This window comes from Chionomys nivalis, chromosome 17, assembly GCF_950005125.1.
Source record: "Chionomys nivalis chromosome 17, mChiNiv1.1, whole genome shotgun sequence".
Lineage (NCBI taxonomy): Eukaryota > Metazoa > Chordata > Mammalia > Rodentia > Cricetidae > Chionomys > Chionomys nivalis.
Genome location: NC_080102.1, coordinates 18,925,898 through 18,997,986, shown reverse-complemented (window position 1 = coordinate 18,997,986; position 72,089 = coordinate 18,925,898). Strand labels below are relative to the sequence as shown.

General features: G+C 42.3%; 1 protein-coding gene across 1 annotated transcript; it reads right to left on the bottom strand.

Annotated features, from left to right (window-relative positions):
• Positions 1-30,720: 30,720 nt before the first annotated feature.
• Positions 30,721-71,575, bottom strand: Fam91a1 (family with sequence similarity 91 member A1). Its single transcript, XM_057792063.1, has 24 exons — positions 71,173-71,575; positions 66,576-66,660; positions 64,353-64,504; positions 63,392-63,449; positions 61,864-61,931; positions 61,247-61,360; positions 60,171-60,261; positions 59,532-59,594; positions 55,998-56,104; positions 55,878-55,916; positions 55,351-55,463; positions 54,823-54,938; positions 52,750-52,862; positions 52,370-52,456; positions 50,857-50,989; positions 48,563-48,711; positions 47,248-47,382; positions 46,947-47,060; positions 42,683-42,755; positions 41,784-41,933; positions 39,337-39,441; positions 38,713-38,836; positions 36,009-36,078; positions 30,721-33,707 (listed from the first exon to the last, which is right to left on the bottom strand). Exons 1-24 carry the CDS (start codon positions 71,242-71,244, stop codon positions 33,522-33,524), a joined length of 2,517 nt encoding a protein of 838 aa, XP_057648046.1. The 5' UTR covers positions 71,245-71,575; the 3' UTR covers positions 30,721-33,521.
• Between the last annotated feature and the right edge of the window lie 514 nt (positions 71,576-72,089).

Sequence of the window (72,089 nt, the reverse complement as noted above, 5' to 3'; positions counted from 1 at the left end):
CTGTAGAGTCAGGTATCTTCAGGCTTATTAAGTCAGATGGATCAATGACATCACTAGAGACCAGGTCATACCCAATTTCTGCTGTGCCATCCTTAGTTCTGAGCAATGCCTTAGAATAATCCATCTGCCCTAACAGTCCCAAGATAACAGCAACAGGAATCCGTCTATGAAATGAAAAAGGAAGGAAGGAGGGTGTCAGCACCAAAGCAAACTCCATTTCCCTACATTCCAGCAATTAGACACTCCTCGGGAACTTGTGAAGCTGGTTTCCCTCCACCAAAGGAGCCATTCCCCTTATCACTGGCAGAAGGGACAAATGGATCTCTGCGGTACCTATTAGATACTAATGCACATGCTGGCTTCCACGGTCCCTCAGTACCACAAGTACCTGCTACACATTTCAGAGTCCATTCTGGCATCCTGGAGCATCTCAGCTCTTCTCACCCAACCCCCTACCCTAAACCTTTCCAGCTCAGGAGCCTCCTCACCCTCTGCCACCAGCTACCCATTTCTCCCTATACTCTATTTATTCAACTCTCTCTATCCCTCCCCCTCTCTCTATCCCTCCCCCCTCTCTATTCCTCCCTCCTCTCTCTCTTCCTCTCCTTCTCCCTCCCTCCCTCCTTCTCTCCCTCCCATCCTGCCCCCCCTCTGTGTGTCTGTGTCTCTGTGTGTCTCTCTCTGTGTGTATGTGTGTGCGTATATGTGTGTCCTCTCTTGGTCCTTTCTTTGTCTTCCTCTCATGCTCTTCCCCCCCTCTCACTCCCCCCCCCCCACCATGACCAAGTCCGCTTTGCTGGCAATTTTCAGCCTACTACTTTCGCTCTCTGCTCTGGACTCTTCCAGATGCCTCTGGCTGTTCTCGCCCTCATATCTACAATTAAAAAAACCTCCACTCAACCACACCTTGGAGTGGTCATTTCATTGCTTTATACATCTGGTGGCAAATTCCTCGGTTTGTGCAGAGGGAAGTGTGGAGTAAATGAGGGAAGGATGAAGAAAGAATAGAAAGAAGGAAGGAAGGAAGAGCAAGGAGAAGGGGAGAAGAAAGGGAGGAAGAAAGGAAGAAAAGAAAGTAGCCGGGTGTGGTGGTGCAAGATTTTAATCCCAGCACTTGGGAGGCAGAGGCAGGCAGATTTCTGTGAGTTTGAAGCCAGCCTGGTCTACAAAGTGAGTTCCAGGACAGCCAAAAGATGCACAGAGAAACTCTGTTTTGAAACAACAACAAAAAATACATTTAGGTAGCTCATGCCTGTAATCCCATGACTCAGGAATTAGAGTAAAGAGCATCATAAATCATGGCCAGCCTGGGCTACATAGCAAGACATATGATCAGGCTATACCAAGCCTGGTGTGAACCTAAAGAAATCAAAGTTAGCGTACATTAGAGATACCTGCACATAAACGTTTATTGTGGAACTTCTCACAATAGCCAACTTATGGAATCAGCCTGTGTGTCCACCAACAGATATACGAATAAAATAAATTTGGTTATATGCAGTAGAGTGTTATTCAGCCATGAGAATGACAGAAATCATGTCAGTTCCCATAAAGTCCATGGAACTGTAGAGTGTGTTAAACCAGGAACAGAAAGACACATATTAAACATTTCCCTCATATACAGAATCTAGACCTTAGCTCCCAAGGGGAGAACGCTTCTGTGATGGGATGGCCATTGATAAGAGACCAGAAAAGAGACTCCATCCAAGTTGCTAGCAGAAGATGCTGTAACTGATGCTATAGGATTGCAGTAATGCTGGGTCACCAAAGAGTCAAAACATTTCTCCAAATGGGTTCTTAAAGGCAATTCATTGAGGTTTTTATTTTTCCTTTTGCTCCTAATTTTAGACATGAAGTAATTATAAATTTTTTTCTTTAATACATAAAGCATCAATGTGTTTGAGATAAAGTGAGCAAGCAGTACAGTAAGTAGAGATCAGATGTGCTCATGACTCATGTTTTACTCAGCTGAGCACTGCTAATCACCATATGGTTTTGATCATAATAGTTTTAGATTGTTTTTTTTCTTAGTCATAGATGGTGTCATTTCTGCTTCTGTGGACTGATGATTATAAGCACAAAGAATGAGGAACACTCATTTTAGAACACAAGAGGGTTAATGAGGAGCATAAAAAATAAGAGTATTGGCCCTGAAAATCATCTGCATGCATCTTGTAACTCACAATTTTCTTATCAGAGTGTTTATTTTATAAATGTAACAGTCTCTAGGACTACAAGAGACTATTTAAAAAGCTAACTGCTGGACTCTGTGGTAGAGTGCTCAACATACAGAAGACCCTGGGCTCCATCCCTAGGATGGATATAAACAGACAACAGATCAACAGAGAGATAAAGTAGATGAATGGAGTTCGAGGCCAGCCTGGTCTACAAGAGCTAGTTCCAGGACAGGAACCAAAAGCTACGGAGAAACCCTGTCTCGAAGAAAAAAAAAGTAGATGAATGGATAGTAGATAGATAGATAGATAGATAGATAGATAGATAGATAGATGATAGATAGATAGATAGATGATAGATAGACAGATAGATAGGAAGTAGATAGATATATAGATAGAAGATAGATAGATAGATAGATAGATAGATAGATAGATAGATAGATAGATAGATAGATAGATGCCGCGGACTGACTCTCTTGGAGATCGAAGACCGAGGGAGAACAGGGGTGAAGGCTTAGGAGAACCCAGGATTCGGCGAATGACAGACAGACACAACTCTAATGAGATTTGAATCTGCTGCAACTTTACTAAAATTCAAGCATCACTTTTAAGAGATTACAGAAGGAAGTTGGCAGACATAAAAGTTTCCATAGAAAAATGATTACAAACAATTGATTATTCTCAGTAAGTCTTGTGGTCAGGGCCAGGTGGGCAGAGCTTTTCTTTGAAATTCATCTCACACCACTAAATCATATCTGCCCTCAAGGTAACCAAGGTAGCCCAAACACCATTCTTTAACTGTGCTTCCTCATGGCCCTCAATCATATCTGCCCTCAAGGTAACCAAGGTAACCCAAACACCATTCTTCAGGATTCCACCCCCAGGGTTTGTTCCAATATTGAATGACTGACTTCATGTTATCAAGAAGAGCCTGCCTTTCTTTCCTATCTAATATGTACCAGGGGTTTCTCATTCTGGCTAGCCTCTCCATAAATGGTAACTCATGCCATTCTATACATTTTCCTTCATAATTTACCCATATTCTACAAAATCTCCTATCATGGGCTCTTTCTGTTCTAGGGTATCTATAAATTCCCCCAGAGAGCGAGCTGGAGTTTTAATCATAACATTAATGGCCTGAATCAAGGGAGGGAACTGATGCATCAGTTCCTCCGTATTCAAGGAGCCGTTGGAAATGCTTCCTGGTTCCTTGAACAGATTAAGTTTTTGTCAAGAGAAAAATAGAACAGAAGCAGAGTCAATGCAAGAAACCATCGCCAGGAACAAAGTGAACGAGATCGTTGAGGCTGATCAGGCACCTCAACTTGAGCAGACTGCCAGGGAACGGCCGGGGGCCAAGCTCCGGGAAGCACGAGCCCCTCATTTTGAGACGGCCACCACCTGAGAGGCATTTTGTCACACAGGCGGGACAGCCGTGGATGTGGCAGATAGATAGATAGATAGATAGATAGATAGATAGATAGATAGATGATAGATAATCAACTTGGCTTTTCATCCTTTGGTCCAGCTATACTTCACAATACCATGCAGAGAATTGCAATGATTTTAAATTTCAGAAGGTAATTCTTGATCTTATATACAATTGTGAATGTGGTTTAAGTCAGAAAAGGTAAGAAAATACCACACTGGACAGAAAATGTCACTGTTAAATTTTCACTCCTCCATTTGTGTTAATAAAGAGAACCCCAAACTTTCAATAGTCTTAACCAAAAACCCACTGCACAGTTTTTAACCCCAAATACTGAAAGCCTCACCTGGGAGCCCTTGAAAAGCACCTGAGTCCTGAAAACCTAATTCAGTTCCTTTGGGGTAGAGTCTGGGGAGAATATTATCGTCTCATCCAAGGTGATTCTAGTGCACCCATCCTAATTAAGCAAACCGATCCTTTTGTTTGATAGGAGAGTTACATATTGACAAACAACATCAACAAAAATATATTTAAATCCAAGTTTATCCTGAGAGTATTTAGGAGAAAGGAACATGGGCTCAAGAGCTGAGAGCCGGAGATGCCCTTTTCTGGCTGCCAGCATTTGAACATCATCACCTCCCTGCCTTTAACACCAGTGCCAAGTTCTCTCTGGTAACACCAGAGCCCCTTTCCACCGCAGTTTGGTTCACTAGTAGACATTACCATGAGTCCTTTACCCGAAGCTTCTGATCAGGCAGCAGTCAGAAAAACAGCTTAACACTGGTAAAAGTAAATAAGCAAGGAAGAGAGGATGGAGGACGAATGGGCAGTCTTTGCCACAAGAGTAAAGACAGAAGATGAGGGACAGGATAAAGAAGGCTCAAGACACACGCAGGTGGAAAGTTCCGCTGGCCACCTTTCCCCATCAGTAACAGTTGGGACTCCGTTTCTGCAGGAATTTGGAGACTACCTGTCTCCCTACTTCCCAGCACAAACGCAGCCTCATTCAAGGCCAAGAAGCAAAGTACTCCGTCAAGTTCAGTTGATTATTTCCTTAAATAGAAAGGTTAGTTTTGTTTTTGTTATTTGTTTTGTTTTAGGCCGTCTCAAAATGTTCCTTGCTCTAGACAGACTATTGAAGATTTCACTTCAACTCATGCATGTAGGTTGATACATGACCATTCTATAAGGCTCTAGAGGTGAAGAGAACAACAGTTCTAGATTCTTAAAGTCAGGTCATAAACGTCTGGCTTCCACTGAATTGGTCAGAAGTGGCAAGAAAGAAAAAAAAAAAAAGACCTGGAAGGGCTGGTTTCATAGTTTTTGCTTTTTTCTGTAAACTAGCTGGACAGTTTCTTGAGTGCTTTGGACTGTGGGAGCCCACTTCAGTGGGTCCGTTCCACCTTAAAGATCAGAGAGTTCTGGCCTATTCTTGCTCCTTCAAGGTTATAGACGAGAAGTTTGACTTAAGGTGTGGCTACTAACAAGATATCTTGACTTACAGGGTGGTTATTTGGTGTTTGGGGTATTAAGATGGCCCACAGAGATGGATCCCATCCACCTTGACCCAAGATCAGAGAGGTCAGGATTATTCCTACTCCTTCAAGGATATGGCTGGAAGTTTGACCCAGGGGGTGGCTGCCTACAGGATGCTTGGCCTAAGGTGTAATTGCTGCATTTCCTGCCTAAACAACAGAATACTTAACTCGGGGTTGATGCTTCAGGTATTGAAGAACCCCATTGTGGCTGGACCCCGACATTGGACACATTGCTTCTCCCACACCTGTAAGCTGCCCTATAGTCATGGCAGCAGAGGTCGTGTCTGATATGGTGACAACCCCAGTGCTGTGTCTCCTCAAGATTGGTCAAGCTTGGGGCTTGGGAGAAGAGTCTGTCTGTAAAGTGCTTTCTGTGCAAACACGAGGACCTGAGTTCAGATGTTCATCACTCAAGTGTAAGCTGGGCATGGTATTGCAGGCTTGCAATCCTAGTGCTGGGAACGCGGAGACAGGAGGATCTGAGCTCCTAACCGGCTAGTCACGCCCATTAAGCGAGCTCCAGGTGCAGGGAGAGAACCCAAAAATAAGGTGGAGAGCAATAAAGAGAGACACCCAAGGTCAACTCTGGCCTGCCTACCCATGTACACACACATGCACATTAAAAAAATAATTAGGCTCAATTCAGACCAGGCCTATGGCAAGTATCTAATAATTATCACCTATGCTTGTTATTAGCCAGCTGCTTCCTGGAGAACCTTTAGAACTTATGAATTATATAACTTCATATTCTCTCATTTCTGCCTCCTCAGCACCTACTATGGTTCTGGGCTCACATCCAGTGCCATTTAACCTAGGCAATTATGCATCCATTATGTGCTGCATGCCAATGCGAGTCCTGGGACTCAGTGGTGACTCAATCCTTGATTCTTGCTGAAGACCTTAGAGTTCAGTAGAGGCTCCCTAAAGAGCAGTAGAAGGAAGGAAAAGAGAATGAATGGGTTAGGAATAGAAGGGAGGAAAGGACAGGCTTGAAGTTGGATCCTAACTGCAAAGGCTCTCACAGGCATTGTCTTAGCAAGGGTTTCTATTTCTGTGATAAAACACCATTGATGAAAATCACCTTGGGAAGGAAAAGATTTATTTCAGCTTACAAGTCTTGGATCAAACTTCTCTGAGGGAAGTCAGGGCAGGATGCAGAGGCCATGGAGGGGTGCTGCTTACCAGCTTGCTCAACCTAGCTTCCTTGGTTTGTTTTCTTATACATCCCTGGATCGCCTACCCACAATGGGTGGGCTCTTCCACATTAATCACCAATCAAGAAAATGCCCTAGACCAGGAATCCCTGCATAGGTGCTGAGAAGTCCCATCTGGATGGGTGAGTGTGTGCTATCCTGGGGCGCACTGTCCCGGTAGAGAGCACAAACGCCCCCCCCCCCCAGCTCCTGCTGCAAGGCTTTCTTTCCTACACACCCGCCCCCCACCCCCACCCCCAAGCCTGCCTTGTCTGCAAGGTCCTTTACTGTGGAACAGTTTCCTGCCCTTTCACTGAGGCTACCAACCCAGAGTAGTGAGGGCCTGACTAGAGGGCAGGCCTCAAGGTCCCCGCCAGGGAAAGCGGGCCCCCGCTGCTGGGGCTGCAGTCTCTGCTGTGATCTCCTGGACCTGCTCTGCCTGCGCCCTACTTCCCTTTGTCCCTGGCTCATTGGGGCATCCAGGAGTTCCTGTGTAGGTGCCGAGAAGTTTCATCGGGACGGGTGAGTGTGTGCTATCCTGGGGCAGACGGTCCCGGTAGAGAGCACAAACGCCCCTCCCCCAGCTCCTGCTGCAAAGCTTTCTCTCCTACACACCCGCCCCCACCCCCACCCCCAAGCCTGCCTTGTCTGCAAGGTCCTTTACTGTGGAACAGTTTCCTGCCCTTTCACTGAGGCTACCAACCCAGAGTAGTGAGGGCCTGACTAGAGGGCAGGCCTCAAGGTCCCCGCCAGGGAAAGCGGGCCCCCGCTGCTGGGGCTGCAGTCTCTGCTGTGATCTCCTGGACCTGCTCTGCCTGCGCCCTACTTCCCTTTGTCCCTGGCTCATTGGGGCATCCAGGAGTTCCTGTGTAGGTGCCGAGAAGTTTCATCGGGACGGGTGAGTGTGTGCTATCCTGGGGCGCACTGTCCCGGTAGAGAGCACAAACGCCCCCCCCCCCCAGCTCCTGCTGCAAGGCTTTCTTTCCTACACACCCGCCCCCCACCCCCACCCCCAAGCCTGCCTTGTCTGCAAGGTCCTTTACTGTGGAACAGTTTCCTGCCCTTTCACTGAGGCTACCAACCCAGAGTAGTGAGGGCCTGACTAGAGGGCAGGCCTCAAGGTCCCCGCCAGGGAAAGCGGGCCCCCGCTGCTGGGGCTGCAGTCTCTGCTGTGATCTCCTGGACCTGCTCTGCCTGCGCCCTACTTCCCTTTGTCCCTGGCTCATTGGGGCATCCAGGAGTTCCTGTGTAGGTGCCGAGAAGTTTCATCGGGACGGGTGAGTGTGTGCTATCCTGGGGCAGACGGTCCCGGTAGAGAGCACAAACGCCCCTCCCCCAGCTCCTGCTGCAAGGCTTTCTCTCCTACACACCCGCCCCCACCCCCACCCCCAAGCCTGCCTTGTCTGCAAGGTCCTTAGCTGTGGAACAGTTTCCTGCCCTTTCACTAAGGCTACCAGCCCAGACCAGTGAGTGCCTGACTAGAGGGCAGGCCTCAAGGTCCCCGCCAGGGAAAGCGGGCCCCTGCTGCTGGGGCTGCAGTCTCTGCTGTGATCTCCTGGACCTGCTCTGCCTGCGCCCTACTTCCCTTAGTCCCTGGCTCATTGGGGCATCCAGGAGTTCCTGTGTAGGTGCCAGAAGTTTCATCGGGACGGGTGAGTGTGTACTATCCTGGGGCGGACGGTCCCGGTAGAGAGCACAAACGCCCCTACACTAAGGATACCCAACCAGAGCAGTGAGTGCCTGCCTAGCGGGCAGGCCTCAGCAACCCCCGAAAGGGAGCGCAGGCACCTCCAGCTTGTACTGCAGTGTCGCCTGTGTTCTACTTGACCCCGCCCGACCCCTTGCATTCGGCCTTCTTTACGCGGGTCATTGGAATACCACGCATCCATGTTTTGGTGTTGAGGAGTTCACCTGGAAGGGAACGGTTCCTGCCCCTACACTGAGGAGATACACCTAGAGAGTTAGTCACAGCAAAGACTGGTCCAAGACATCAGGCCTCTCCTGGCTCCATTTGAAGGAAAAGATGGGCAGGCGCCAATGCAAGAATTCCCCCAACAACTTGAAAGGCAACGTGACATCACCAGGATCCAGGAATCCCGAAATGAGAAGTGTACACCCTAATCCAGAAGAATTAGAAGAATTCGACTCAAAAGTGAATTTTATGAAAATAATAGAGGACCTTAAACAGGAGGTGAAAAACTGCCACAACCAATTAGAGATTACAAACAAAAAGGTAGAGGAAATGAATAAATCTCTCAAAGATACCCAAGAAAACCAAGAGAAACAAGAAAAAGTAATCAAACAGGTAAGGGAAACGGTTCAAGACTTGAAGAATGAAGTGGAAGTAATAAAGAAAACACAAACCGAGGGAAGGATGGAGATGGAAAATTTGAATAAACGAACAGGAACTACAGAGACAAGTACCACCAACAGATTACAAGAGATAGAAGAAAGAATCTCAGACACTGAAGATACCATAGAGAAAATAAACACTCTCATCAAAGAAAACAGCATAACCAACAAATTCTCATCACAAAACATTCAGGAAATCTGGGACACAATAAAAAGACCAAACCTAAGAATAATAGGGATAGAAGAAGGAGAAGATCTACAGCTCAATGGTCCAGAAAATATATTTAATAAAATTATAGAAGAAAACTTTCCCAACCTTAAGAAAGATATTCCTTTGAAGGTCCAAGAAGCATACAGAACACCAAATCGACTGGATCAAAAAAAAACATCTCCTCGTCATATAATAATCAAAACACAAAACATACAGAATAAAGAAAGAATATTAAGAGCTGCAAAGGAAAAAGGTCAAGTTACCTATAAAGGTAAACCTATCAGACTTACACCTGATTTCTCTATGGAAACCATGAAAGCCAGAAGGTCCTGGATAGATATACTGCAGAAACTACGAGACCATGGATGCAAGCCCAGACTTCTATACCCAGCCAAGCTTTCGTTCACTATAAATGGAGAAAACAAAATTTTCCAGGATAAAAACAAATTTAAACAATACGTAGCCACAAATCCAGCCCTTCAGAAAGTAATTGAAGGAAAATCACAAACCAAGGAGTCCAACAATGCCCACAATAACTCAGACATCTAATGACCCTTCACCAGCACAACTTGAAGAAGGGAAACACACAAACTCTACTACCAAAGGAAAGAAGGAAAGAAAGGAAAAATGACTGGAGTTAACAACCACTGGTCATTAATATCACTTAATATCAATGGACTCAACTCACCTATAAAGAGGCACAGGCTAAGAGATTGGATACGAAAACAGGATCCAACATTCTGCTGCTTACAAGAAACACACCTCAACCACAAAGACAGACATCTACTCAGAGTAAAGGGCTGGGAAAAGGTTTATCAAGCAAACGGACCTAAGAAACAAGCAGGTGTGGCCATACTAATTTCTAAGAAAGTTGACTTCAAACTAAAATCAATCAAAAGAGATGGAGATGGACATTTTTTACTCATAACAGGAACAATTCACCAGGATGAAGTCTCAATCCTGAATATCTATGCCCCTAATATAAAAGCACCCACTTATGTAAAAGAAACGTTACTAAAACTCAAGGCAGTCATCAAACCACACACACTAATAGTAGGAGATTTCAACACTCCTCTCTCACCAATGGACAGGTCAATCAGACAGAAACCTAACAGAGAAATAAGAGGATTAAGGGAGGTAATGAATCAAATGGACTTAACAGACATCTATAGAACATTCCACTCAAATAAGAAAGAATATACCTTCTTCTCTGCAGCTCATGGAACCTTCTCGAAAATAGACCACATACTCGGTAACAAAGCAAACTTACACAGTTACAAAAAAATATCGGTAACCACCTGTGTCTTATCAGATCACCATGGATTAAAGTTAGAATTCAACAACAATGCTATCCCCAGAAAGCCTATGAACTCATGGAAATTGGACAGTCAACTACTGAACCACACCTGGATCAAGGAAGAAATAAAGAAAGAAATTAAAGTCTTTCTTGAATTCAATGAAAACGAAGACTCATCATACTCAAACCTATGGGACACTATGAAAGCAGTGCTAAGAGGAAAGTTCATAGCATTAAGTGCCCACATAAAGAAAACGGAGAAAGCACACATTGGAGACCTAATAGCCCACCTTAAAGCTTTAGAAAGAAAAGAAGCAGACTCACCTAGGAGAAGTAGAAGACTGGAAATAATCAAATTGAGGGCTGAAATCAACAAAATAGAAACACAGAAAACAATCCAAAGAATCAATGAAACAAAAAGCTGGTTCTTGGAGAAAATCAATAAGATTGATAAACCCCTATCCAAACTAATCAAACGGCGGAGAGAGAATACGCAAATTAACAAAATCAGAAACGAAAAGGGAGACATAACCACAGACACAGACGAAATTCAGAGAATCATTAGATCTTACTACAAAAACCTGTATGCCACAAAATTGGAAAATGTAAAAGAAATGGACACTTTTTTAGATAAGTACCATATACCAAAGTTAAACCAGGACCAGGTGAACAATCTAAATAGACCCGTTAGTCGCGAAGAATTAGAAGTTGTTATAAAAAACCTTCCCACCAAAAAAAGCCCAGGTCCAGACGGCTTTAATGCAGAATTCTACCAGAACTTCCAAGAAGACCTAATACCTATACTCCTTAATGTATTTCACAATATTGAAACAGAGAAGTCATTGCCAAATTCCTTTTATGAAGCTGAAGTTACTCTGATACCAAAACCACACAAAGACACAACCAAGAAAGAGAACTACAGGCCAATCTCACTCATGAACATCGACGCAAAAATACTCAATAAAATACTGGCAAACCGAATCCAAGAACACATTAGAAAAATTATCCATTATGATCAAGTAGGCTTCATCCCAGAGATGCAGGGCTGGTTCAACATACGAAAATCTATCAATGTAATCCATCATATAAATAATCTGAAAGAAAAAAACCATATGATCATTTCATTAGATGCGGAAAAAGCATTTGACAAAATTCAACATCCCTTTATGATAAAGGTCTTAGAGAGATTAGGAATACAAGGGTCGTTCCTAAATATAATAAAAGCTATTTATAGCAAGCCGTCAGCTAACATCAAATTAAATGGAGAGAAACTCAAAGCTATTCCACTAAAATCAGGAACACGACAAGGTTGTCCACTCTCTCCATACCTCTTTAATATAGTGCTTGAAATTCTAGCAATAGCAATAAGACAACATAAGGGGATCAAAGGGATTCAAATCGGAAAGGAAGAAGTTAAACTTTCATTATTTGCAGACGATATGATAGTGTACATAAGCGACCCCAAAAACTCCAGCAAAGAACTCCTTCAGCTGATAAACACCTTTAGTAGCGTTGCAGGATACAAGATCAATTCCAAAAAATCAGTTGCCCTCCTATACACAAAGGATAAGGAAGCAGAGATGGAAATCAGAGAAGCATCACCCTTCACGATAGCCACAAATAGCATAAAATATCTTGGGGTAACCCTAACCAAGGAAGTAAAGGATCTATTTGACAAGAACTTTAAGTCAATGAAGAAAGAAATTGAGGAGGATACCAGAAAATGGAAGGATCTCCCTTGCTCTTGGATAGGGAGGATCAACATAGTAAAAATGGCAATTCTACCAAGGGCAATTTATAGATTCAATGCAATCCCCATTAAAATCCCATCAAAATTCTTCACAGATCTTGAGAGGACAATAATCAACTTTATATGGAGAAACAAAAAACCCAGGATAGCCAAAACAATCTTATATAATAAAGGATCGTCTGGAGGCATTACCATCCCTGACCTCAAACTCTATTACAGAGCCTCAGTATTGAAAACAGCTTGGTATTGGCATAAAAACAGAGAAGTCGATCAATGGAACCGAGTAGAAGACCCTGATTTTAACCCACAAACTTATGAACACCTAATTTTTGATAAAGGAGCTAAAAGTATTCAATGGAAAAAAGAGAGCATCTTCAACAAATGGTGCTGGCAGAACTGGTTGTCAACGTGTAGAAGAATGAAAATAGATCCATATCTATCACCATGCACAAAACTCAAGTCCAAATGGATTAAAGACCTCAATATTAGTCTGAACACACTGAACCTGATAGAAGAAAAAGTTGGAAGTACTCTACAACATATGGGTACAGGAGATCACTTCCTACGTTTATCCCCAGCAGCACAGACATTAAGGGCAACATTGAATAAATGGGACCTCCTGAAACTGAGTAGCTTCTGTAAAGCAAAGGACACTGTCACTAAGACAAAAAGGCAACCCACTGACTGGGAGAAGATCTTCACCAACCCTGCAACAGACAAAGGTCTGATCACCAAAATATATAAAGAACTCAAGAAACTAAACTTTAAAATGCTAATGAACCCAATAAAAAAATGGGGCACTGATCTGAACAGAGAATTCTCAACAGAAGAAATTCAAATGGCCAAAAGACACCTAAGGTCATGCTCAACCTCCTTAGCGATAAGGGAAATGCAAATTAAAACAACTTTGAGATACCATCTTACACCTGTCAGAATGGCTAAAATCAAAAACACCAATGATAGCCTTTGCTGGAGAGGTTGTGGAGAAAGAGGCACACTCATTCATTGCTGGTGGGAATGCAAACTTGTGCAACCACTTTGGAAATCAGTGTGGCGATTTCTCAGGAAATTTGGGATCAACCTACCCCAAGATCCAGTAATACCACTATTGGGAATATACCCAAGAGATGCCACATCAAATGACAAAAGTATCTGTTCAACTATGTTCATAGCAGCATTGTTTGTAATAGCCAAAACCTGGAAACAACCTAGATGCCCTTCAATGGAGGAATGGATGAAGAAAGTGTGGAATATATACATATTAGAGTACTACTCAGCAGTAAAAAACAATGACTTCTCGAATTTTGCGTGCAAATGGATGGAAATAGAAAACACTATCCTGAGTGAGGTATCCCAGACCCAAAAAGAGGAACATGGGATGTACTCACTCATAATCGGTTTCTAGCCATAAGTAAAAGACATTAAGCATATAATGTGTGATCCTATAGAAGTTAAATAAGAAAGTGAACCCAAAGAAAATCATATAGTCATCCGCATGGAGAGGGGGAAGTAGACAAGATTGCAGGGCAAAAACTGGGAACTTGCGGGTGAGGTGGCATGGGGCAAAGGGGAAATGGGATGAGAAATATGAGAAGGGGAGGATGGGAGGAGCTCGGGGGATTGGGATGGTTGGGATATAGGAAGGATGGATACGGGAGCAGCGAAGTATATATCCTATCTAAGGGAGCCATCTTAGGGTTGGCAAGAGACTTGACTCTAGAGGGGTTCGCAGGTGTCCAGGAATATGTCCCCAGCTGGTACCTTGGGCAACTAAGGAGAGGGAACCTGAAATGACCCTATCCTATACTGATGAATATCTTGCATATCACCTTAGAACCTTCATCTGGCGATGGATCAAGGTAGAGACAGAGTCTCAATTTGGAGCAACGGTCTGAGCTCTTAAGGTCCAAATGAGGAGCAGAAGGAGGGAGAACAAGAGCAAAAAATCAGGACCACGAGGGATGCACCCACCCACTGTGACAGTGGAACTGATTTATTAGGAGCCCACCAAGGCCAGCTGGTCTGGGACTGAATAAGCATGGGTTGATTCCGGACTCTCTGAGCATGGCGGTCAACGAAGACTGATGAGAAGCCAAGGACAATGGCACTAGGTTTCAATCCTAATACATGAACTGGCTTTGTGGGAGCTTAGCCTGTTTAGAAGCTCACCTTCCTGGACGTAGATAGAAGACCTTCGTCTTCCCGCAGGGCAGAGAATTTGGACTGCTCTTCAGTATCGAGAGGGAGGGGGAATGGTGTGGGGGGAGGAGAAGAGGAGTGGGGATAGGGGGAGGGGAGTGGGGGGAGGGGGCAATATTTGGGAGGAGGGGAGGGAAATTGGAAACGGGGAGCAGGTGGAAATTTTAATTAAAAAAGAATAAAAAATAAAAAAAAAAAAAAAAAAAAAAAAAAAAAGAAAATGCCCTAAAGAGCTGGAGAGATGGCTCACTGGTTAAGTGCACTGGCTACTCTTCCAGAGGTCCTGAGTTCAATTCCCAGCAACCACATGGTGGCTCACAACCATCTCTAGTGGGTTCTGATGCCCTCTTCTGGCATAAAGTTGTCTATGCAGATAGAGCACTTATACACATAAAATAGATAAATCTTTTAAAAGTGAAAAGAGAAAATACTCTACTCAGAGATTCTGACAACACATAGAACACCTGCACAGGTTCAAACCAGACAAAATCCCAGCATGGAGAAGAGGAAGTTAACAAAAAGTCCCACCCCTAACCAAGAAGATATTTGCAATTGATACCTGCTAGGAAAGGGAGAATCGGTTTTCTCCAATAGAGTGTCACTAGGTACCTCAGTCATTCTTTAGACTAGGCCCAATGCCCAGGAGTAGTTAATTGGTCACCACAAAACACACTTCGTGTTTTTTCTGTGCTTTTTGTTTTTGTTTGGGTTTTTGTTGTTGATCTTATCGTTGTTGCTTGGTTCTTTGTTTTGTTTTATCTTATTGGATTCCTGTTTGTTTGCTCAATTTTTGGATTTTTGCTGTTGTTATTGAGAGACTGAGATAGAAAGAGAGGGAGAGATAGAGAATATGAATTTGGGTAGGTAAGGAAGTGGGATGAGTTAATCTGGGAGGAGTTGGGGAGGGGAAAGAGTATGATCAAAATATACTGTATGGAAAAATTTCATAAAAGAGAATTTTTTAAAAAGAAAATTTAATTAACCTTCATCAGGCGATGAAAGGAGACAGAGACAGAGTCTTGAAGCACCAGACTACAACCCCAAGGTCCAAACCAGGAGCAGAAGGAGAGAGAGCACGAGCAAGGAACTCAGGGCCATGAGGGGTGCACCCACATACTGAGACAATGGGGATGTTCTTTCGGGAACTCACCAAGGCCAGCTGGACTGGGTCTGAAAAAGCATGGGATAATACCGGACTCACTGAACATAGCGGACAATGAGGACTGGTGAGAAGTCAAGAACAATGGCACTGGGTTTCGATCCTACTGCACGTACTGGCTTTGTGGGAGCCTAGGCTGTTTGGATGTTCACCTTAATAGACCTGGAAGGAGGTGGGAGGTCCTTGGACTCCCCACAGGGCAGGGAACCCTGACTGCTCTTAGGGCTGATGAGAGAGGGGGAGTTGATTGGGGGACGGGGAGGGAAATGGGAGGCGGTGGCGAGGAAGAGACAGAAATCTTTAAGAAAGAAAGAAAGAAAGAAAGAAAGAAAGAAAGAAAGAAAGAAAGAAAAGAAAATCCCCACAAACTCCAATCCTATAGGAGCATCTTCTCAATTAAGATTCGTTCTTCCAACTGGAAAAAAAAAAAAAACCTAGATGCCTGTCAAGGAATGAATGGATAAAGAAAATGTGATATAATTATACAATGGGATATTTCTCAGTCTCTCTAGGAAGGGCAGATAGAATACATAGCTATGGAGGTAGGAGGTAGGAGGGTTCTATAGGGAATGGGAGAGAAGAGGGGGGTCTAGGGAGGAGACATGGGGAGGGATAGCTAAAACTAAGGGCCATTTGAGAGGTCATATGGAAACACTTCTCCCTGGGAGCTCAGATGGTATCTGCTGAACCAAAAGTACCTGCATGAAGATTGGGCACAAACGGCCAGCACCTTGCAGCACATCTTAGCCAAATATTGGTGTATTAATCTAAGAACATGGCTACAGCCCTCTGACGTCATCAAAATGAGGCCAAAGTCAGGAGAATATAGATATACAAGAGAAAAAAGAAAAAAAAAGATCTACAACTCAGTAAGCGTGACAGAAAGTAGTTTGTATAATAGGATAGGCTAACTATTGTGACAATCTCAAACCTAGGGTCATGGTCAAAGCCTAAGGCAAGAATGCCCTGTGGTTTTCAGTGATACAGGTACTCCATCTGTCTCCCCGGTCCCTTACATCTCACAGCGTCTGCCAGATCTGGTTGGTAGCCGGGAAAGGGAAAAGAACATGGAGAAGGCTTTCCTGCCCTTAGCTTTCTTAGCTAGAGCCAAACACCTTTCCTACCCATGATTCGTAGCAACAGGACCACAACCAGATGCAAAAGGGATGGAAAACGAGTTTATCAATTGTGTTGAAACAGTGGGTTTCGGAAGCATTTAATGAGCTCCTGCCAGAGAGGGTTTGAACTGTTTTTAGTGTGGCCAAAATAAAATGAACTCATGGGCCTGTGCAAAAAGGAAGTAAAGGCGCCGTGTGTAGGAATAGCCCTGGGTGTCCTAGAACATGTCTGTGAGAAAAGTCCTAGTGAGTGGGCCTCGTTCATTCTCCAGAACCTCTCTGGGCACCTACTTCATGCTGTACTATCTCTGTGGAGACAACCCTAAAGCTACAACTCGGGAGAAGCGCATGCACACAGGTGGAACCCATTGTAACTGGTTCCTGTGTGGACACAGATCATTTCGGTCACGGGGCAGAGCTGTCTGGCTCAGCTGGGTAACTGAGAAAGGCATGTGAACACTCATCCGCCTGGCCCCGCCCACAGAGCTCTTACCTGGCTTGTTTACGGTGGGCATGGCAAGGTTGCGCAACGCCGAGCTGGGACGATACCATTTCCTAAGAATATAGGAACGCGGATGGAGTCCAGGTTCTCCCGGGGTGGCTGAGTCTGCAGTGTGTAAACACTGGAGTGGTTGGAGGCCAGGTTTTCCACATTCCAGACTGGAAAAGCCAAAGAACCAAGTGTGAGAAGGCTTAAGTGTAAAGCAGCCTTGCTAAAAGTGGGCTGGAGACTCCCAGTGTTCATTGTTCTGCCTCTGAAGCTAATCCAACCTCTTCCTTGAGCTCCATTAACACTGTAGGACCCCTTATAGCCAATGACTCCCTTCAAAGGGCCTTAATGTATGTATTGGTTACTTTACATGGTTCTGCGGTAAAATAACAAAAGCAACTTCAAGAAGGAACAGTCTCGTTTTGGCTCACAGACTTATGGTACAATCCATCATGATAGGGAAGTCGGGGGGCAGAGGCTCCAGACAACAGAAAACAGAGGGATGAATGTGGAACTCCGCTGGCCATTTCCTTTTCATTCTGTCTGGGACCCCAGCCCATGAGATGGTACCACCCATGCCAGAATGGGTGTGGCTAACTCAACTAACCTAATCCAGAAACTCCACAGACACTCCCAAAGGTTCATTTCCGTGGTGATTCTCAGGTTGACAATAGGATTAACCTTCACAGTTTAGGTGTTTCTCTTGCCTCTAAGCAATCAGGAATCCTGATAATCATGGATGTTATCAACCAACATCTTTCCCAGGCAGGGTGGAAGGGTCAGCAGGAGATGGAAGTCGGTTACAGGTCACATGAGCCTGAAGCATGTGGCTATAAGAAAAGAGGTAGGCGATGTGCCTTTAAGAGGGAAGGAAACCAGAGATACACAGAGGCAGTATCTGAAAAGCAAACACACAATTTTGTGTATTCAGGGAACATTTGTAGGGGACCCACAGGACTACCTAGAGTGTGGGTCTAGGGAATGGAGCTAAGCATTGTGTGATGATTTCCCTCTTATATTTTATAGTCTTCTGGTTTTCTTCATGCCAAGCATGTGCATTACTTTGAGGGGTATGGAGGGCAGAAGATCATACCAGCAGACAGAGCGGCATAAAGAATAGAATCCAGTCCGGGCAGTGGAGGCAGAGGCAAGTGTGTCTCTGTGAGTTCAAGGCCACCCTGGTCTACAGAACAAGTTCTAGGACAGGTTCCAAACTGCACAGACAAACCCTGTCTCCAAACAACAACAACAACAACAACAAGAAAAACACAAACAAACAAAGGAGTCCAGTTCATTAAGACTCCGGTAGATTTGAGCAAGTGGGAGCCACTTTTGTAGTCAGGAGACCCCAACACATCCTCTGTAAACCCTACATTACCAGGGGCATCTAGCCCAGAATATGACCACAGCTCCTCACTTCTCCACCTACCCTCATGAGCAGTTTAGAAAGCAACCATTCCCCCTAAAAGCTGCAGGCTACATTTGCTATGAATTTTGCTTCAAGGCTCAAAGTCAAGTTCTAGGGATAGAGAAGAGTTGTGCAGACACCAGACAGACCGCCCTTGATCAATAACACACAGCGGGGGAGGCAGGACTTTCTGAGAGCAGGAAAATGGGGCAGGAAAGAGAACAGACCATAGACTGTGGCTGGATGTTTGTGCAGAAGCAGAAGTAGAGACAGCAAGGACTGAAGGAAATCTGCTCAGGAGCAAGCGTGTGTTTAATGGAGACCTGCCAGGTCGGACTTGAGCTAAGTGAGCGCTCACCAAGCTCTGCTGGGTTTTCTGAGCTTTGAGACCTACGGCTGGAGTTAGGGAGCAAACGAATACAGAGAGGCTGCCACCCACTGGAGGCCTAGTTGTCCCTGTCCCTTTCCTGTCATTGTTAGCCCGACCCACTGGAAAACAATGTCTGCTACTCTAGATTGATTGGCAACCTCGTTGGTTGGCTCATTGGAGCCTGAGGTGGTTAATTCTAGCTAGAAAATGGCTGTAATTTTAGGTTCAGAGAACTCTCATTTACATATCTAAAAATGAAGTCTCTTTTTTTTTCTTGTTTTCTTTCTAAGCTTCATTTATATAAGGAAGCAACTGTCGGGGGGTTACATTATCAAGCAGACAAACTGCTGTTTACTAATAAAAACCTGCAAGACGTTGGGCAGGACAGTTTCCAAGGTGACTGCATGCATTCAGTCGCCGTGAGAACTAAGGATGGAGACGTTTTTAATGGCACCACAGGGCGAGCCTCCTTTGGCTGGGACCTCAGAGCACCCAGATTTTATGTATTGTTCTCCTCGCTGGAAGGCTCTGCACACCCCGCTGATTAATGGTTTCTGCAAAGCTTTTGTCAAAGGGGGAAAACTGCAGGCTTTGCAGGATTGCTGTACAGGTCTACAGGCCACAACTCAGCCGGACTCAGAGGCCCTCTAGAGCCTGCTGCCAACAACAGAAACATGACTTCATTAGCACACGCGGGCTCCGGGTTCTGGCTTCAGCGGGTTTCTCTTGGCAGCTTTATGCTTCTGTGTCTATCAAGTTATCCGCAATTACTTTCACAATCCCAAAAGATATTTGGGGCTGTTTTCTACGTGCTCACTTTGCTTAACTAGGAGGGGATGTGGGCTGTTAAAACCTGCAGCCCTTTCCCATGATTAGAGGTTGAGGCAGAAGCCTCCAAAGCTAATACTCCCCGCATTTGGGAATGAGAAACAGAACTCTCCTAAAAAGAAAAGGGTCTGTTTTTCTAATGCCATGGTTTTGCATTTCCTCTCATAGTAACAAACCCCAGGGATTATCTGCAAAGTGGTCCATTTCAAATTTTCTGGGTTGTTTCTTTGCTTTTAATGGTAAAACCTGAGAGTATTAGTTTCCTGTTTCATTGTTGCCGTTTTGCCCTCAGTTCAAGGGTACAGACCATAGCGGCAGGGAAGCCACGGCAATGGGAACTCGAAGAGAAGCTGCTAGCACGGCATCCACCACAGCCAGGAAACAGAGAGACAAACGCTGATGCTCGCCTCACTCTCTCGTGTTTATGCAATCCAGGATGCCGGCCATGAAATGGTGCCACCCACAGTTTGGTTGGGTCCACTCACCTCAACGAACCCTATCAAGAAAACCCCCCACAGGCTCCTTTCCTAAGTAACTGTGGGTCCCCTCAGGTTGATGATCGGCGTAAACCTTCACACTGAGCAGTTCACAATGCTCTATGCCCGAGCAATGTTGACTCCCAGCAAAGCAGATGTTCATTGGGTGAGCAGGACAGGCCCTCACGCCTGCAGCGAAGAAGGCGCCAGAAATGGCCCCTTAATGGAACTCTATTCCGGCAGCAAACAAAATCTACTCAAAGGCGGTAGCAAGGTTTAAAGTCAATTTTGATCCTATTCACAAGAGCCAAAGGCTAGAACAACCAACAGATGATGTATGAAACGAATGAGACATATGCATGTATAACAAAGTTCGCTGATACTGCATCACACTGACGTCATGGCTGAGCCTAGAAACAGTAAAAGTGAAAGAAGCCAACCACAGACATAGAGTCACAGACTGTATGACTCCATTTCTTTGAAATGCCCAGGATAGATGAATCTACTGAGAAAGGGAGAGGAAGGGGGGGGGGGGGGGGAGAGGAGAGCAGATTCATTGTGGCAAGGGAAAGAAGGGAGGAAGAGGGTTGTGGAACCTCCTTTGGGACTGAGGGAAATATTTTAGAACTAGAGAGACAGAGACAGTACTTGCACAACCTTGTGAATGTCCTCAAGGCCCCTGAAAAGGATATGTTTATGTTGATAAAAGCAGGTTCATTTTATCTTGTATTTAACAAAATATGAATTACATACAGCTATCCTGACATGAAAAAGCAACAGGCAAGATGTTCCTTGTCGATTTGTTTTTGTTTTTTATTCTTGTTTTGTTTTGTTTTTTTTTTTTTTTTTTTTTTTTGTCTTTTTCTGAAAGAAAGAGCTGTATGGCAAAGCACCCAGTAAAAGAAAGTCCCTTCGTTAGCATCTGACTTAGAGGCTACATACCCAGGTCCTTTGTATTTTCCCAAGATGCAGAAATATGTATTAAAGGGGGCTGGAGAGATGGCTCAGTGGTTAAGAGCATTGCCCGCTCTTCCAAAGGTCCTGAGTTCAATTCCTGGCAACCACATGGTGGCTCACAACCATCTGTAATGAGGTCTTCTGCCCTCTTCTGGCCTGCAGACATACAGACAGAATATTGTATACATAATAAATAATAATAAATAAATTTTAAAAAAAAGAAAAAAGAAATATGTATTAAAGATGTCTATCGACTGAATTGTGTAACAGAGCTCTTGCAGACCTAGATAATCAGGGTTAGACTGAAGTGATGAGGTTGTATCCTTATAGGGCTGGTATCCTAGGAAAGGGGAAAGCATATTCTCATCTATCTGTTTATCTATCTGTCTATTCATCATCATCTGTAACCTATCATCTATCTGTCTACACCTATCATCTATCTATAGATCATTTATCTATCCATCATCTACCCATAACCTATCATCTATCAATCTATCTATCTATCCAATATCTATCTGCAATCTATATATGTCTATCTCGAAAGTCCTGCACAGAGACAGTAATAGCATCAGCCTCTATAAACCAGTAGGAGAGCCAGCACTATCACATGCTGTTTAAGTTATGAAGACTGGAGTCTTGTTATGACAGCCCCAGACTAACACAAATACATCCACTCTCCTCACCCCCCCACAGCTACTTAGAATCTTTTAATATTCAAATCATATTCATCTACTGTCTCATTTTGTCACTGATATTTTTCTTCTCTAGGTAATTGTCCTAATGCCACCAAGTCCTCATAGGTCAGTGGCTTTGTGTGGTCCAGCAGGTTCAACAGCACTCGTCATCTACTTCCTGAAGTCTCATCATCTACTACTTCCTGAGGTCAGCCATCCACTCATTCACTCGTGCCAGGCAGGATTTGTGTTTACATTCCACAATAGCTATTCATTGAATTTGTGGTGTTTTTAACTCAAGTCAATCCTGCACACAGAACTCTGGCCCACTTCTTTCCCTCTGTTCTTCAGGCCCACCTGCTCTCACCTTGATCCTGCACCAACTCACTGCTCTGCACACTCAAACACTGTCTATCCACGTCCCTTCCTAGCGGAGAAGTCTCTGGGGCTCTTGGAGTTAATGCAGTCTTCTTTTTATTTTTATTATGTGATGTATTCAATGTTTTGTTTTATTGTGATGTTCCTGAAACATGCGGACATGAAATCCTCATGCTGACAATTCTTCAACAGGTTTTGAACCAATGCATTAACAAATCGATACCAGCAGGTCTATAAAACCATAAACTCCAACCCAGCAGCACTCACTGCCTGTGACAGACAATGTTGCTGTGTGGGAAAGGTGCTGCTGCTCATTCCATGGGGAATGGGCAGGAGGCTCCCTGCCCTTTGGGGTCATTCAGTTGTGCAGACAGCTGTCTTTCCCACCATTTACCATGAGCGGATTCCACAGGACCTTTCTGCACCTGGATGACCTGCTGCTGCCTGGGGATACATCGTTCTGAGTTCACTTGGCGTCTGTTCCTTGCGCAATTGCACACTCAGATTAAAAGAGCTGTCGCTGACTTGATATCCGCAGGCTTACCACTGAAGTCAAGTTCCTATCGGTGGTTATAAAACAAAAGCAGCTGGATATAAATGTTTAGATCGACCCTGAAGTAAAAACAAAAGCAAAACCAATGCTTGTTTTTCATGAACCTCATGCCCATATCCCCATAGAGATAGCAGCTCTCGCACTGAAAGACTCTGTTTGCCGCCCCAACCCGCAAGTCTCCACCCTGCTTTCTGCAGAAAGCCCTTCAAAGGGTGATGTTATATGCACTAGCTTGTTCCTTGGATAGGAGAAGCAGGGACCCCATGATCCACCCACAGAAGGGGGTGGGAGAGGCACAAGTGTTACCAGACCCCAGCAGGGACCAGGACAGGGATTCTGCTATGGTGCTGATGGAGTCAGAAGGGCGATTTCAAGTGTGAAAGGAACATAGTATAATTCAAAATGAACCCTTGACTATGTGGCCTTCGAGCCCGGCTCTACCTTCCTGGGGTCTCAGTGACATTTAGAGATTTTGCTTTCCTCGGTTTTTGATGCTTGGGTTAGCCAGCTTTGGTCTCTGTCCCTTGTAGATTTAAAGATCCAGATAGATTGGCATCAACCCAAATAAGTCTCCATAGCAACAGGGACAGACGGATTCGGTAGCGGAAGGTGAGATGGGTCAGCTGACCGTCCACATGCACAGGTGGTCTGAGGATAGGGGCTCACCAGCTGGGCCTTGGGTTTGTGAGATTCAGTACCATACTCCTGGTACATCCACCCCACCAACTAGCCAGCCCAGAAAGAGATGGGCAGCGAGCAGACGCCCTTCCACATCCTGCCAGTGTCAATCGTGTCTTAGGCTGGGGACACACATTAATGTACAACACAAACACCTTCACTGAGAATTAAGACAAGGAGCCAAGTGATCAGGGACCTTAGAAACAAACACTCGAGACCAAAGCATTGGCAGGACATCAGAATACACAGCCCCCTTCTCTGTTCTAATCCCCTTCCTCTCCCCCTTCTTTCTCATTCCCTCTTTTCTTTCCCCCACCCCTTTCCCTTCCTTCTTCTCCCTTTCCTATTTCCTCTTCTCCCCACTTCCTAGGCCTGCTCTGAATGGTTCCACATTCACTCTCTGGGCTTCAAGGCCAAGTCTTTAGATTCTAAAGGATGGTCTTAAATTGATATTCCTTCCACAACATGGGCTCAGGGCCCCAACACACCTTCTATGGCCCCCTGAGGTCTTTTGTCTTAGCCTCCAAGTTCATGTGTTTAGCCAGTAACTGTGTTAATGCCAGCTGCCAAGCCCAGGCACTTGCTGCTCCCAGAGTCCAGTCCCACGCGGTATGGCTGTCTTCCCCTTGCTAGTCAACACTTGCAGAGCAGCCATGTGTCCTGTCCTCCATTGTTGCACCTTTTGCCCCCTGCAGGAGGCACAGAGCACTGGCAAGACTCAGGGATCAGCCCTGCAGATCCATCACTGAGAAAAGTGGTCTCTGGGTTTCCTTCCCTGGTTATGCCTTGAAATTTGAGATCATCACTGTGCACCCTGGGAACAAAGAGCAAGCTCTTCACTGCCTGCCAAGGCCCCTGTAAAATACATGAACTCCCCTGGTGCACAGCCCACAGAGGACTTAGTGAGCTCCTTCTCCAGTTTTGATGACTCTTGCTTGAGCTACAGAGGATTCAGATTTGTTTCTTTTGCTTCCAATAATCCCACAGAAAGAGCCGGTGGGCATTGGAGAGATGGTCCAGCAGTTAGTGCTTGCTGCCCAATCATGAAGGCTGGTTGTCAGGATCCCAGCAGCCACGTAACAAGCCAGACATCCTGCAAACACAACTCTAGTTCCAAGGTATATGGCGCCATCTTCTGGACTCTATAGTCCCCCACCACACGCATACTTATACACACACACACACACACACCAGTGGGAGAGAAGGTTTTTCTTTATTTTTTTAATTAAAAAAAAAAAAAGATTCCATTGGTTCTGACATACCTGTCCATTGCAGGGCCACATGACTCAGGATAACCAATCAGATCACCTCATCACTCTGCCCAAAGTTCAGGTACAGAGGCCCAAACTTACTTCTTCACTGGGGCTTCTAGGAAAGCAGACTTGGCCTTTGGGAAGAGAGAACAACACGGACACAGAAGATGAAGTAGGTAGGGAGAAAGAACGGGATTTCTATCACTTGTCCCCAGAAGTTGCCAGTTGCCTAGCACGAGGCTATGGGTACAAGAGTCAGACCACAAAGAGAGACGATCTGCAGGCCAGTCCAGTGCACACACACGTCCAGGACCATGGAAACCACAGCATGCCTATCCTCTACCATATGCCTGCACCCCTACCACCCTTCATATTCCTATGACCCACCCAAAAGTCACCTGCAGTTCTATGTGCCTGTGACCCTCCCGTGACCTCTCTTCTGGCTAGGAAGGATGCTCAGCCTGCTGGCAGGACCGGTAAAAATGCTACTGTTAACACCTGTTGGAGCAACTCAGCCACAAAGAGGGGGAGAGGGTAAGGAAGGAACTGCCAGGTCCCTGCTACTCAGAGGGGCAAGACTCAGGTGACCCTGAAACTTCCTAGGGGAGTATTCGGGGACCCTCTTCCTTATCCACTCTTAACGGGGTTTCCTCCTCCCTTCCCCCACTCAACGTTCATCGTAAAGACACCTCCATAATGAACTATTTGCACCCAGTCCTTGGCATCTGGGTCTCTTTTGCCACACACTCCCCAACACCGAAGTACATCTTCAAATTCTAACTAAAACATAAGACATCAAATTGAGATGGCATATCCCCTCCACTTCACACAGACTCACAACTCTCATCACGTGACCTGAGCTGAGGACAAGAGGATGGAACCCCGGAGCACACGTGGGGGCAAGAGGAAGCAGGCTTGCGAGGAGGCCCCAGGAGTGTGAGTCGCCTCCATGACTGCCACCCAAACACATTCCAGCCGCCTTCCGAGAAGGCTGTATTGTCTTCCATACTGGAACCTTGGCTCTCAGAAACGTATTCAGAAGCAGCCTAGGCTATGAATCCTGATGCTCTCGATATTGTTTTCCAAGTGAACACAACAAAAGTTAACAACAGTGGGGGTGGGGAACCAAAGAGAAGTGTTAGCAAACCCTGCTTATCCTTTTGAAAAGAAAACATAGGCAATTTCCTACTAGGAACAAGGATAGAAAAAGCGAAACACTGCCACCCACGGGGAGAGAAGAGATTGCCTTGGAAGACACAGCCTGGAGAACTCCCCAAGCTTCCCAAGCTCACAGCAGCTCAAGGACACAGTGCCAGGGAGCAGGACAAAGGCCTTTTACAACCCAGCTATCCAACATTGAGAGATGAAGTAAAGAAAAGTTTCCCTGGCTTGCCATGCCCTCCTGGCGTCTGGTTTTCCTGCAGTGATGTTCAAAGGACAGAGAGCAAACACTGCACAAACAGCTGCTGGGGATTCTGCCAGGGGCTGAGTAGAAGCCTGTTTGGAAAATGAAAAGCACTCATGGTTTCGGATGGGCAAAACAAAAGCAACAAGACACGTGAAAGGACTCCTAACATGCTATGAAGCGCTGATCTTTCCTCACACGCCAGGAGAAAAACCACAGGTGTGCTGGCTGGCTTTAATGGTCCACTTGACCCAATCTAGAATCACTTGAGAATCTCAATGCACTATTGTCTAGATCAGGTCAGTCTGGGGGAGTATCTGTGGATGACTGTCTTGATTGTATTAACTGACATAGAAGACCCTGCCCACTGTGGGCGGCCCCATTCCCTGGCTTTGCATCCTACAATTGGGTCATTCTCACGCTCTATAGCCTGAGGCAGGAGGCCAGCCTGGACTATACAGCCAGACCTTGAATCAGAAAGAAAGAAATATTCATCCTAATTTCATCCGGTGGTTTGATTTGAGCCATCTGCCCGTGAGCTTAATTTCATAACAAGCAACTTTTGCTTTATTCCATTGATATTGGTGTGTCACTAAAGATTTTTATCAAGATCTTTTGAGACAATGTATTTGCCTGACGCTCACCGACTACACAGGGAAATGATTAAAGCGCATGTCAGAGCACATATTAAACATATGAAAACGTTCCTTAAGTCTTTTGAACTGCATCCTTTAATTCTGCGAAATGAAGACCAGCTTGAGCCCAGGCTCACACAAACTAAAGTGCTGAGCTGTGCCCATGCTGTGTAAGTGTGTGGAAAATGAGTGGGAAAGCCTGCCAGGAAAGCCCTCTGTTTTATCTCTGAGCAGTGAATTTGCTTGACATCTTCTTCTTCTTTTTTTCTTCCAGTAGTTTCCAGTTGACTACACTGAATGTCAGGGCAGAAAAGAAAGACTAATTCAAAACTATTTCCTAAAATAGAAATACTTTAAATGATTATACAGGCTACAGCTGGTGGCACTTTTTAAACATCTATCTCCCTAATCACACTTAGGAAGGTTGGTAGTCAGTTCTCAAGCTCAGAGAGCTTTAAATACATTGTTCTGGCAAGATAGCTGGGTGGTAAAGGTGCCTGCCGCCAAGCCTGATGACCTAAGCCCAATGCCCAGGATCCACATGGTGAAAAGAACTGAACCTTGGAAGTTGTCCTCAGACCTCCACACAAGGACACACATACACACACGTTTCTGAAAATGTTAAGGAGTTTTTTTAATGTATTACATTTATTGATATTGACTGCATTGGAGAATAAAAATGAAGAAAAGTAAATGTCTACTTATTAGTTCAGCTCAAATTACAACAACCTTACTTCATGTGAACATATTTTACAAAAGTAGTTACTTTTACCCGACACATAGGAAACTGGCTGCAAGGAACAGCATTGCTCTCCATGTTCGTGATCAGCCGAGTTCTCATCCACGTCTTCAATCTGTCTGCTGTGCTACCCTATTTCGGTTGGTACATATAAGGATGTCGGGCGTCACAATGCATGTGTGGAAAGGGAGGAAAGACTGACTAATCTTCACATCTGTGTGGGAACTCTTTTCCATGACACTGTATGAGGCCCACTAGATACATGTCCATCACAGACCAGGGGAAGGTAGGCCTAGTCATTGCAGGCGCCCAGGGTGATGGAGCCCTCCATCTTAAATGTTAGCCGCTTCACTAGAAAACAGGAGATGTAGATGGATCTTTCCAGAATGGATACCATTAAATCTATCGACCCTTGGCCAGATGAGTCATAGGACCCAGTCCAATCACATAATAGAGCATGTGATTCTCCCATGGTCTAGGCAGGACAGCAACTGGAAAAAGTTGGCAGCTAGCCTTATGGCCTACCACAAACGTTAGAGAGACGGCTCCATGGCTAAGTGCACTTGCTGCTCTTACGACGACCCAAATTCAGTTTGCAGCACCCACACTGGGTAGCTTACAACTGCCTGTAACTCCAATTCAAGGGATCCAATGCCTTCTTCTAGCCTCCATGAACACTGTACACATAGGGCACACACAAATATACTCAGGAGTACATATATACACATGAAACAAAAACATTTAAAGAGAAAGACCAGAAGAGAGGACATTGAAAGTTCGTACCATGTCAGGGGTGTCCCAGAGACCATGCCCTCCTACCCCCATTCCACAACTGCTGCCCAAACAGCACAGCCTATTTTGCCATTGCTCTTGGTTGTTTACCACAACTTGATGGTAAGATCCTATTGCTGAAAACATCATACCAGAAGTGTTATGTAGGCTGCTGGGGGTGAATGCCATCAGCAGTCTCACCCCGCTGTGAACACGTGAGCTACAATAAAGACCAGCCTGACACAGACATACACATGGAAGCAATAGCAGCAGAGACCTTACGGAGATAATAAACCACGTTGTGGTTGGATTTAAGGTCCACTCCACAGGAGGAAACTCATATTTGATGCTGTAAATCTGACCAAAAATCCATGGCTAGGGAACTCATATGCCCCAGGGATGAACTATTATTTTGTTAAGTGAACATGGCATCTAGCTATCCTCTAAGTATGTATCTCTGTACCATAGATTGGTGCATCTCTTAGAAGTTAGCAGAGATGCTTCTCTGTGAGTGGATGGTGATTAACACAAAACTCACTTGTCCAAGTGCAAAAAATAAATGTGTGTGGAGTGCTCATCCGTAAATAGAACATCTGTATCACACACACACACACACAGGTTCACACACACACAGGTTCACACACACACAAAGGTTCACACACACACAAAGGCTCACACACATTAAGAATCACACACACACACTCACAGCTCATGGGACATTATGGAAGAAGGTGGTGGAAAGATTCTAAGATCCAGAGGTAGAATAGGACCAAACAGTGTCTTCTGGACATGATGGGACCACCTCACGCACCCCTGAATTCACAATGGCTGTCTGCCTAAGGCCAGCACAAGATCATGGCAGTCAGCATTCCTGCACAGAGAGAGGCATTCACAGCCCCCACCCCCAGCTGAGAGTTAATGACAGTTGTGGGTTGGCTGCTGAGGGAAGGACAGTCCATTTCCTTAGGGGTACAGTACCCAGGATGTCAGTTATGCACCAATGGATGGCCTCACACCCGTGAGTGATGCGCAACACAAATGGAGATCCATGGGGAATTTTAAAAAAAGACAACAGGTGCTAGAGGGTGGGGAGTAGGAAGCACATATGAACAAAGTACATTGTATGTGTGTATATATGTATAAAATTCTCAAAGAATTTAAAAGATATATTTAGAAATACCTCTGCACAGCCCCTTCCCCAAAAGTTTTTCGCATGATGCTTAAGACTGGTGTTAGTCACACATATGCATTGGGTACTGCCCACAAATATCAACACTAAATAAATGAGATTCTATTAATATGTATGTTTTACATTTTATGTGTCAACTAAAGGTCTAAAAAATAATTTAGAATTCTTTTCTCATGATATTCATAATAAAACAAGTTGTAAGTCATTCCAGTCTTATTTCTAATCTTGTTTCATTCATCTTTGCATTTTCTTGGTACACAAACATATCTGATAATTTAAATTTTTCCCATCCCTTTAAACGTGACTATCTCTTATTCCATGCTTTAGACTGATTTTTTGGCAGACTTCAATTCTATTGTTATGTCAGTGGTGGTGGTTTAGGTGGGGTACATGTGTCATTTCTAGCTGTGGGAACCATTGCTCCCAGCAATTTAGTAATAGTCTAAATTATGGGATAGATTGTATAGTATCCAGGTTTTACCTTAGAATCTATTGGTAGGGGACAGAACTTTTGCTCACGCATATATAAATAATATATATGCTTTGTCTGCATTAACCGGGAGGGCTAAACACTGACGACGGTCAAAGCGGAATGAGCGTTCTACTTTGCGCATGCACCTTAATAAAATACAAGGCTGTAAGAGTTCTGATTGGAGAACAATGAGTTTTTGCTCACGGCAGGAAGCCACTAAAATCACAGAGATGAGAAACAAATAATCCATGAAAAACCTAAGAGGCTTGCAACCCAAATCACTGGACATGAAGATGAAAGATTATTCGCAACTGGCAGATGGCTTTGCTGAGCAGAGAGATCTGGTAGTAAAAAAAAAAAAAAAAAAAAAAAAAAAAGCAAATCTAAACACTCCATCATCTCGCTGGGATACTTTAGAGAAACTGAACCAGAGACTGGAGTAAGACAGGGAACCTATGCTCTATGCAAACTTTTCTTTTTTCTTTTTTTGTAATTTTAAACATTTTTATCAGCTGAGAATCTCATGTGTTTTATGGTACTCAATCCCCCAGCTCTTCTCAGATCTTTGGTATAGAAAGCAAGCTGAGTAAGCTTCTAGGAGCAGGCCAGTAAGCAGCACTCCGCCGACCCTGTATTAGCTCCTGCCTTGTAAGAGTTCCTTCCCTGCTTCCCGCAGCAATGGCCTGTGTTGTCACAGCAGCAAGGACCACCAGGCCAGGGTGGCACCACCCACGGTAAGCTCGGTCCACCTACATCAATCACTAATTAGAAAATGTTCCCACAGATGTGCTCACAGGCCAATCTGGTGGGGGCATTTTCTCAACTGAGGTTCCCCTTTCCCAAATGACACAAAACTAGCCAGCACAGAGACATGAACATCCATGGCCTGGCAATTTCCCTGGAAATCTGATATTAGGCCATTTAAAAGTTAGTTGAAAAAGTACAGGAAAGTCAGGCTGAAAAGCACAAGTTTATTTAATATTAAAAACAAAAGTCTCAAAAAATTAGACACTCTCCATAACTTGATCAACACCACAGTTTATTTGTAAACATGTTATTTGTGTCAATAATCAAATTGACAAGACTTTATACAATTTTATTGTATAATATTAACATCATAACAGAAAACAATCCACTGTATTGAGTTACAGTTTTGGTACTTTAAAATCCTTTAATACAAAGTGTATTTGAAACACTGAACATAAAAAATGAAAGGTGAATAGCAGAGAAAACAAAACACCCAGGAAGAGAAATCACTTCCCTCAAGCAAACACAAACCATCTGGTTACATATTTTAAACAAGAAAGGCTCTAAGGCAGTGGTTCTCAACCGTCCTAGTTGTGACCCTTTAATACAGTTCCTCATGTTGTAGTGACCCACAACTACACAATTACTCTTGTTGCTACTTCAGAACTGTAATTTTGCTACTGTTATAAACTGTAATGTAAATATCGGATATGTGACCTCTGGGAAGGGGTCATGACCCATAGGTTGAGAATCGCTGTTCTAAGAATTAACTGCCCCTAACTTCTTTAGACACATCTGTGAGGTGAAACTGGGCCCCACTTAAACTGTATGCCCTTTTTGATATTAGCAGCTCTTTTCTCTTGGTTTCTAAATGTTTGCTTGCTTTGTTCAAGTTACAGTAAGGGTAAGACATGGAAAGGAGGGGGGTACAAAGCCAAATGAAATTAAACATTTGCAGAGTAACAAGATACAACCTCTATCCATTTTCTTTGGCAAAAAACAAAGTCTATGTATATTTATTTATTTTTAATCAACTTCACAGAGGTATCTATCTCTGCACGAGCTAACATGAGTGGAACAGGTCATATTCATAAAGCAAAGCACAAACACTCACAGCATCTTAGCTGCTCTAAAAATGCAAAGAATTCCCTCATGAGAGAGGGGACATCAGTTGGGAACCTGACGGTTTCACTCTCCCCATTCATACAAGAAACTAGAGATGAAACGTATCTTTTCAGAACTGTCCCTGAAGTTCATGATCATGGTTAGGTTCCATCTCTTCCTTCAGTGTTTCGCAAAGGAATTATAGCAGCAAATCACTCCCATATTTTAAGCTATAAACTCAGCAATAACTGGACTCATTGTCGTAACTACAACTGTTCAATTCTTTATTAGTGTACATGTCAGTAGAGTTGGCGTTCGACTGCTAATACAAGGATAAATACCTACAGGAAACTCAAACAAAGCAAATGAGATTACAAAGCCCTGATCAAAAGAAATACTCTCACCTTGCAGTTGAAGCTGGCAAAGTCACACACACACACATATAACCAGCAGCACTAGGAATGTACAGTATCAGTTATTGGAAAAATAAACGAGTGATTCACAGTCGTAGAAATCATTTTAATATTACTATGTACTTTTCCTTCTACCGACAAACACGACATACAGAGTTCTACCTTATACAAGACAAAGTAGAAAACTAAACATTACTGCATTTACCCCAAACACAGCACTAACTGTGCTACAAGTAACCTGGTCCAAAATATTCAATTCTACAGATAGATAGGCCATGGTATTAAATACATGGCCACTTTAACAGTTTCAAGAAAGGCATATACTTCCAGAAGTTTGTTAAATACACAAATTTCAGTTGCATAAATAACAAAAGCCATCAGCAAAACTGTTAGGCTCAAACATTCTCAAACAGTCTAATGCTTTGAGTGTTGCAGGTACACTGCTTGACCAGTTAGCTTGGTTAGTTTCACACCAGCAAGCTAACAGGCACCCTCTAGGGGGAGTTCAATTAACACTGCACAACCCAAGGAAGGTGACCTGAAAAGTCTACATGTGTGGTTCCACATAGTCTGACATCTGAGACACTAAAAGAACTAACTCCTGAAGAAGCACATGAAGCTAGTCAGTGCTTCCCCACTGTCCCAGAACTGTGTCCCAGGTTTGGGTCCAGGTGCTATGTATGCAGAATCGCCTTCCCATGGAGCTGAGCCCAAAGACAGCACTGCTGCTACTGTGCAACTCCCAATCCCAACCCTTGCTTTGAAATCAAAGTCTAACAGTTCATTAGTAAAGCTACAAGACAAAATGAGACATGCAACAGCCTCAACTACAGTGGAAAATAAATTCTGTTTTTCCATAGACTCCATGAAAATATAAAGCCCAAAGTTGAGTGACAACAGAAGTCCACATACAAACATCTTTTAAAAATAGAATGTTTTTCAAAGCTTTTCATGAGATGTCAATGAAGAGTCAGTTAAGTTCACACCACTATGCTGACTAGGAGTCACTATGCATGACTCAATCATGTTCACTTGGCATACATGATTTATAGACATCCACAGGAACCCTTACTGCCCTGGTATTGACCTCTCACTGCTGGACGCTTGCCCCTCTCCAGCGTGACTACCTCAAGAATCAAGAAGCCTGTCAGAAGAAGAGTTCTGACTCCTCCTGTGATCCCCTTAGTGTAGGTAACAAAATATAAAATTAAACCAGGTTTATGTCTGAGAAACTAACATATAAAACTACCACTGCAATATTCATAGTGACTGCTTATAAACATAACAGTCACCTAAAGCCTATAAAGTATATCCTTAGTTTTATAAAAGAAATGCAGATTGTCTCAAGGTAAAAATACGGAGCTGGCTGCTGAAAAGCACGTTGCTGCAGTAAGGTGTACGACACCACGGCTTCAGAAGACAGGCGCACATTCTGAGCATTTCCTACCAGTGAACACGGCCCACGCCGCAGCAGCAGGACGCTCTCGGTGGCTGACACTGTAAAGCCGACATTAAGAAAGGAAACAGGCAGAACGTGTGAGCACTAAGTGGTGTAATCGAATCACTGCAGACGGAGATTAGCGATGAGAAGGGAGGAAGGGGAGCGTCCGCTCCACTCCGATAAGATGCCATCTTTAAAGATTAAGTTTTTGGCGGGAAGTGGAACTCCCATATCGGCACAGGATGACTGTGAAAGCACACTTGGGAAGCCGGGCTCCGAGTGAAGATCCAGAGCTGAAGCACCTTCCTAAAAATCCAAGTTCACGTTTAGTTTTAGCGAAGAAACAGAACAGATGAAAAATACATGGACCCAATTACCCGAGAAATGTTCATAGCATGTAAAGTACTAGGGAAGGCAGAGAGATCAACCAAAAACAATGGCAGATATTAACGTGCAAAAATGACAAGCACTTACAATAAGTGCTTTTAAAACAATCAGAAACGGCTTATGAGATGATGGGGGGTGGGGGGGAATTAGTTCTCAGCAACTGGACCTAGACCAAAGTGTCACCTAACAGGAGGCCAATAAAAATTCTGTCACCACACTCCACACCTGAACAGGCTTCCCAGATGAACATGTTCAGACCCACGTTCCCAAGCACGCCTAGTATCCGACCACAGTTCTAACGTGTCCTCCCTCACACTCTTACCAGGCTCACCCCCCACTTCTTCCCCAGCCTTTCCCATTCAACTCCTCTGGCTAAACAAGCATGAGAATCAGTCTTGACTTTCCCTCATCATTTCTTTTATTTAATTCATCAAGTTTTATAAATCTATCTTCAGAACAAAGTTCAATGATTCAGCATTTACCATAGCCAAGGCTAGTGGATTCCAAAGTGGTGCACAGTATGGAGAATCTCAGAACGTCACCACTGTCTATGAATCCTTACGTTATACTTCTGTATAACTGGTGTGATGGTTCATGTATAGTACACAGCCCTTCACTAGGAGCACACGCACTTTTTAGTGAAAAGTCACAGCACATCTTCCTCAGGCATCTGACTGACCCTGCCTCTAGCCTGTGCCTCTCCAACACCAGCACACAGTTACAAGCCTGCCCAAATAGTCTCTCCTTTCACCAGCGTTTGGCCATGGCTCTTGGCATTTGATATAAACACAAGCTCTTCCACAAGCTCTGGAAGGCCCCCCTCTTCAACCTCACCTGCTGTCACTTCCCTTTTTAGGGTGCTTCTACCATCCGGTTGCCTTTCGCTCCTGTGTGCTAGCGCTGTCCTGACACTAGGGTCTCTGCACCTCCTGTCTGTCTGTCTGCACCTCCTGTCTGTCTGTAACATTCTCTTCTGCCCCACAGCCTTCAGTTTACACACTTATCTTTTAAGGTCAGGGCCTCCTTCAGATCCTATCAGAGTACAGCTCCCTCAAAGCACAGACTGAAATCTATAATTACTTACAAACATTAATGTTTGGCTGAGCCTACAAAATACCACATGCTTCACTAATGTCTTTCACATCAGATTCCTTGACACTTGGTAAAGGGCCTGGCATAGGGTAGACTCAAGTATTGAATGAATGAATGAATGGAAAAAAAAACTCTAAAATAGTGTGGTGTGGGACCGTGGTCTGTATTCTGTCAATTCTATTTTAAATAAATGCTGGTTGGTCAGTAGCCAGGCAGGAAGTTTAGGTGGGACAACTAGACAGAAAGAGAGGCGGGTCAATGAGAACAGGAGAATTCTGGGAAGAGGAAAGCTTTCTGCAGTCCTTTACCCAGCCACAGAAGATGTGACTGCCTCGCCGAATGAGGTACCGAGCCACGTGGCTAGCATAGACAAGAATAATGGGCTAATATATGTTATAAGAGTTAATAAGAAGACTGAGCTAATGGGCCAATCAGTCTATAACTAATGTAGACTTCTGTGTGATTTCATTGGGACTTAACGATTTCGAGAACCGGGCAGGACAGAAAACATCAGTCAACAATATTGACTTCAAACTGTTGAATCAGATATTCTGAACAGAAATATTCTATTCTCCAATTTTATTTATGAATCTATAAAGTCTAGGATATCCTTTTTCTCCACACCATTGACCTTAACTTGCACAACGCCCCCCCGCCCCCACGCAGTGAAGCAGGATCTCGTTTTTATTGCATCAGGCAGAAACTTATATAGGGCTGAGATGGGGGTGGGACTCTTGGGATGGGGAGAGGTGGAGTAAGGAATAAGGGCCAACAATATCCTGCCACGTTAAGAGTGGCTGGGCAGAGGTGGGTTTAGGTCGGGCTGTGCTGAGCCACTTATATGTAGAAGTTATGGCCAGAGAAAGGTCACCAAACTCGAGCTCGGCTCAGGAAGTTACACCGAGCCTCACATGGGACCTCTTGAGGCCCAAAATCGCCCTCTTTTGTTTTTATTAGAACAATGGAAAACATGGCTCATCTTAGTTAACGTCTTAAATCATGCTGATTACATATCTTGTTACTTAGGGGACTCAAAATCAAACAACCAAAAACAAAACAAAACAAAAAACTTTCCACATGTTATAAAGCTCTATATAAACACTATTTGCATGTTTTGGATTGTGTTACCTGGAATGAGTGAACAAAGTTAAGGACTTGTAGAGAGAGCTTTCTACTGGAATGCAAGAGACTTTGAAGGCTAAAAAAAAAAAAAAAGAGAGAAAAATATTTTTAACTAAATATAATGATGAAAAGTAAACTTTTACAAGTTAAATTTTGTCATTTTAAGTAATTTATGTATGAATATGCAATGCAATAAAGCCACAAAGTTGTTTAAGTAACTGTGATGCTTTATATCAAAAATTTTTACGTTTTAATAGGAGCTAGCTCTATATACAAAGGAGGCCATTTTGAAATAAAATATCATACTTTAAATCTAAGTTAAAATATAAGTTTATGTGGTGGTTTGAGTAAGAATGGCCCCATATCATTCATATACTTAAATAGTCACCAGGGAGTGGCATTGTTTGTGTCAGAACAAGGTCCAAGAATGAAATCGCAGTCCGAGGAGTCACTGTGAGAAAACTCCAAGAACACAAACACAGGTCTTGTGACCTCAGTTTCCTTAAAACACAGAACTGCTCTTGGAATGTGCTTCTGTGCCCCTCCCAGGTGTGGCCAACAGTTTACTGTAGATCATTTATTATAGCTGGCTCATTAGTTTATACGTCTCTATGGAAAAACATGTTTTGCCACATGCAGCTTGTCCTTGTGATTGTATACAGCTTGAGCTCATGAAAACTTTACGTGTGATTCTTAATCCGCAGAGTACAAACTGTCTGATGCTCTGAATAAAGCTGGCTATTGCATGAGACTTCTGTCCACCTCCCAGGTTCAGAGCATCAATTAGAATGGTAAGCAATGTGAAAGGGGAAGAAGATGAGGAGCTGTTGAAGTGTGTCACTGCAGGTGGGTTCACCAGGATGCTCCTCCCGTCCACTTCTCCAGCACTGTGACTGCAACCGCGCTCCCTGCCATGAGCACAATGGACTAAGCCTCTGAAACTGTAAGCCAGCCCTCAATTAAATGTTTTCCTTTATAAGAGCTGCTGTGCTCATGGTGTCTCTTCACAGCAAATGGAACAGTGACCAAGACAGAAGTTATTTTTTCCAAAAGAACTATTTAAACTGTTAAAACATTTAAGCTATTTAAACATACAAATATTAAATAAAACAAGCTTAAGTCTCTGACACATTTAACACAACTTACCCATACATAACTTTCCAGATATGTGAATTAGTACAAATTAGAGTGACAATCTTGAAGTTTCATACTTAAAAAGTACTTACGCTTTTAGAAACATGGTTGTTATTGGAATATATATATGCACTCTGATTACTCTCTACTCATACCTTCCTCCCTATCACTCTTATCTCCTTTCCATCTTTATCAATCCTCTCTCAATCCCTACCTGTTCCTTTCCCAATTTCATGACTTTGGTGACTCATTAGTTTACCTAAGGCCATCTGTGTAACCACTGAATTGTAACTAAACGCTGGAGCCTGGAGGCCCACCAGTTGGTACACAACGAAGGCAATGTTTCCCTCTCCCTGAATCTATCAGCAGTCAACAGTCCAACAGTGAAGGGTGGGACCCTCTCTGCTCCTCTTCCATTTATGCTTGACTGTTGATGGGTTCATCCTTTTACAAAAACAGTGCAGATATCTAAAATGATCTGCCATCAATTGTGATTACAATGGCTGCCTTGCCCAAAAGATGATATTTTATATTCAGTTCTCTTCTTCAACATTCCTTGACCCTTCAGAGCTATAAATTTGGTTACTATAAATCTGATCAAAAACCACGGCAGAAGAAAGTACAGGTCTCAGAGAAGAGTGACTACTGCTTAGCAAACAGGCAGTGTCAAGATGCTCTTATACCCACAGACATATGCTGCACCCAGCCTTAAAATCGCAGAAGTTTCTCTTCCCAGAAATAGTAGTGCATGCCAAAATTTGTGGGTGCAGAGAATAAGTATCAGACGGGTCTCAGCCCCAAACTAGTATTTATACTTTTATTTTTACATGCTATTTTAGAGAATGGTTGTTGACATTATCAGTTGAACACTCTTTTACTTTATAAGTCAACTAATTTATCTGCTGGCTAACTTTGTTTTCCTAAGTTTAAAAAAAGAGGACTTTATGAGTATCTCTCTTCCAAACCACCCTTTGTGACAACTGGGCTCAGCGACTCTTTCCTTCATTGCCTCAGGAGCCACTCCCTATAGCTAGAGCTGCCATGAAGGTAAAAACCTGCCTACCATCTCTGAAAAGCAAAACAATATATTAAATATATATATATATATATATATATATATATATATATATATATATTAAAACAACATATAAGATAGACAAAAAAAAATTAGAAAGTCACCAGAATTCTAACATAAGTTAGCTGGAGTAGGTGTGGCCTTGTTGGAAGAAGTATGTCACTGTGGGGGTGGGCTTTGAAGTCTCCTATGCTCAAGCTATACCCATTGAGTCAGACCACTTCCTGTTACCCGCATATAAAGATGTAGAACTCTCAGTTGTCTTCCCCAGCACCATGTCTACCTGCATGTTGCCATGTCCCACCATGACGATAATGGACTGAACCTCTGAACAGTAAGCCACCCAATTAAATAAATGTTTTCCTTTGGAAAAGTTGCTATGGTCATGGTGTCTCTTCACAGTAATTGAAATCCTAAGACAATGTTTGGATTAACAAAGATTCAAGCTAGAGAAACAGAGACGGCAGCCTAAAAACTAAGATGGAGAAGATGACCCCTTACCTCTCTTTTCTGCAAAGGCCATGTGTTGCTATTTTCTGACAAACTTTTCGGTTTAATTCAGAACTGAACAACGGAATCCCAAAACACAGCTCAAGAGGAACCCAATCTGCTTCAGCTGTGATTCCTAAAAACAACACAGACTGAAAATTATATACTTACATATCCTGTATGAGCAGCAAGGTCTTCTAAACTGAGCCTCCTAGAGCCCTCCTACCCTCGTGGCACCCACTAGTGAATTCGACCAGGGATGGACTTAAACAGGGTCATCAATCTCAAAGTGGAAGAGAATGTCTTTTGATTATGTACATATGTCTGGGGAAAAGATACATAGCTTTTCATTAAATGTTCCAGATAATCATTTGCTCAAAAGGGATATAAGAGGACAAGATGATAAAATGAATCTGAGTATTTATCATAAAAATAATAAAACTGCAGTCACTGTTCTCAGCTATAACTATTATATATTATTTCAATTATTCTAAATGTATGAACATGTTTCTTAGAAGTATCACATTAACACAAAACTCCACTAAAAATAATAAAACAACACACAAATAGTTTAGCAGAAAAGTTAAGCTCCAGAAAGACACCTAATAAAGTTGCAGAAGATTTTTAACATCTTACCAGAGTTTTGTTTTATTGCTGAATCTGTAGTAGCTTCCTCAATGACCATTTCAAATGACTCTGTACTCCCATTTACATCTGAACCAGAAGCCAAATCAGGTTCGCCTGATAATTTAAAGGATATAACACTGAGGATTCTAGTACTCAGCAGAAGTCAATACAAAGAGAACTCAAAGAAATGATGACAGAAAAATAAAAAAAAATCAATTATCAAACAATAAAAAAGTAAAATTAAAAGAAGAAAAAGAAAAATCTGTTAAGGGCAGTCCAAGACACAACAGCTCTCCACAGTGAGCCACATAATCTATATAGAGTTGCGACCAAATGTTATGTTACACAGATACCATTTACTCTTTATCCCTCCTCATTGAATGATTTTAAAAATGAAAAATAGGTTAAAAATATGATTCATCTTTGGCTTAAGCGGTAGACATCTAATAAACATCCAGAGAGAGTTTGTGAGTGTGAAAAGGATGTGACTGATACCCAGTGACACTCTTGATAGCCATCAATACTAAGTACCTTACCCAGTGCCGCTCTTGATAGCCACCAATACTAAGTATCTTACCCAGTGCCGCTCTTGATAGCCACCAATACTAAGTATCTTACCCAGTGCTGCTCTTGATAGCCACCAATACTAAGTATCTTACCCAGTGACACTCTTGATAGCCACCAATACTAAGTATCTTACCCAGTGCCGCTCTTGATAGCCACCAATACTAAGTATCTTACCCAGTGCTGCTCTTGATAGCCACCAATACTAAGTATCTTACCCAGTGACACTCTTGATAGCCACCAATACTAAGTATCTTACCCAGTGCCGCTCTTGATAGCTACCAATACTAAGTATCTTACCCAGTGCTGCTCTTGATAGCCACCAATACTAAGTATCTTACCCAGTGCCGCTCTTGATAGCCACCAATACTAAGTATCTTACCCAGTGCTGCTCTTGATAGCCATCAATACTAAGTATCTTACCAAATGTGTAAATTTTCCCAAGGGTAAAATCAACTATGACCTCAAAAATCCAAAGTCACAAAGCAGAACACAAGTTCAGACTTCTACTTCCTTTATCCCTAAAGCCATCATGCCCAGAAACACAGTCTAAATATCCTTCAAACTTCTTTTCTGAATCCCTCTATCCTTCAGCAATGAGATCCCTAGCGACCTCCTGTACTCATCTATTCACCAACAACTCCCCTCTTTCAGCTAAAAGGAACCACACTATTTTCTGCTTCCTAATTCCCTTAAAACAACAACAAAAACAAACAAACAACAACAACAACAACAACAAAAACAGCAATCACCTTTTGACTAACTTCTCACTTTTCAAAGTTCAGTTCAAACTCTGCCTTCTTTAAGATGCATTCCCCACGGCTCGAGGTTGAGATAGCCTTCTCTGTCTCCCATGTGTACGCCAAGCAGTCCCACCCTCTCAGCTTTTAACTATGCAATACAGGCAGATTCATTAATTTTCCCTAGTCAGGGTTTACTCTTTGAACTAAAATTAAACTTAAAAAATCAAATGATTTCAGAACTTAAAACAGTTAATTGCTGTTTAAACATCTGTGGAATAAATGACTTTAAAAACTGAACTGTAGTACACCCACCCGAAACTCTAAAGGAGACACTGGCTGACCACTAACCACACTTCCTTGGGATTTTAAACTGAAAGAATCACGAATATAGTCAACCAGTGACAGTCACTTGATACTTCCAGGGTCGGTGATGAGAGCTGGCACCATGGCAAAGCTATACACACACCACCATCCAGAGCAGAAACAACTGCTAGCAAGAGCTGATCTGCTATGGACATGCAGGACGATCTAGAGACAGAAGAAGGAAGAAAAACTACACGGGAAATAGTTGCAATGTGTGCTTATCAAGATTCAGACTCAACTGAGAACTGAAAAAGAAGAGGGGCTGAAGAGAAAGGTAAGTAAACCCAGGTACATAGTCCCAAGAAAAATGCCAGCTACTAGGATCTGACCTGGGTTAGAGTCCCAGCACCTACATAGACTCATAATTGCCTTCAACTCTGATTCCACAGGAACCGACATTCTCTTCTAGCTTCCCCCAGCTATAGTGCACGCACACACACACACGCACACGTAACTTGTTTTCAAAAACATAGGAGACAGAAATGAATATAAGAGTCATTTCCAAAGTTTAATTTGTGGAATCTGTAAATTATTAAGCCTATTTTGGAAATGTTTTAAAATCATCACTTCCTAAAGCTAAGTTGATTCGATGTCTATGAATATAGAGGCAACGGTAAAAGGCTGAGCCAACAACCTTTCTGTATCCCACACAAGGTCATGTTCTTATCTCCTTATGAAAACTATTAAGTAACTCAACATTTCCACAGGTTTGCTGTGGTTTACACATAAAGACCGTGCTAAACTCAAACCCAGTTGTTTTATCCAGAGACCCAAACAGTGACTGACCTCTCTCATCAGAAGCGTCACTGAGCTTTCTACTTGTGAGCTGGCTAGAAGCATTCAACATGGTGACATAGCCACAGAAATGTTGTAAGTCCACTTTGTTCCTCAAAATCTGCAGTGCTTTATGAACACCCATACTGGCACGGGTAAACTCTAGGAACAAACCAATAGCAATACATTAATGAAGCTTTATCATACAACATAACACCAAAAAACTAATGCATATTTTACTATTTTTGAACTATTTTTTAAACATTAAATAAGACCAATTCCAATGAAGAAACATAAGATAGCTGTTTTCTGTAAACATTTCATCAAGATGCCACACAAGCTCCCACTAATCAGTTCTTGAGCTTTTGTAAAACAAAAGATCTTAATGTCAGTGTCTGGCATCTTCAAAACTAAAATTTTGTCCTTAGAATTTAGAGAACTGGAGGACTAGAGAACAAGGTCATCTATGCATGTGCGCGCGCGCGCGCACACACACACACACATAGAACCACGTGCACACAGCATAAACTTTGCCTCGAGTACTCTGAAAAGAATGTGTGTTAAACTCTCCAAGCATAAATTGTACCTGGTAGCTTGTCTTCTCTCCCAGTCTCTAAATAAACCAACAATAAAAGAAAACGACTAAAAGGTTCCACATATAGAAAATCTTCCCCTAGAAAATTATGTGCTTACTCTCTTCATCTCTAAGGCACATGGGCCTTTCAAAGATTCTAACTGACTAACAGTTCATTGGCAGAAACTCACACAACTGAAAACTACCTTCTGCCAACTCTTTAAAGGCAAAGTGGTAAAAACACAGAATTTAAAAACTTTAAGAACACACTTCCTGTCAGTTTCCAATTATTGTCAGGAATAATGATAAAGTCAAACGGATAGAAATCAAAAGGTACCTCCTTGCAGCTCTGCTTCATCAAATGGAAACGGTATATGGACAATTTCTCCTACCCCATGCAAACCATGTCCCTACAAACAGAAAGAAATGCACGTGGAAAGGTGTATGAGAAACCAACATTTCTAATAACTGAAGACAATAAATAAAGTTGTGCCACATCATGGCACATTCTACAATGATATTTTATTGAGATGCCTTTGGCAATCTTGTATTTTTCACTTCTTGGACCGTATTTTTCAAACAGAATATGAAAAGAAAAAGGAATAAGAAGGCTAACTAACAGGCAAACCAGACAGGCCTGAGCCAAGTGAGAACTGAAGTGCATGCTCATAGCTCAGCCACAGTTCTGAGGAAAACAGGAAGACAAAGACTCTAAGTGGGATACAAAACTCAAACTCCTACAAGGAAAGGATAGGCTTCCAGAGACACTTGCTAATAATTACATATACCAGAGCAACCAAAATGCCTCACAACAGAGGACTGGTTAAAATTATGGTATATATTTTCAGTTCAGCTGCAAAAAGGAAAGGAGAACTCCCTACAATCTCAACTGGATCTCAAATCACCAAACAAAGAAGTACAGGGAACATCTAGCTTGCATCCGCGCATCGGATACAGCTGAAGATAAAGGAATCATCTTATCTGAAAGAAGAGATCTGGAAAGTAGGTAGAGAGGATGAAAAGGAAAGCGACTTTTCTCTGTGCATCTTTACTGCTTTATCACTGAAGTGTAAGTGACTTAAAACATTTAAAACTCATTTCCTCTGTTGGGGTACAGTCCCCTCATCTCCAGAACCAGAAATGAGTTACTTCTTTCTGAGTTCTTGGCTAATGGAGTCCCACAGATCCCAAAATATAACAAGTTACCACCAATGCTCTTGGTTACCCTCTAGAAACTGACATGAGACCTATTGCTGAAGATACTACTTACTTAAATCATAGAGCACTGAAAACCCAAGTGGGTACAGACCCAGAAGTTTCATCTCTACTGGAAAGGGCTACACACCAAAACACCCTCACCCAGATGTGAATACTGTGGGTTACAGTAATGACTTGCCCACTGGTCCAATAGTGTCACAAATGTTAGGGCATAACCAACCATTTTCTGATTGGGTTTAAGTCCTGCTTCATGAAATGGAACCTATACTTGGCACTGTGAATGTGGTCAAGAGGCCAAGGTCACAGACTTTGGGAGAGAACTATCACTCTGCTAAATGATTAATAGTAACAAAACAACTCCTTTGACTTTAATGCATATCCATACAAATCAGTGCATCTCCCAACCCTCAGAAACAACTTCTTCACAGCAGTAACACGGAGACTCTAAACCAGCCAATGTGAGAGAATAAAGACTTTGGATGCTCAGCCCTAAGTGGGACACACATATTACACACCTCCCTTCAGAGATCTATGTGGAAAGGGGGTTGGGAAGAGCCAGAGGTGGTGAATGACTTCAAGGAAACAGTGTTTTCCTTACACAACAGGGCAGTGCAGATATAAAAACACAGCAACTGTTACAGCATGCAAGAAACCTAATCAAATTCAAGGAAGACAAAAATCCTAGCATGAAGTCCCACCCCTAGGTGAAGGGCAGTTGGCATTTGCTGCTGCTAAGGGGGAGAGAGTTAGCTTAATGGTGTGACACAGACCATACTCCAGAGCAGGCCCCATGCCTGGGAGTAGTCAGCAACACAGCTGAACTCGGTGGGTTCAGGAGAGAGCGAGAATGAATATGAAGTGGGTGGGTAGGGAGGCGGGGTGGATTAGGAGGAGGTGCGGGTGGAGATGAATCTCTTCAAATTTATGAGATTCTCAAAGAATAAAAATATTATTTAAAAATGCATTCCCTCACATTACAAATTATTCATCTATCACATTCAATTAATTATTTGTTTCAAAATTTTGTCTTGAGTTCCCAAAGTTTAAAGTGGCATAAGAACAATAAACATGAAAATTTTAATTTTATATTAACATATATCCAGCATTATTATAATGGAGAATTTAAGTAAATATTTGGGACATATACATTTTTTTACCCTCAAAGGAGACCTATTATTTAAACTAAAGAAATACTGATGTAGTTGAGCGTGGTGACACAACATAAAGTCACCTTGGAAAAGAAACCTCAAGTGAAGGACGGCCTCCACCAAACTGGGGCATTATCTTGACTGCTAACTGATGTAGGCGGGCCCGGCCCACTGTGTAAGAAAGCTTGCTGAGCACAGACAGTGAGCAAGTCAGTACTCAGTGTTTCCCTATGGTTCCTGCTTTTGTTCTTGCCCTGACTTTCCTCAATGATGGGCTGTGACCTGGAAGTGTAACCCAAATAAACCCTTGCTTCCCCCAAGTTGCTTTTGGTCAGTGTGTTTAATCACAGCAACAGAAAAGCAACTAAAACAGATGCAGACACCTGTGATCCCAGATTTGGGAGGCAGAGAAAATAGGTGCACATCAAGTTAAAAAGGCCACCCCAGGCTATGTAAGTGAGACCCTGTCAAAATGGCACACAAAGGAAGAGTGAAGAAAAGGAAGTGGGAGGGAGAGGGAAAGTCTACAGAGAGGAAGGGGATAGGGCTGGTACATCCAAGAAATCACACTCCCTATGCAAGCACACTAACTATGAAAGCACACTCATTTAGACAGTTTATAATGTGATTCTGACAGACGTCTCATCTATTCCACAGATATTTATGATTTAACTCAAAACTATAGAGTTGTAAATAAAACTGTAGTTTTATTAAAAATCTTAATTGTAGTATTTTTCAAAATTCAACAAGGGAAATTTTTCTGTAAAGGAGGTGTTCTTTTCTAGCAAGAGCAAAATTTGTGAAGACACTTTACCGGCAAGTGGTTTACCTATAGCAACAGTTTCTATCACCAGTCTGACAGGACCAAGGAGACGACCTTGGGAGCACATCAGTGAGGTTAACTGGGATGGGAAGCCACGCCCCATGAGAACAAGCACTCACCTCCCACTAGGGGTAGTGGGTGGTGTGATCAACCTCCTGCCCCTGTTACCACAGCTCCCTGCAGCACACTTCCCTTCAAGCTGTGAGCTACACCAAACCTTTTCAGGTTGCTTTGGCCTGGTACTTCATTGCAGCAAAGAGGAAAGTAACTAACAAACCCATCTTTTCCTATTCATATTCTATGATACCAAAACAACAACAGCAAAATATCTATTATTTGCCCTGACTTATTAAATATTACATGTATAATGGACCTTGGCAATCATGCTTACTTCATAGATAAGGAAAACAACACTCAAAGAAGTGAGTGGTAAGTCACAACGGTAACAAAAGAGGAAGGGAAGCAATGCTCACAGCTGCCTCACCTCATCACCACCAAACATGACATCCTCACAGCCTGCCCTGTGTCAGGCACAGTGCAAAGCACTTTATGCCAATTATCCATCTCAGGCAATTTCTTCAACAACCTGAGAAAGACAGGGGTTTCTATCACCTCCAACTGACTGACAGCTACATATCGGAATTCAAAGAGGTCATTTACCTTGCTCGAGACAGCAATCAGCAGTGGAACCGAGATGTGACTTTGGACAGTCTCACTTAAGTCCGTGTCCAGCACATCCCACCATTTGTCACCTCCTCTCACCATCCCTACCACACATTTTCCCTAATTTTATGTTCTCAAGGATTCATCTACCACCCATACGCTGAGGCTAAGAGGTCAGTCATCTCTCTCCTGCAGCCTCTTATTTGAATTTCAGAATATTTTCAATGACCTGATCCCCAACATGTCCAAAATCCAGCACATCATGGGCCAGATATATAAAATGTACAGAAGAAGCTATGCAAATGCAAAGACAGTAATGTTATTTAGGTTTAGGAAGAATGGGGGACAGGGGTTAGAGTGAAAAACAGATGAACAGAACAGGGTTCATTTCTGAGTGGATAAAAATACTCTAAAATTGAGTTGACAGCTATACAAATCTGCAAATAAACTAAAATCCACTGAACTGTACAATTTAAACTGCTTAATTATACCATGTGAAATACATATCAATAAAGTACTTTTTAAAAAACAAAAGATTGTTGTAGAACAATGAAGCTTCAATTAAAGTGTGGGTTCAAATTCACTGTCCACTTTGCTCTACTACCTACACAAAAATGGTCCTGCACACGAGTCCTTGCAACTCAACTTTGAAGTAAATGTCATCTAACTACAATTTAGCTGCACACGGACTGTGTGATATAAGTGATAAAAACCTAAATTTACTTTGCTGCAAACGAGACAAAACATACCTGAATTAGCACTGCAGAATGTGTTAAAGCATCATTCAGCATCGTGAGCACGTTTGATGTAGGAACTACCCCAGGATCATGGCCCCAAGAAGTTATAAGTAACCGATCATAACCCTATAACATAAGAAATGGCACTTTAAAAGAAGGGGAAAATTAAGAAAGTGACCTAATACTGCCCAGCAATTTCTATTTTCCCTTAACACAGCTCACAGTGCTTTCCCAACATGCATGAGGCCCTGGGTTCAATCCTCAACAGAACAGAATGGAACGCAAGAGGAGGAGAAAAACCTCACACACGTACCTGGAATATATCTGGCAGTTTCCGAAGTCTTGTACCTTTGGACAATAAGAGAGATGGTGGTCCTTGCCCAGTGACATGGTAAATATACAACTTAAACCAGACAGAACTCACTTCTGGGATAGCTGGTCCAATATGCTATAATCATAAAATAGGTAAGATAAAGCTATAATACTTATCTAAAGAGTCAAATTTCAAAAATGACCAAGTATAATCTTTTAAGTAGCAAATGCTTCATACATATTTTAATGATAATTTTCTTATGAAGATAAACACTAATTAACCCAGTAAAATAGATTTTTCTTCATACTGGGATTACGAAGACACACCGCTATCACTGCACTGTTGACAGACTGAACTTTGGAGTGGCCTGCCTCGGACTGAGGCCAGGCGTCATCCCTCCAGCCACAGCACCTTAGTGAAGTTCCTTGCACTCTGAAAGTACCTCACTTGCTCCATCTACAAAAGGCACAAGAGAATAGCCACCACATGAAGATACTGTGCAGCTGCTTAAAATAGTGCCTGGTAAATAAGCTCCACATTACATTAGTAGTCCTCATCACCAACCACATGGTGTTTTCAGAAGCAGGATGATGTCCCCTCCATCCATTTTCCCATTTGTGCCAACAGTTCACAGATTTCTACTGTGTGAACACACTGAGTTAATAGAAGGGAGTGTAAAGAATTATATAAAAGGTTGGTTAAAAGCAAATCCAGGACCATTGTTGTTAACACAAGAACAAAATTTTGGCATGGAGTGAATGATCTGAGGAAGCTAGAGCACACAGGTACCAAAAACAAATTTGGTACCAAAACTTCTTCCTCCCTTCTCTATCACCGAGCCCCGCCCATTGAGGAATCCAGGCAGGAGGGACTACTGCACAGTAGCATGACCTCCACTCTCTGAAAATGTTACAGGTACATCTTCCTTGCTGAGTATATAAAGACACACATCTTCAAAAGCAAAGACCAGTAGCCATTCTGACGAGTTCTATGGTTAACTACAAAGTTTTAGCTTGCAAGGTCTGTCTTTTCTTCTCAGCTAACTTAAGCATCACAGCTCTATTATTCTGAAATAGCTGATTATTTTCCTAATTAAATTCATGCAACCTTTCTGGAGCATTCAAAATGTTCTCTTAAAATACTTCACATGGATACATTTTTAATCTAATGTGTCACAAGTCAATTAGTGATACACAAGCTAAATCTACCAATTACACTTCACAACTTGACTATGGCAGCATCTTACAACAGAAAACTGACCTGTTTCCTCATAAAATAATGACATTCCCATCTGGGTCCTCAAGTGACTCATTACCTGAGGGGTGCAGCTGCTGACTGGCCGGATCTCATTGGTAAGAGGAGCCATGGAAACAAGCAGTGAGTAATTTTTGTTTAGAACTCTGCTGCAAGTCGCTGGGTCCAAACCAAGAAGGCTTTCGCAGCGTAAGAGATCCAGGGGAAAACCTAAGTTACAGTTAAGCACACAGGGAATAAAGATTTGACCATGTGAAACAAAAATGTTGAAGATAAACTGCTGATCACTACTGTAAGACTTGTTTTTTTCCTTTTTATTGAAAATAGATTATTTCCTCACATAGTATTAGTGCCCACTCCTTCTATTCCTCCCAGTTTCTCCCCAAATCTCCCATTTACATCCACCCCCTTTCTGTCTCTCAGTAGCAAAGAATGGGCTTCTAAGAGATAATAATAAAACATAACAAAATAAAATATAATAAGATAAAACAAAATCTATCACATCAGAATTGAACAAGACAAAAAGAACAAAAAGAGTCCAAGAAAAGGCATAAGAATCAAAGACTCATCCAGGTGGTGGTGGCGCACGCTTTTAATCCCAGCACTCAGGAGGCAAAGGTAGATGGATCTCTGTGAGTTCAAGGCCAGCCTGGTCTACAAGAGCTAGGTCCAGGACAGGCTCCAAAACTACAGAGAAACCCTGTCTCAAGAAAACAAAAGAGCATTAAAGACCCACTCATTTGCACACTCGAAATCCCATAAAAACACTAAAACTGCAAGCCATGATATTTATACAGAAGACCTGGCATAGACTTCTGCAGGCCCTGTGCATGCTGCTTCAATACTTACAATTTTTTAAAGGTACAATAACTACCCTAAAGTATCAAGTTTCTAACAAAACCACCAAGACATTTTTAAGATTTAAAGCTAGAGTTTTTGGTCTAGAAAGATGGCTGTCTTCTAGTGGAGCAGGAACCGTGCTGTTCATTCCAGTCCCACCCCAAGTACTCTGCAGTTTATTCTGAGAGCCAAAGTGCCAAGGAACGCTGGATCTTCTCTCCCCCAGACTGCAATCTCTAGAGCCGTGGTTCTCAACCCTTTCACAGGACTGCCTACGACCATCAGAAAACACAGATATTTACTAACAGTAGCAAAACTACAGTCATGAAGTAGCTGTGAAAATGATATTCTGGGGGGTCACCACGAGAGAAATTGATTACAGGGCTGCAGCCTTAGGAAGGTTGAGAACCGCCGCTCTAGACAGACTCACAGCTCGGGTCTGATCCTAGCATGGAGTAAAGCATCCCCCAGTTAGAAACTTGTGGCTTAAATTGCTGGTCCATAAAGCAAGGGCTCAGCATACATCTTAAGCAACCACTGCCTGTAGTCCTCTGGAAAACAACACACCCTTTGCTCTCTAGGGCTAGAAGACAGCTATGTAGGTAATGAACAGTACCTGCTGCATAAGCCTGACTACCTGAGTCTGACCCCAAAGCCTACAAAGGAGGACAGAACTGACTCATGAAAAAGTTGTCTTCTGACAGACACACTTAAAAAAAAATCCTACTGCTCTCTGAAGGACAAATTTTAAGAGTGAAACTAACTTCAGAGGCTCAGTGAGTCACTTCCCCCTTCAAATAAGAATGCTTCTAAAGAAGTGCAGAGCCTACTGAAAGTACAAAGATGCTCCAAGCATAGCTAGTATCAGGACCCTGGTCTCTCACACACTGGAAAGATTTTTTTAAATAGTTTTTTTGTTCATATAATATGTTCTGAATACAGTTTGCTCTCAACTCTCTACCCACCCAAATCTACATCCTTTCTTTCGTATGTAAACAGGCATCTTAAAATAATAATAAAATAAGATAAAAACTGGAATAGGACAAAACAAACTAAAAGAAGAAAAAGCACAAGAAACATATAGACACAAAGAAATACGTTCACACACACAGAAATCCCGTAACAATGTAACACTGGAAACCATAATATATACGCAGAAGACTTGTAAGAGAAAAAAAATATAAAAATAACATCCAGACAAAGCATTATGAGCTGAGGAAGCTTCAAAAAACACTGAGCTTGCTTTGTGTCAGTCAACTAGTGAAGTTTAAAGTCCAACAGCTTCTTGAATGAACACTAAGTCCAAGCAGATTCAAATACAACAGGTCAGTAATTAGAAGAAAGCAAAAAGAGGACAGAGACGGCACGAGGGCACCAGAGAGCAAGTCCCAGCTACAGTCCTATCTGCTAGCCACAAAACGTCTGAAACATGCTGACGAGATGAGGAGCACAGTCTGCTAACATCTGGGAAAGATGTTCATGGTTGCGTCGTCACAATCAAGTTGATTTTCATACCGTAACTGGGCTGGTCTGGCTGAGAAGTCGGAGCAACCAGATCTTTATTATGACGCAGAAAGAGGATTGTGTTCCTCAGAGTAAGCGCATGATCAAAGTATCTTTGTGCTTCTCCTTCACCAGTACTCTGAACCTAAGCCAAGAGAAAATAGAATTTTTATAAAAATACCACTCTCATGCCATCTACCCTAATAATCATGTAACATGTGTATAAAGATACTACAAAAACAAAACAAAAATCCCAAACAAAAAGTAATTAAACTTGCCCAGGAAATACTGAAACAAATCACCTTAACCAATTTTGCCTAAGTTTCAAGGATAGTTTGAACATAACTGGCTCCCCCATAATCTCACAGGGAGTGGCACTATTGGAGGTGTGACTTTTTGAAGGAAGCGTTTCACTGTGGGGGTGGGGGCTTTGAGGTTTCTTATGCTCGGGATACTGTCCAGTATCTCAGGCGACTGCCTGTTGCCTCAGCTACTCCTCCAGCAGCACCACATCTGCCTGCATGCCTCTATGCTCCCTGCCATGATGATACAGGACTGGACCTCTGAACTGCAAATAGTCCCCCCAATTAAATATTTTCCTTGTAAGAGTTGCCATGGTCACAGTGTCTCTTCACTGCAACAGAAAACCTAACTAAGACAGTTCCTCACATAGTTCATCAATGAAGGTAATGGGAAGGATGCTAAGGACAACAATTTTAACAATTAAATACACTGCTAAACAGTACATTTATAATCTCTACATCTCCTGTACGATTCAAAGAGGGAAAAGTTCTAAAAGCTAGTAAAAAAAACTATGACAAAGAAATTATAAAATCACTACAAATTCTATAAATAGAACAATTAATATACAAAATGCTTAACTAAATCATAAAAACCTACCAAAACTGTTAGCCAAGGAACGGCCTGATAACACATCATGCAAAGAACAGAGGAAAGAATAAAACATTCAGTGAAAAGAAGAACCAACAAAACACGTGAGGCTGGGCTTACCAGCAGGGAAATGGGGGTTAAAAGCAAATACAGCTGATGTCTTCAAGACACTAACAGGGACAGTGACAGCAGACACAGATTATGATACTCAGGGACACTGCTCCATATTGAAAACAACAGGAACAAAGCTTAAATAAAACTGCCTCAGAGCTTACTTACCTCAGTCATACCAAATTTAAAAAAAATGAAAGATTAGAAAAAAATAAAGATATTACACATATTAAGATATCTGCTGTGGGACAATGGTCTTGTACCTGTCACTAGTATTGTTTTAATAAAACACTGAAGTATAGGTGGGGCAACAAGAACAGGAGAATTCTGGGAAGAAGACTCAGTCTGCAGTTGTCACCCAGACACAGAGGAAGCAAGAAGAGCGTGCCTCACTGATAAAAGGTACCAAGCCATGTGGCTAACACAGACAAGAATTATGAGTTAATGTATGATGTAGGAGTTAATAAGGAGCCTGAGCTAATAGGGCAGGAAAGCTGCAGACATGCCACCCTAGTGCACTGACCTTCTCTAGCTCTATAAGGAAGCTGTCCAGAGACTCATCCGAGAGTTTGCCTACTTCAAACATGGTGACTGCGTGGCTTTTCAAGTTCTGCAAAAAGAAGCACAATAGTAAAGCTCTGGTTCTCCTTCCTTCTGTATGCTAGTAACATTTCTTATGCTTTCTGATCTATTTAAACTGAAAGAGACAACATGTGCAGCTGGTTCTTCCACCTACAACAGCAGTCCTCACTTGAAACTCTCACTGTTCGAATGAATCTAAGACACAGTTGGTTGCTTTCAGGAGAGCTCTGAACTTAAAGACAGTTTTTACAAAGGACTGAATTATTTTATATCTCATCTCTACTTTAAACATCATTATACTGAAACAAGCATTTGACTTACTGGTGAAAGATTTCCCATCATTAAAAATGCAGTAAGAGTGGAGTCAAATAAGAATGCAATACGCTTTGTATATCCAGTGGACAGACTCAAACTGCTTATACTGGCTGTGTCAGCTGGAAAAAAAAAATCAGAATACAAATCAAGGCAATGAATGCTTTGTTTTGCTTATCATCTAAAATAAGTTTTTTGCTTCAGGTTTATCTGATAGCCAAATAAACTTAATTAAATATATATTTTAGTCTTAAGACATTCAAGTTTTTTTTTTTCTTTCTTTTTTTTTTTTTGAGTAAATGTGGTTTATTTGGGAAACAATCCCTGACAACACAGGCAGTGTTCTCAGTAGAATAGTTTGTCAATTTTCTAACTTTCTTTAACATGTAGGGGGACTGGCAGACCACTGAACCCAGGCATCTCACAAAGTAGGTGGGTTCCCTTGGGGTAACCTTTATCTGATCAAAAATTCTCACATTAGCAGTGAGGACTTGGGTGTCACCCCAAATCTACGTAGCACAAACTGGCCTTGAATTCCAATCCTCCTGGATCCAGCTTCCCAGTACTATGACTACAGGTATGTACTAACATCTGATGAGGGGAAATTATTTTAATTTTAAAAGTCATTTAAATTTGTGTTAATGTCCTAGTTAGTCAACTTGACACAACCAGAATCATTGGGAAAAGAGAAACCTCAATTGAGAAACTGTCTCCATTAGACTGACAAGTCTGGAGGCTTATTTTCTTGATTAATGACTGATGTGGGAGGATTCACCCTACTAAGGCAGGTGCTTCAGGGAAGACTAAGAAAGGTAACTGAACATAAGCCTGAGGAATAAACCAGTAAGCAGCATTCCTCCATGGTCTCTGCTTGAATTCGTCAGCAGATTTCTGCTTGAGTTCCTGTCTTCACTTGTTATAGAATATTAATTTAAGATGTGTTACATTTGTTTATGCTATGGAACAATTGTTTTAATGATAAAAAGATGTGTTGCTCTTTTATGTTGAATCTATTTAACTCTGTGAAGCTGTGTTTACTGTGCCTGTCTAAAACACCTGATTGATCTGAAAAAGAGCTGAACAGCCAATAACACGGCAGGAGAAAGGACAGGTGGAGCTGGCAGGCAGAGAGAATAAATAAAGGAGAAATCTGGGAAGAAAGGAGAAGAGAGAGGAGGACATCAGGGGTCAGCTACCCAGCTACACAGCAAGGCACAAAGTAAGAAGTAAAGAAAGATATGCAGAAATAGAGAAAAGTAAAAGTCCAGAGGCAAAAGATAGAAAAATTTAAGCTAAGAAAAGCTTGCTAGAAACACACCATGCTAAGGCCAGGCATTTATAAAAAAGAATAAGCCTCTGTGTGTATTTAATAAAACAATCAACTACATTGGATTTCCTTCTTGATGAATTATAAGTTGTAAGTGGAAATAAAGCCTTTCCCTCCTCGAATTGCTTTTAATCATGGTATATACTTTATCACAATAACAGAAGAGCAAACTAGTACAGCTAATTTTAATTCCTTGAAAACAAGGAATTAAAATTCTTGACGATAGCCAAATCAATAAGTGTGAGTCTTGGGTAACAAGCAAAACAGAAAAAAAGCTACCCCAGGTTCCCTTTACCCTCAACTTTAGAGCCTGTGTGCCTCCCTTTGGGCTTAGCCAGCACTTTTCCTTGCACTGAAACGGCCTTCCCTAACTGGCCAGTGAACTTGCAGTCACTCTAATCCATGGCCTCTTACTAAAGGTAAAGGAATTTTGGGGTTTTGTGGGGGTTTTATTTGTTGTGGGTTTGTTTTTCTGTTTTTTATTTTTTGTTGTTTCTTTGCAGCCCCAAACCCACAATTGCTTGTTTGGGGAGCTATGCTCACCTCCTCCCCCTTAACTTAATTTCTAGAAGGCAAGTGCCATATTCTTATTATCTTATCCCTTCAAGAGTTACATAGTGTTCCCAATATTGGTAAGGACTCAGACTACACACTAAATAAGAAATCTAGCACAGAGCTATAAAGGAGACAGAGCTGTGTCTGGAAAGATGGCAGACCTACAGATAAGCTCCAAGTTACACTGAGTTGCTGCTAACCTGGGTCTTCTTGACTATTTGTATCAGTGTCAGTAGCCGAAGAAGCTTCTTGCACAGGACTCCTACTTTCCCCGCCATCCCATGATAAAAGCATCTTTTGTGGGTCTAAAGTGCTCCTATTAATGAAGAATACATTCACTTTTAAAAAATCACACAAATGATCTCACATGAACATAGCTACTGAAGTTGGTCTTTATAACTATGAACAATCCACCAGAACAGAGGCCAATACACAAGTGTGAAGCTGAGATGAGCTCTCAAATTGCTTTGGACGCAGAGAGGAAGCTTTATAATTAGAGCTCAAGCATAGGCTTCAGGGAATCTAAGCTCTCCTAACTTACACATTTTATAAAATATCCTATGTACTACTGTCTTAAACAAAGCGTTCTTGATTTTCATCAAATTATACAGAAGGTCCATCACACTGAGAAGACTGAGAGTCACCTCAATGGCATAGTGAATAAATAAATTTCCTGCACGCAAAAATTCTTTTCAAAAGGAAACTATCATATTGAATAAATGAATTACTTTAATCTGTTCACAGATGGAACATTCTTCCATGATGAATGAAGTTGATCCAGATTTATTACTTGTCCTTTCTTATGGGCAAAACCCAATCGACAATACATTGAAACAGCATTCTGAAAGGAATATAAGGAAAATTAGCATTAAAACAAACATCAGAATATCTGTATAAAAAAAATACACTGTAAGAGACTATGCCTCTGGTGTCATGCAAGCATTTTGTATCTTAGCTACAGAGCAGTCTGGCCAGGACCGCCATCCCTAAACCCTCTTCTAATGAGGACAGAGGTGCAGTGTGGCCACTGACCGGGCCGCCTCCTGCTGACCACATTAATGTGAGGACTCTATTCTACCTGGTGGAAAACAGACTCAGGGCTTCTCATCTCCCCTTTCTGCAACCATCTTTACCATGCAGATTTCCTCATGCAGCCAATAAGAATCAGTAATGTACCATGGTTAAAAAAAAAAAAATCATCTAGCAAAATCCACCCAGTACTCACACTATGAATAAAAGGTAGAAAATAACATACCTTCACCAGTGATAAGTCTATCTCAAGGACATTTGCAAGCTAGGAAACAAAACTGAAAATTACTGTTCCATTCTCAGAATTATCAGCATATCCTTTCAAAAATGTTTTTGCCACACTTACCTCTGCAACATTAGTGTGCTCATCTATTGACACAAATATCTTATAGAGTAGAGTTTCAAAATAATCACCTTGTACCCGATTCATTACAAAACCTTCCAGAGGAGGAACTGAAATAAATGAAACAGACTTTTCTCAGGCACTAGTTTTCATAAAACAAAAAATGTAACTCAAATGCCTACGCAAAGAGAGAAATCATTCAGACAGAACAGAGCTTTTCTGCACTTCTTCCGCTCCATAGCAACCTTTCCAAAGTTCCCAGGCAAGGCCACACACGCCATCTACACAGAGCTGTCCAAAGGGTTCACATGGAACTCTCAGAATTACTGAGGAAGGAAATGCTAGACAGTGCAAGCCTGGTGAAAAACACAGGGGAGCAGAGATAAGCCTACAAAAGGTTTGTGATGTATGTGCTTTTGATGCCTCACAGGCCAAGAAAGTGAGCAACAGAAGACTGTTCGAAAGAGTTTATACTCCTTGGAAACAGTGGAGTCTGCAGAAGTCACTAACATCTGCTCCTCCTCAGTGGCCAGAGGTCAATCCTTTCTTTAGCACACAAAACGGCCAACCATGGTAGAATGCTCACCCACTCAAGCTATCTCTCCTCATCTGACTTACCAGCAAGCTCTGCCTAGGTAACAGTCGAGGAGCACGCTTTTGTTCATTCACATCCTTCCATGTGTACACTTCCCCTCTAAAATACCCTGGGGAACGGCTGGCAAAATAGCTCACTGGGTGAAGGCACTTGGTGCCAAGCCCAACAACCCCTAAGTTTAATCACCCCCACAGCAGAAGAAAAAAATAAGAGTCCTGAAGGTTGCACTGTGACTTCCACAGCATGTACCTGCGGCACATGCACTCGCGGACATAAAATAAAATGTAAAAAAATAAAACCTCCTGGAAAAGTGGGGTGCATAGGGCACTAAATTATTCCCAACAATAAACACTAAAGGTTTCTTCTTAGAAATATTTCATCAATTCCCTATTTGACAACTTAATTCTTATCGTACAATACCACTGTGTGCAAGCATTTACTGGATGAATGTTTGCTTGGTGCTAATACCCGCCAAGTAGATTATATATACCATTTTGTCTTCTGGCCCTACAATTGTACAGTTTTATAATTATCCCTTGCTTGGAGATACCAAGGTCCAAGAAATTAGGAATTTCAATATATAATTTATATCTAGGATAACAGGATGAGACAACTCCTTATAGACATATAAATCCATTTCTAACGTGTATTACATTAAAATAAAAAGTACGAACCAGCCGGGCGGTGGTGGCGCATGCCTTTAATCCCAGCACTCGGGAGGCAGAGGCAGGCGGATCTCTGTGAGTTCGAGGCCAGCCTGGTCTACAAGAGCTAGTTCCAGGACAGGCACCAAAGCTACAGAGAAACCCTGTCTCGAAAAACCAAAAAAAAAAAAAAAAAAAAAAAAAAGTATGAACCAAAGCCCAGTTCTTAAACTATGGGTCAGAATCCAAGGTTGTATTTTTTTAAGATATTGGTCATCAAAAAAAAAAATGGAAGCATTATTTCATATCAAGTATAAAAGTATGTTCCAGACAGACTACAGATGTGACAAATTATTACGAATTTTTAGTGTGCATATATAATTTTTCGATATTATTTAAGAACTTCACTAAAGAATTACAGAAAAATACAGGCACTGAAGCATAAAATACACAAGTAGAAAAAAAGACTTTAAGAGCCAAAGAACAGGACATCGGCTGTGAGACAGTATCTTCTTTAAAAAAGAAAGACAGACAGACAGACAAGAGGGAGATGATCTGGGAAGACTTAAGGGGTGAATGTAATCAAGTAAAATTGTACAAAATTCCCTGAGAATAAAACAGTATTTTATTTTATTTTGGTATTTCGAGATAGGGTTTCTCTGTAGGTTTGGAACTAGCTCTGTAGACCAGCTGGTCTCGAACTCAAAGAGATCCACCTGTCTCTGCCTCCTGAGTGCTAGGATTAAAGGCGTGCGCCCCCACCTCCCGGCTGTAAAACAGTGTTTCTTTAAAGCGGAATAAATGTGTTGACACTGGAGTCTTCCACAATCACCCCTCTAAGAGTGTTCATTCCTCCGTACTTGACTGTCCACCACCCACGGTGCCAGATCTGTGTGGACCATCTGGAATGCCTCTTCTGAAATAGCTTGCAAATGTTTCATGCTGAATTTGATGGCTTCATCCAACTTTACCTTTGTGGGTTATTCCAAGAAAAGAACCAGACTAGAGAGGTGACATGCAAGCCGAGTCAAGCATCTGCCTGCACCAGCTAACTGCCAACTAGTGAGTGAAGCAGAGGAGAATACGCCGCTGCGGCGAAGAAGCCTTCCAGTCAACCCTCCTCGGCTCTCTCCAGTGAACTGAAGAGCTACTATACAGTCCAGTGTCATGGCACACAGGAGGCAGAGGCAGGAGCCAGCCTCAGCTGCATCCAAGTTCGAGGCTATGGCTATGTTAGAACCTCAAAACAAAAAGGTGCTAATGGAAGTCAGTGTTAAAACTGTAAAGTAAATATTAAATCGTCAGCAGTTAAAACAGACTGAACAAACAAATCCACTAATACAACTTCTGAGTGAATCTCAAGTCAAATCAACTTATCGGGTAAGAATAGGGACTAGAATAAACCTTGCACACATTTCCAACAGTGAGAAAAGTACGACCACCACTCTGTCTCCAAGGACTCATTTCCTTGGTAACAGTCTTCAAGTCCAAACCTTATTCCACTTGATAAATCACCAACTTCAAACCTAGATTAACTAAGCTAGTGTTCCATTTCTTTTTAACTGTCTCTCCAAGGTTCAACAGAATTCACAGAAGCATATGGTCTACAACACATTACTGGGCTGAGGATGAATCTCTTGACATGCTAACTCAAATAAAGATCAAGATGTGCCCCAGCCTGAAAAACAAGAGGAAGTATTTCTGGGATCAGCTCAATTACCATCTGTTTCTCCACAGCGAGTCATTCTCTGGAGTCTGACCCTTCACATTCTTTCTCACTAATATTAATCATAAACAGTGACAATAGCTGAATGACACTAGAAAACATACTTATTACAAACATCTAACTATAAGTTAGTACTTCCACAAAATTTTAAATTTTAAAAACAGTAATTTTTGGTGGCGCACGCCTTTAATCCCAGCACTCGGGAGGCAGAGGCAGGCGGATCTCTGTGAGTTCGAGACCAGCCTGGTCTACAAGAGCTAGTTCCAGGACAGGCTCCAAAGCCACAGAGAAACCCTGTCTAATTTTACTTGGGATTGTAGAAAATTTATTTTGAAGTTCTACTATTTTAATACTATATATATATATATAATATATATTATATATATATAAATGTGAGAAATAAGAACTTACAATAAAACCACAATGGGTTAAATTTAAAAATAAAAATCTTCTTCAAAAAGTCTAAATATCTAAAATTACAGAATGACTGTGTTAAACTTATTAGGTGATACATACCATTTGACTTCAAGCAGTCATTCAAAACAGAGTACAAAATGGCAGCCCAGACTTACCAGCTATACAACTGTCATCTGATATGGGCACATCCAGATAAATAAAGCCTTTGTTATACAAACCTACAAAAACAAAGCACCTTATTTTAGACGTGACACTATACAATAGCGTTTTGTTCTACAAGTCTGACTGCTGGCTTCCTATGTCTTAAACTGAACACTACATAAAGAAAAAGAAAACAGTATAAGAGGACTAACTAGATTTTCTAAATCTTGAATTCTTACATGGTTTCTGAACTACAAATCTCTTACCATTCATTTGTGTAAGTCTGTAATTATAAGAACTAAGTCTGTATAATAAAGGACTAAGATCATATTTCAAGTAACATGATTTAGGTAACAGACTCAATTTGGACTAGTGCAATTGGTATTAATTATCAACTGTTTTTTTATAAAGACTTGCACTTTTTTTCTTATTTATTTCATGCGCATTGGTGTTTTGCCTGCACATAACTGTCAGATCCCCTGAAACAAGAGTTATAGACAGTTATGAGCTGCCATGTTGGTGCTGGGAATTGAACCCAGGTCTTCTGAAAGAGCAGTCAGTACTCTTAACCACTAAGCCATCTCCTCAGTCAAATTATCAACTGTTTAAAACAAGTTTTTGCATTGACGAAGACCATGCCTATAAGCACTTACTGTGCACTACGTTGTAATCTAGTGACCCAGCGAGCTGAGGGCCTGAGTCGATGATCTTATCAACAGCGCCTTTCTCAGGAAAAGTGCATATCTAAGAAAAAAATAATAATTTCAATTAACTTCTGTCCTAATTAACTAATTTTTAAGTCTCCTAAAATGTAATCACATTGGAACCCATGCACTGACTACATGTATGAAATGAACCTTATCATTGCCATTTATCACCTTAGAATTTAAACAATAAAACTATGCACATAACCATCACTTAAATTGCCAAACTAAGGTGCCAACAGTTTAGATAACAAAATCACCATAAATACCAACATCTGCTAGTTGGTAGTAAATGCTCACTGATAAACCAATGTATATTCTTTTTCTTTAAAATGGAATCAGATGCATGAATGCAAATCCTTATCAAAAAGTTCACTGAGAAAAACTCTACCTGGACAACAATGATGCAGTTAGGACAAATTATGACAGGCTGACAGCTCTATTAGGAAGGCTTCCAGCGAAGCAAAATATCACACTTTAAAATGACTACCACCCCATCAAGGCACCTACTCTATTTCTGTGTAATTCAACAGGGACTGGACTACCTGAGTATCTATCAACTTGGACCCTTTCTCTCCCTATAACTGGAGTCATTTAATTAACAGCTTTGTGTTCACTTTCCTCATCTGCAAACTGGGGCACAAACAATACTTTCTCCTGGGGTTGTCATGAGCCTTAAAGGAGACAAGAACATAGTCACGCAGCACATGTGCACAAAGTCAGTGCTCAGAGTTACCCATATTATTGTGGCTGCTAGGTATGACATCATGTCCCTTTACATGAGACCACTAATTAAAGAGACCATTAATTAAGAACCCAAATTACTGTACATAAACCAAATAATGCCTCCTGCACCATTAAAGGTTTTGCAAACTCCATCTAACCTACTAAGATCATTTTTAATTACTTTTTATGCAGGAAAATCAAATGTTACCTTTTAAAACATTATGTAATTAAAAAATGTAAAAATAAGTTAAAATATATATATATATTCTGGTTTTAATCTTTCCTATAACAATCTCTACCTTGATGTCATCTTCTGTGATATAGCCAGCCTGCACCACCCACCATGCCTCGATGGCAATTTCCACTGGCTTTATTGGTAGAAGATCACGGGCAGTTTTCCTTCTGAAGAATTTCTGCAATAGTACAATATTTAAGTATTTACAACCAATCCAAATCACCACTTTTTTCTACCATCATAAGACATTACAACAGGCTAAATCTTTTCAAATTTTCATGTTTGAATTGCTAACTCATCTAGATACTGTAGAATCACTCTTTGTTTTAAAATAAGTTACTTAAACCTAGACTTCAATCCAAAAACAAATGAAATTAAACCCCAGAGGCTAAAAGTGCATTTGAAAATGTGAACTTATTTTACCCATTAAATGAATTCTGGAGCTAAAATGGACAAATAAAAACACAAGCAAAAAGACATTAACTTCTAAAAATAAATGTTACATGTTAGAACTCATCAGATGCTCAAGCTACAGCCTGGTGAACACTGAAAATCTGTTCACTGCTCCTATGAGATGCACGCTGACTGCATCAAGTCAGAGTCTATTATTTCTACCACTCTAAACTAAACTCTGGGTATCTAGTTCTGACAAGGAAGCTCTAAGAACAGAGGGTGACCAACCTTTGAAGATCTACACTGGTTCATCAGGTCAATATACTGGTTTCTTCCTATGCCAAGAAGCCGCAGACCTGAAAGTAAGTCTTTCCTTTAATACATCTTGAAACGTGAGTACACACTCTATGACATTAGGAAAACTTCCCTGTTTATAGTCTTAATAGCTGACTGGCATGATCCATCAATATCAAAAAGAATTCATCACACAATACAGATGAAACCTCAACTTTGGGAGAGATGAATCCAAGTTGTCATGTTTGACAATGCTAACGAGGACATGTTGAAAAGCAGAAGTCCTCCCAGTTTTAAGAAGTAAAATTATGCTTTTCAGCAGAAGTTTCTTGCGTACAGAACAACATCATGTGTTAAATAAAAATCTCACTAAGATAAGCATAGTGAAACACAGTAGAGCATGTTTGTGGAACTCTACAAGCTACTGTAAGGCAAGATTCCTGTGAGCAGGCGGTCCTCCTTCCATCAGCAGACAGCCTATAGAATAGCAAGAATGTCATTCTCTAGAATAAAGGTTAGCGTGGAGCCTATTCTATCTTGACTAATGGTCAGAGAGTTGGAACTCACTTCTGTTCCTTCAAGGTTATTGTCTGTTTCTATCTCAAACAAAGGTCCCACCTCGACTGAGACCAGAAAGTTCTGCTCTCTCAAGTTATTGTCAACAGGTGTGGCTAATATCCCGGTATTTCAGGTATTAAGAAGTAGATCTGTTTAACAAAAAGGTCTAAGGATCCAACTAAGTCCCTACTCCCTTAGGAAGATAACTATGGATTCCACCCAGGGAGTGGTTTGCCTACAATTCTATTTTGGTCTAGGGTGTGAGCATTAGTCTTGTTCTGGCAATAGAATGTTTCACTGAGAATGTATTCCTTCAACTGGTCTGTTCATTTCTTTGTATCATATTAATGAAGTTTTTATCTTACTCCTACCTTTTGGAGGTCAATGGCAATTAAACACCAAACACCAGTGATTTCAGTGTTCACTGGAACTCCTTTCCTGGCGCTATCCTACGTTTCTGTTTTACTACTTTCACTGGCATCTTCATTCTCTATTCTTATTCTAATCCTCATGTCCCTACCCTGGTAAGAGGCACACTTGTTGAAGCTGGTCTCTGACAGGCTAGTCCTAACTTTCCGACTCCAAAATATTCTTCCCATTTATATTAGGCTAAATCTCACATCTGATTTGTTTTGTTTTTTCTTTTTCTTTCTTTCTTTTTTTTTTTTTTTTTTAGTTTTTCGAGACCAGGGTCTCTGTAGCTTTGGAGCCTGCCCTGGAACTCACTGTCAACCAGGCTGACCTTCAACTCACAGAGATCCACCTGCCTCTGCCTCTGCTGGGATTAAAGGCGTTGCGCCACCACGGCCCGGCACCCCACATCTGATTTGTATTGTGCAATAAAGTTCTCATTAATAATGTTGCTCTCAATTTTTATTCAGGTCAGAAACACAAAATCCTAATAGACAGCATGCATACACAAAGTCATAATCTAAAGGTTACTCCTTAACAAGTGGGTACTCACAGTCAGCAGCAGTAAAATTAGGCAACGAATCATAACTTTTCTCACTGTTCATGATGTCCTTTGAAAAAGAAAAAATATAAAATATGAAAGGTAACTTTCCTAGATAAAAGGACATATATTGCTACAGCCAAACGGAACAACAACTATTTTAAGAGGAAACAGTGGGTCACAGCTGACATCCTAAAACACGCATGCACCACTGTGGTACTAAGCCTGTGGCCTCCATAGTAAATGAAGGGTGCACTTTTTGGTCTAGGTTTCTTAGAATACTCCGAGTCCCAGACAGCTGCACTGTAGTCTCTATTAGAGCTCAGGGTTCTAGTTTTTCCACACTTCATACCCAATTCTACCTACATTCCTACCGTGAGAGAAGGCCAATAGTGTGTCAACTCTATCAACATGTATCCAAAATACACATTCCCAAGAAAGATTCTAAATTACCTCCAAGTCTTTGCTCCTATTTCAATTAGTATCAAGTTAAACTTGGTATCTGGCTTTTTCAACTCCAATCTTCTCCAACAACACCCAACTCTCCTTCCTGACACGTATTATATCTATAAAGCTGGGTCTGCACTGTCACTGTTTTATACAAGATGGGCAGTTAAATACTATTTCCTTGATCTTACTGGCCAAGTCTGCAGCCCATATTTTCAATCTTATAGATTACAAGCAATAAGTGTACCAACTGCTGGTATAAATAGCTAATTAGTGACATACTGCACAAAGGGTAAACAACACCTTCAAAACCATAGAATACAAGCAGCCTTCCTTCCAACATAAAAGCATCGATAATGGCAACCCTGTGTACATGTGTGCCTCAGCTACCTTGTGACTAGCCATCCTTGATAGACGCTAACTGGACAGACAACATCCATGATAGCTGAGAACGGGGTCTACTGTAAGGTGTGCCCGACCTGGAGTCCCACCCCACTGCTAGCTGTCACTCACACTAGGAACTAACCTCCATGATCCCAGTGTAGTATGCGAACGGTGTTATCCTCAGGCCCTTCACCATGATGTCAGATAAGTGGTAAGGGTACAGCATGAGGTGATCGCGACTGTACTTCAGCAGCTCTTCATAGTATTTGCGTTCATCTTTCTTGACATGTTTAACTGCAAGATAAGGAAAATGTCCAGATTTTTCAGGTTTCTTACTGTTTCACTATAAATACAGTGGGAAACACAACTTTTTAACTTTTGAAACAGTATAATACAAACTAGACAAGAATAAACTGCTCTAGCAAAACAACAATTTTATCACAAAAAATTAGTCTTCATAGTACATGTAAGTAAAATGTAAAAACATGTAAGTAGAGAAAAGAATTCTTACCAAATCAAGAAACAAGCACAGAACCAAACATAAGCTAGCCTCATACCCTTGAGCTCATCACTTCACAGGATAGTCAGACCACACACTAGCTTTCAATGAAGTCCATTTTTAAAAAGCATTTTGTTTGTTTGTTTGTTTTGTTTTGTGTTAGGGATTGAAACCAGGGCATATATCCACCATTACTGAGCTGTAACAAAACTAGCTTTGAATTCACTGTATAGGCCAGGTAACCATGAACTTACAATTCTCCCATGTCAGCCTCCAAAGGAGCTGAAATTACAGGCCCACGCCAACAGGTTCCCTTATTTATCTGTACACGCATACATGTAAGGGGGGGAGATGTGTGCACGCGCGTGTGTGTGTTTATAGGCCAGAGGTCAGCCCCATGCATTATTCCTCAGCAGTATTAACCATGTTCATCTTTAAAATGCATTTCTGTGTGTGCACAAAAATGCAGTCAAAGCATAACTCGAGGGAGCGACTTCTAGTGGTGTGGGACAATGGTCTGTACCCTATCAATTATACTTTAAATAAGTGCTGATTGGTCTGTAGCCAGGCAGGAAGTATAGGCAAGGTGACCAGGTAGGAAGTAGAGACAGGGCAATGAGAATTCTGGGAAGAAGAAAGTCCTAGTCTGCAGTCGTGACCCAGCCACAGAAGAAGTAAGATGTGACTGCCTTGCCACATAAGGTACCGAACCACGTGGCTAACACAGACAAGAATAATGGGCTAATATAAGTTACAAGAGTTAATAAGAAGTCTGAGCTACTAAGCCAATCAGTTTATAACTAATGTAGACTCTGTATGATTTCTTTGGGACTTAATGACTGTGGGAACTGGGCAGGACAGAAAACTCAGACAGCATCCTAGGAATCGAATTCTGATGGTGAGGCTTGGCAACAACTGTCTTTCCCCACAGAGCAATCAACCTATCCTGTAGGCCCTCTCCTGGCAGGATTTCTCAATGGGACCTTAGGCTAGGCAAGCTGTTCAGAGGGTCACCAGATCTGTCTGTCTGCCTCCTCAGGGCAAAAAGTTGAAGCATGCTACCACCTCTACACCGAATTCAGGTACCCAGGTGGTTAAGTCTTTTACCAAACTAAACTCTCTCCCTTGTCCCTCCCTGTGTTCTGTTTTTCAAATGTAGAAAGCCCTCTGACTTCAACAGAATATGTCTATATAGTAACTCTCTGGAGTATTATGCTTAAAAAAAAATACATACTATCATGACAGAAAATAACCAAACTAACTTGACAAAAAATAAATAAGCTCGCTGGGCGGCGGTGGCACACGCCTTTAATCCCAGCATCAGGAGGCAGAGGCAGACGGATCTCTGTGAGTTCGAGGCCAACCTGGTCTACAAGAGCTAGTTCCAGGACAAGCACCAAAGCTACACAGAGAAACTCAAAACCCTGTCTAGAAAAACCTACATCAATCAATAAGCTCTTTAAATGGAGAAAGACAAACAAACAAAAACCCTACAGCACTAACTATACTTAAGCCTTCTTCCACTCATAGAGTTTTCATTAAAGTTACAGAACTCAGGAAAGTTCTGGTGACAAAACAAAACTGAGTCTGAAAATGGTCAAGAACCAGTGTCCTTTTCCTCCTTTGGCATTCTCTCACTCAGATAGAGAAGACACTGAATTAAGACTAAGATATTATAGGGAAAACAGACCTATAAACAGCAATCTAAAAAGGAATTTTCCTCACAATTAGAAAACTCCACAATATGAATTGTTATTATGTGGAATCAGTACAAATGTTCTTAAAGCCGTACAGTACACACGGAAAACCAAAATGAAAAAACAGCAGCAGTCATCTCCACCCGGGCACAAGAACAACTCCACTTACCTAGGTTATTTCTGTAGCGCAACTGGTTGCGGATACTGTATAAGACAACCTGCTTTTCATATTCTCGCTGTGAGTTTCCAAGACTCTAAAAGAAATTACACATGGCTTTTAAACAGTTTCCAGATGAACAACAGTACTCTGTCTACCATAAAATTACACATAAAAAAAAAACATGACCCCTAATTTTACCCTGGCATTTCTAATGGCCAGAACTGAATAAGGAATACTTTCTTAAGTTTTATTATGTTAACTTTACTATTATGATATTAAAACAAAATCCCGCATGTTCTTTGTAGTGTGCCTTTCTAGAATGATTTACTTAAATCACTCGAAATAGTTACATAAAATAAAAAAGCAGTATAAGAATACAACTACACTGTTAACAAAGATTTCCTTCCAGAATATCCCAGACTGAAGTGGGATGGAAAGATGGACAGATGGACCGATGAGTGGATGGTAGGGGCTTCTCACACCTATACCTATGTGAATTTAAGAATATAACTAAGGAAGGACAGATTGACATCCCAGTCATTTTGAAATGAACCGTAATTACTGGAGATAAAGATTTCTACAGAATGTCCATTTCAAATGTGCTAAAACTGCATCTGTAAAATGCCATTCCCTTGCTCCTGCTCTAGAAAACATCTGGACCATCCTGTCATTCTCGCATACAGCTCTTCACTGGCACTGAAGCACCTCACAGCACTGATGCTACGACCCTAAGAATACCAAAACCCAGACACGATCCAGTCCTTACATCAAATAGTGTCTGCACACATCACATTTTCCTGCATAGTTTTAATAGTTTTGAGATTACTTCTAACATCTATTAACAAGCTGACAGACTCTATTGGCTATGGAGTAATAGTAAGAAATAAGTCTGTACACATTTGGGATAAACCATCTCTTTTGAAATATTTTCAGTCAGTGGTCATTGAATCAGCAGTACATATCCTACAGACAGAAACAAAGAACTGCATGTAATAAACAAAATACTTTCTAGCTGTGTCCCCAGTGTTTTAAGTTCAAAGTTGAAACTATGAAAGCAAAGACTAAACATGCTTAATCACAGTTAACATTACATTCATGTGTGACCATAAGTTAATTTACTATCTGACTGCTCTCTCACTTCTAATCACTAGGTACAGGTTTTTTTCCGAGCACACTATAAACCTAAACTAGACCTCTTTAATGATAAAATGATTAGAGGATTCAGCTGGTTATTTTTTTATAGGTTCTTAAAAGCCAAAGTAAATGTCCATACACCTACATTTTGCAATCAGATAAATAAAACCTCCAACTTTAATAAACTGTTCCATAACTGGTGAGACTGCAGTGACATGATGTGAAAATTGCATTAGTCGATCACAGCTGGAGGGACTCCAGCTATTTCCACCTGTAGCACCCCAAGTGTTGAAGGAGAGTGCACTGTGGAGAGACTACCCCATGACCCTCTACACAGAAGCAAGGCTGTCGTACTGACGCTCACTTAGGGTTCAGAAGGATCTGCCAAGGTTCCTGCAGCTCTGATGCCAGGTCAAAACCTCTTCAGGAGACACCACACGTTTGTTGTACACAAGCGTGCCATCCCGCTACAGTAACAGCAAGTTCCAAACTGGAAGCTTTGGGCTTCTGGTCCAAAGACAGTCTTTACCGGGAAGTGTCACTGGAGATGGCGAACTCCATCACCATGTGAGCTCAGGACTAGGTGTGGAGCACGATTAGTCCCATCATTTTGCTATGCACACAAACCCCTAACTACAGTGAACTAAGAGTACATAAACATCTGTTCAGCAACTCTTTGACTCTACCCTTCTCCAAATCTCCGACCACTGTAAAATATTGTTGCCACTACAGACCCAGGTGACAGAACAGGGACAACAGCCATTTCACTAGGACAGTTTTGGTTGCACACGGGATGGCCTAGCAGACAAAGCCAGGCTTCATAAAAGAGGAACTACAGCAAATGAAGCAGTGATGTGAGAATAAGCACTAGCTACAGAGCACGCCCCATGCAGCAGATAACCCTGACAGCAGGCTTTCTGCAGCCAGGGCTCCTACACACCTCAGAGTGTTCACCCTAACGGGTACCCTTCTACCGGATGGATGGATGGATGGATGGATGGATGGATGGATGGATGGATGGATGGATGGATGGATGGACAGATGAATGGATGCACAGATGGATGGATGGGTAGATGGATGGATAGATGGACAGATGGATGGGTGGATGGATGGATGGATGGATGGATGGGTGGATGGGTAGATGGATGGATGGATGGTAGGTAGACAGACAGATAAAGATAAAAATAACCACATTTTAAAAATTGATCTATCAAAGGACTTCACTTTAAATAAAAGAACTACATATTGTATCAAACAATGGATGTCTGATATTAGCTAACTACAGAAAAGTCCTAAAAACAATGGCCTGACTTGCATTTTTTTTCCTGTGCTAGGGATGGAACCCAAGGCTCTCTGTATATGCTCAGGCCTCATCTACAACTTTTTAACATTTCTAAAGGTCAGTGTGACCAATAGAATATAACGAGTTTTTTCCTCATCTCATCCACGTTGGAAAACAAAGAACAACAATAACAACAAAAAACTGGCTTGTAAGATTTTTTTTTTTAATCTGAGTTTCCTTCCTTCAGCTTTCAGAAGTGGGAAATGAGTCATTTCCAAACGAAGCCCACCAAAACTTACTGGAAATCACCACTTAGTATTTAAAATACCAAAATACACATTCTTTTCACACAGACTAAAGAAAAAACCCAATTTTTAGTACATTTGAAATTTTTATAGCCATTTAGGAAGTATTTCAAACTGATGCCTCATTCCATCTAGCAGCTACTAACAACCAACTATGCATAGAGATACTTAGGGTACAAAGCCTAACAAAGAATCTAACCAGAAAATGCGCATGGCAGGGTGACCACATGACGGATGAGAAATAACAGTACGATGACAACATGGCTGAGGGCAACTATTGCGGAATTAGGGGGTTAGGAAACGCCTTAGTGATAGTCAAAAGAAACTGTGACAGAAAGCGGAAGTGCAGGGAGAGGACTCAGTGTATAGTGAGGATGGGGATGGGAAGGTCCTGCAAGAGACCAGACAGAAAGCTGGTGTGGTCGAAGTGACCTTGACTCCCGGAAACCTGGTAAGGCTGGGGAAAGTCTGTACAAAAGAAGGTCACGCTTAGTCTGAGCGCTTTCAGGGATTTCACACACAAAAACAAATCCGTCTATACTGGGACTTAAGTTTTAGCACTGTCCTATAATCACATTCAAGTTGGAGGAAGCTTTTGTCAACACTAATTAGAATCTATTTAGGTTGGGTATAATCTAATGACTTAACACAGAGGACTTACTCTAGTTGTCTGCAGGTATGTCTCAGACATACTTACCTAAAGAACAAAACTGTCTGCCAAACCCTCATTCAAACTTAAGAGGAACTTGTTCCTAAAGGTTTAGACTTGTCTTTTCAAGTTTCAGAAACTGACTCTTTGACATCCTAGAGACCTTTGCCCCTGAAACATACCTTGACATTCTCTGTCATGCAATACTAACCAGAACCCCTTACTTAACTCATTCCCTAGAACTGGGACTCAAACCACAACAATCATAAAACCATTACTGCCACTATTCCATATACTTTCCAAAACCACATCTGTTGCCCATCACCAAGAGGAAACAGAAATCAATGGAACTGAGAGACACGGCGGCCAGCGACAGTGCGTCCCTTACAGGTGGCACATCCCTTCTGAAGACTTCCAGCCACCTGTCGTGTTTGTACTCATTTATCAGTCCGTCTACAGGCTGGCCTGGCTAAAACTAGTACACTCTGTGGGGAGGCAGGCTTCTTGGCTCCTGCAAACTCTCTGTACCCCAAACCAGGCATAACATCTTAGGAGGTGCTCAATAAACACCCGTTAAACAGCTGAACAAAACTGCCAGTCAACGTAAGCGTTAGACTTCAAAAGTCTCAGGTCATGCTCCGTCGACACATTCCTTATAAAGTCGGTCTGTCTAAAGGACAAAGTCCAACAACCCAAAGCACACATACCCTTCCAAATCAGATCCTGACTGCCCCTGGCAGCCTTACCCGCTACCACCCTCACACATTCAACAAACGCCTCCCGATGCATCAACACACACACACACACCTCCAAACTTTGATGACTCGCTACTCGGTGGAGACCTGTTCTCTCTCTCTGGGAGAAGGGTGCTCTTCGTTCCTTATCTTGCATGGTCCAATTTAAACGCTTCCGGTTACGCATCCAACTATAGATTTGCACCCTTAACTCCCACCCACACTACAGAGGAGTTTGAACTGTCACCCTGCGTTGAACGCACTGTTCCCATCTTTCTTCCACCACCCTTACAATTTTGGAGCCCAGGGGCTTTCTCTGAGATCTCAGGAGCGCAGGTCCCTCCCTGGTTTATAAAGTCTGCAAGCCGAGGTAACCGGGCGAGTCCGGCAGGGACATCACTCCAGCTTTCCTGGCGACCGAGCACTCCGAGCCCCGGTTTTCCCGAGCCCCGGACGGTCCTCAGGGCAGGCGACGGCGGGGCGGGGCGGGGCCGAGCCGTACCTGTCTCACGTTAGCTGGCAACTTGCTCCAGGGGTAGTTGTGTCGGATGTGGAACTCAACGTCGATGTTCATGATGCCGGAGCCCAGGCCAGCGGTGGCCGCGGCTCTCACGCCACCTCCCGTCGGCACGCACCCGGCCCGTCCGCGGAGACCGTACGCCTAGGCCGTGCGAGCCCGGCGCCGCCCCATGGCCAGGCCTCCACAGCTCCGCGCGGCGCCGGCCACGGAGCACGGTGGCGGCGACTACGACCCGCACCTCAGCGACTGCAAGTTTCTTCCTAGTTTCGGCCTGCAGGAAATGGTTCTGCGCGACGTCACTTCCGCTCGCAGGCGCGATGCCGGGGGGCGGAGCTATGGGTGGGCCTGTCCCGCCCCCTGCACGTGGTTTAACCGGGCAAGGAAGGCGGGGCTCAGAGACCCCGGGAATATCCGCGGGCTGCTCCTGCTCCGGTCCGGGAACGAGCAGAGCCGCGGTGATCGCTGAGCTTCTGTGACTCGGTTTCCCAAATGTGCGTCCCTGGTGGCTCTGGATAGGCGGCTGAAGGTACTGCGGTCGGTTGTCCGAGCAGAAGCGCTGCTGGGGAAAGACTACTCTCGCCACCCCGCCCGGCAGGACAGGGTCACCGAAGCACCGAGTGTGACAGGGCACCTACCCATTGGGCGAGCGTCGCTAGTGGCGTCATCTCTTCCAAGCATTGGCTGTATCCTGGGGATGGAGAACGTTGGACTCCTTCCAAGATCCAAATTCTTAAGATGTGGGAATGTGGAGAGCAGAAATCTTAGCTATCTTCGATCGCTTTTTAAAAAGGCGGAACTCGGGAGTTATTGTTATCGCTTCAGCTCTCCTTAAATCTTTGGGAATGGTTTCTTCCAGAGCATATGGTACTTCCTAAGCAAGCACATTGATGGTACTAACA

Bases quoted from the DNA above. Each gene is read 5' to 3' on its own strand.
- Fam91a1 (XM_057792063.1), bottom strand. From the start codon at position 71,244: ATGAACATCGACGTTGAGTTCCACATCCGACACAACTACCCCTGGAGC. The intron at 61,361-61,863 runs GTTGGTCACCCT...GTACTATTGCAG, and splicing joins ACCAGTGTAGATCTTCAAAG to AAATTCTTCAGAAGGAAAAC. The intron at 39,442-41,783 runs GTCAGTCACTGT...TTAAATTATCAG, and splicing joins TGACGCTTCTGATGAGAGAG to GCGAACCTGATTTGGCTTCT.